The following is a 72,089-nucleotide window of genomic DNA, read 5'->3' as shown; positions in this document are numbered from 1 at the left end:
GTATAATGAATTTATACTTCTTTACTTATTCTATAAACATATTATTCTGCTAACCATAATAGATTTTAATTTATTTTAGGTAAAATAATCAAGATAGTTTTGTGTTAATAGACATCAAGGATGATTTGGCTCTTTTCTCCTTTAGCATTCTAATCCCCATATGTAGACTGTCTTTGTTTACACCTGGCAGACCAGTTCTACTCACGGCCAAGAGGACATGCTCTTAGTCATTGAACGGTTTATACAAGTTGTCTTATTCTCATATTAAGTAGTGAATATATAGTCCACGTGTCTTTCATCGTCCCTTTTATTAGCTATAGGATAGCTGTTCTTTTAGTAGTCTGTCTCACTCTGAACTTGGCTACTTATTTTGTCATCATTTGAGTCATGATTCTATCATAAATAATTGAAGTTAACAGACCCAGTAAATGAGTTGATACTTTTTCATGATGCTGATTCATATTATACTTGTTATTGTATTATTGGTAGAATTGTTTTTTTGCTTTTGAAGCTTCTTGAAATACACACACACACACACACACAGAGAGAGAGAGAAACTGTTTGCCAAGTTTTTATGCATAAGGAAAAGCTCATAAAAGTCTGATAGAAAGCCTATATATCTAAAAAGAACTAACAAATTGCAAAGTGCCTGTAAAGAACAACTTCTGCTCCACTCTCAATTCCCTGAGCGCTATTGTGATGGGGATTCTGTTTCACTGTAATCCATCCATGTCCTTATGCTTGAATTCCTGAGACTTATCTAGAATTCAAGAGATAAAGTAAAATCTTCTTTGTGTTTTTTCTCCCTTTTGTGGGTTTGTCTCTGTGTCTTGATTTATTTTGTGGTGTGTGTTCTTTTTTAAACAAAGCAGAACAAAACACATAAATATTATTTTAACAAAAGCCAAGTCCCATAAAGGGTATTAGTTGTTAACCTCAATATTTTTCTCTTATGAGAAACAGTTTATATAATTGAGAGATTAAAAATTATGCTATAGCTTTATTTAGGTGACATTATTTTTCTGCATTATTTATTGAAATAAAAAAAGATCTAAATGTATCTTTGTCATTAACTGTGGTTTTGCAATCAGTTAACTAATGTCTAGCTATTTCTAATAAAAAGACAAATAGGAGTCTAAATTTCTCATCATTGTAGTACAGAAGCATTTAAAAGAAATACTACATGTACTAAATAAAATATAGATCTAGGGGGGCGGAGCAAGATGGCCGAATAGGAACAGCTCCAGTCTCCATTTCCCAGCGCGAGCGACACAGAAGACCGGTGATTTCTGCATTTTCAACTGAGGTACTGGGGTCATCTCACTCGGGAGTGCCGGACAATCGGTGTTGGTCAGCTGCTGCAGCCCGACCAGCGAGAGCTGAAGCAGGGCGAGGCATCGCCTCACCTGGGAAGCGCGAGGGGGAAGGGAGTCCCTTTTCCTAGCCAGGGGAACTGAGACACACAACACCTGGAAAATCGGGTAACTCCCACCCCAATACTGCGCTGTGACACCGGCACACCGGAGATTGTATCCCACACCTGGCCGGGAGGGTCCCATGCCCGCGGAGCCTCTCTCCTTGCTAACACAGCAGTCTGCGGCAATCTAACCGCAAGGCAGCAGCGAGGCTGGGGGAGGGGCGCCCGCCATCGCTGAGGCTTAAGTAGGTAACTAAAGCCGCTGGGAAGCTGGAACTGGGTGGAGCTCACAGCAGCTCAAGGAAACCTGCCTGTCTCTGTAGACTGCGCCTCTGGGGACAGGGCTCAGCTAAAGGAGTAGAAGCCTGTGAAACGCGAACGACTCTGTCTGACAGCTTTGAATAGAGCAGGGGATCTCCCAACACGGAGGTTGAGATCTGAGAAGGGGCAGTCTGCCTGCTCAAGTGAGTCACTGACCCCTGAGTAGCCTAACTGGGAGACATCCCCCACTAGGGGCAGTCTGACACCCCACACCTCACAGGGTGGAGTACACCCGAGAGGAAGCTTCCAAAGCAAGAATCAGACAGGTGCACTCGCTGTTCAGCAATATTCTATCTTCTGCAACCTCTGCTGCTGATACCCAGGCAAACAGGGTCTGGAGTGGACCTCAAGCAATCTCCAACAGACCTATAGCTGAGGGTCCTGACAGTCAGAAGGAAACCTATCAAACAGGAAGGACACCTAAATCAAAACCCCATCAGTACGTCACCATCATCAAAGACCAGTGACAGATAAAACCACAAAGATGGGGAAAAAGCAGGGCAGAAAAGCTGGAAATTCAAAAAATAAGAGCGCATCTCCTCCTGCAAAGGAGCACAGCCCATCACCAGCAACGGATCAAAGCTGGTCAGAGAATGATTTTGATGAGATGAGAGAAGAAGGCTTCAGTCCATCAAACCTCTCAGAGCTAAAGGAGGAATTACGCACCCAGTGCAAAGAAACTAAAAATCTTGAAAAAAGAGTGGAAGAATTGACAGCTAGACTAATTAATGCAGAGAAGGTCATAAATGAAATGACAGAGATGAAAACCATGACACGAGAAATACGTGACAAATGCACAAGCTTCAGTAACCGACTCGATCAACTGGAAGAAAGAGTATCAGCGATGGAGGATCAAAAGAATGAAATGAAGCAAGAAGAGAAACCAAAAGAAAAAAGAAGAAAAAGAAATGAACAAAGCCTGCAAGAAGTATGGGATTATGTAAAAAGACCAAATCTACGTCTGATTGGGGTGCCTGAAAGTGAGGGGGAAAATGGAACCAAATTGGAAAACACTCTACAGGATATCATCCAGGAGAACTTCCCCAGCCTAGCAGGGCAGGCCAACATTCAAATTCAGGAAATACAGAGAACGCCACAAAGATACTCCTCCAGAAGAGCAACTCCAAGACACATAATTGCCAGATTCACCAAAGTTGAAATGAAGGAAAAGATCTTAAGGGCAGCCAGAGAGAAAGGTCGGGTTACCGACAAAGGGAAGCCCATCAGACTTATAGCAGATCTCTCGGCAGAAACTCTACAAGCCAGAAGAGAGTGGGGGCCAATATTCAACGTTCTTAAAGAAAAGAATTTTAAACCCAGAATTTCATATCCAGCCAAACTAAGTTTCATAAGTGAAGGAGAAATAAAATTCTTTACAGATAAGCAAATGCTTAGAGATTTTGTCACCACCAGGCCTGCCTTACAAGAGACCCTGAAGGAAGCCCTAAACATGGAAAGGAACAACCAGTACCAGCCATTGCAAAAACATGCCAAAATGTAAAGACCATCGAGCCTAGGAAGAAACTGCATCAACTAATGAGCAAAATAACCAGTTAATATCATAATGGCAGGATCAAGATCACACATAACAATATTAACCTTAAATGTAAATGGACTAAATGCTCCAATTAAAAGACACAGACTGGCAAACTGGATATAGAGTCAAGACCCATCAGTCTGCTGTCTTCAGGAGACCCATCTCACATGCAGAGACATACATAGGCTCAAAATAAAGGGATGGAGGAAGATCTACCAAGCAAATGGAGAACAAAAAAAAGCAGGGGTTGCAATCCTAGTCTCTGATAAAACAGACTTTAAACCATCAAAGATCAAAAGAGACAAAGAAGGCCATTACATAATGGTAAAGGGATCAATTCAACAGGAAGAGCTAACTATCCTAAATATATATGCACCCAATACAGGAGCACCCAGATTCATAAAGCAAGTCCTTAGAGACTTACAAAGAGACTTAGACTCCCATACAATAATAATGGGAGACTTCAACACTCCACTGTCAACATTAGACAGATCAACGAGACAGAAAGTTAACAAGGATATCCAGGAATTGAACTCATCTCTCCACCAAGCGGACCTAATAGACATCTATAGAACTCTCCACCCCAAGTCAACAGAATATACATTCTTCTCAGCACCACATCACACTTATTCCAAAATTGACCACATAATTGGAAGTAAAGCACTCCTCAGCAAATGTAAAAGAACAGAAATTATAACAAACTGTCTCTCTGACCACAGTGCAATCAAACTAGAACTCAGGACTAAGAAATTCAATCAAAACCGCTCAACTACATGGAAACTGAACAACCTGCTCCTGAATGACTACTGGGTACATAACGAAATGAAAGCAGAAATAAAGATGTTCTTTGAATCCAATGAGAACAAAGATACAACATACCAGAATCTCTGGGACACATTTAAAGCAGTATGTAGAGGGAAATTTATAGCACTAAGTGCCCACAAGAGAAAGCAGGAAAGATCTAAAATTGACACTCTAACATCACAATTAAAAGAACTAGAGAGGCAAGAGCAAACACATTCAAAAGCTAGCAGAAGGCAAGAAATAACTAAGATCAGAGCAGAACTGAAGGAGATAGAGACACAAAAAACCCTCCAAAAAATCAATGAATCCAGGAGTTGGTTTTTTGAAAAGATCAACAAAATTGACAGACCGCTAGCAAGATTAATAAAGAAGAAAAGAGAGAGGAATCAAATAGACGCAATAAAAAATGATAAAGGGGATATCACCACCGACCCCACAGAAATACAAACTACCATCAGAGAATACTATAAACACCTCTACGCAAATCAACTAGAAAATCTAGAAGAAATGGATAATTTCCTGGACACGTACACTCTCCCAAGACTAAACCAGGAAGAAGTTGAATCCCTGAATAGACCAATAGCAGGCTCTGAAATTGAGGCAACAATTAATAGCCTACCCACCAAAAAAAGCCCAGGACCAGATGGATTCACAGCTGAATTCTACCAGAGGTACAAGGAGGAGCTGGTACCATTCCTTCTGAAACTATTCCAATCAATAGAAAAAGAGGGAATCCTCCCTAACTCATTTTATGAGGCCAACATCATCCTGATACCAAAGCCTGGCAGAGACACAACAAAAAAAGAGAATTGTAGACCAATCTCCCTGATGAACATCGATGCAAAAATCCTCAATAAAATACTGGCAAACTGGATTCAGCAGCACATCAAAAAGCTTATCCACCATGATCAAGTGGGCTTCATCCCTGGGATGCAAGGCTGGTTCAACATTCCCAAATCAATCAACGTAATCCAGCATATAAACAGAACCAAAGACAAGAACCACATGATTATCTCAATAGATGCAGAAAAGGCTTTTGACAAAATTCAACAGCCCTTCATGCTAAAAACACTCAACAAATTCGGTATTGATGGAACGTACGTCAAAATAATAAGAGCTGTTTATGACAAACCCACAGCTAATATCATACTGAATGGGCAAAAACTGGAAAAATTCCCTTTGAAAACTGGCACAAGACAGGGATGCCCTCTCTCACCACTCCTATTCAACATAGTGTTGGAAGTTCTGGCTAGGGCAATCAGGCAAGAGAAAGAAATCAAGGGTATTCAGTTAGGAAAAGAGGAAGTCAAATTGTCCCTGTTTGCAGATGACATGATTGTGTATTTAGAAAACCCCATCGTCTCAGCCCAAAATCTTCTTAAGCTGATAAGCAACTTCAGCAAAGTCTCAGGATACAAAATTAATGTGCAAAAATCACAAGCATTCTTATACACCAGTAACAGACAAGCAGAGAGCCAAATCAGGAATGAACTTCCATTCACAATTGCTTCAAAGAGAATAAAATACCTAGGAATCCAACTTACAAGGGATGTAAAGGACCTCTTCAAGGAGAACTACAAACCACTGCTCAGTGAAATCAAAGAGGACACAAACAAATGGAAGAACATACCATGCTCATGGATAGGAAGAATCAATATCGTGAAAATGGCCATACTGCCCAAGGTTATTTATAGATTCAATGCCATCCCCATCAAGCTACCAATGAGTTTCTTCACAGAATTGGAAAAACCTGCTTTAAAGTTCATATGGAACTAAAAAACAGCCCACATTGCCAAGACAATCCTAAGTCAAAAGGACAAAGCCGGAGGTGTCACGCTACCTGACTTCAAACTATACTACAAGGCTACAGTAACCAAAACAGCATGGTACTGGTACCAAAACAGAGATATAGACCAATGGAACAGAACGGAGCCTTCAGAAATAATGCCACACATCTACAACCATCTGATATTTGACAAACCTGAGAAAAACAAGAAATGGGGAAAGGATTCCCTATTTAATAAATGGTGCTGGGAAAATTGGCTAGCCATAAGTAGAAAGCTGAAACTGGATCCTTTCCTTACTCCTTATACGAAGATTAATTCAAGATGGATTAGAGACTTAAATGTTAGACCTAATACCATAAAAACCCTAGAAGAAAATCTAGGTAGTACCATTCAGGACATAGGCACGGGCAAGGACTTCATGTCTAAAACACCAAAAGCAACGGAAGCAAAAGCCAAAATTGACAAATGGGATCTCATTAAACTAAAGAGCTTCTGCACAGCAAAAGAAACTACCATCAGAGTGAACAGGCAACCTACAGAATGGGAGAAAATTTTTGCAATCTACTCATCTGACAAAGGGCTCATTTCCAGAATCTACAAAGAACTCAAACAAATATACAAGAAAAAACAAACAACCCCATCAAAAAGTGGGGAAAGGATATGAACAGACATTTCTCAAAAGAAGACATTCATACAGCCAACAGACACATGAAAAAATGCTCATCATCACTGGCCATCAGAGAAATGCAAATCAAAACCACAATGAGATACCATCACACACCAGTTAGAATGGCAATCATTAAAAAATCAGGAAACAACAGATGTTGGAGAGGATGTGGAGAAATAGGAACACTTTTACACTGTTGGTGGGATTGTAAACTAGTTCAACCATTATGGAAAACAGTATGGCAATTCCTCAAGGATCTAGAACTAGATGTACCATATGACCCAGCCATCCCACTACTGGGTATATACCCAAAGGATTATAAATTATGCTACTACAAAGACACATGCACACGTATGTTTATTGCGGCACTATTCACAATAGCAAAGACTTGGAATCAACCCAAATGTCCATCAGTGACAGACTGGATTAAGAAAATGTGGCACATATACACCATGGAATACTATGCAGCCATAAAAAAGGATGAGTTTGCGTCCTTTGTAGAGACATGGATGCAGCTGGAAACCATCATTCTTAGCAAATTATCACAAGAAGAGAAAACCAAACACCGCATGTTCTCACTCATAGGTGGGAACTGAACAATGAGCTCACTTGGACTCGGGAAGGGGAACATCACACAATGGGGCCTATCATGGGGAGGGGGGAGGGGGGAGGGATTGCATTGGGGAGTTATACCTGATAGAAATGATGAATGGATGGGTGCTGACGAGTTGATGGGTGCAGCACACCAACATGGCACATGTATACATACGTAACAAACCTGCACGTTATGCACATGTACCCTAGAACTTAAAGTATAATAAAAAAAAAAAAAGAAAATATAGATCTAAACATCCTCATGGGTCATAAAATGTGATTCTTAAGTGAAGTGAGTGCTTTACCTGCTGAACCAGAATATTTTAAAGCCAGTCTACTTTGCTTTCAGGTTTCTTTCTATAGTCCTAGTGTTAAAGGTTATTTTTTTTCCTAGCTATGAAATCTGTTACTCCCTGGGGATGGCATGGAATATGCTAATTTGTATGTGCAGCACAATTGTATTCAACAGCACCATTTTTTTCTTCATGATAGCATATCTACTTTTCCTATGTTATCCTACAGAGAAACCATCATAGGAAGTTTGAGGTATCAGTAGAAAAGCATAAATATAGTAGTCCATCTAAAATCACAGCAAAGATAGAAACTTGAAGGGATCTGGAGTGCATAATTAGGTAGCTTCCTATAGGTGTTTGCATTTGAGGCTTTAGTTTAAGAAAGTTGGAGCCATAGCATATCTCAAGTTCCTTTATATATTGATCAGAAAAATTTAACAGTTCCAAAAGGTAATTTTTGATCATGAAAAAGCCAAAATGTTAGTGAACTTGTTGTTTATTTTCACCGGCACTCTTAGAAAACTGGTCAATTATACACTGATTGGAGAGGGCTGTGGTGGAAGTCTGTGAGGGAATATTCTAACATCTCCCTAATCTGTGAACCCAAAGCAATGGGAGGAAAGGTGAACTAGAGATTTCTTATGGCTCTAATTAGGACAAGGTAGTCTCATTAGTTGGACATGTACTTTAAGAGGCTGATTAATTTATATTTGATTACATTCTCAGCAATTCAAGTAACTATCATCAGTGAAAATGAAGGTGCCAAATTAAGGAACAGAGAGCAGAGGTTGCCTCACATATTCCCATCCTATAAATAGACAGCAGAGATTTCTTCACTTATGTTCACCAAATACGTATATAGTACTATTGTCTATATGTATCTGAAGTTATAACAGTAGCATAAAAAGTACTTAGGAGTAAACTTAACCAAATAAAAAATGTATACAGTGAACTATTAAACACTGATGAGAGAAATTAAAACAAACACAAATTAGTGGAAAGATATTCCTTGCTCATGAATTGGAAGAATGAACTTTTTTTTAAATGTCCATACTACCCTATGTGATTACATACTCAATGCAATCCCTATCAAAATCTGAATGCCATTTTTTTACAGAAATAGGCAAAGACATCATAAAATTCATGTGGAGTCACAAGAACCTGAATAGCCAAAGCAATTTTGAATAAAAAAGCAAAGTTGGAAGTGTCACACTTCCTGATTTCAAAAGGTAGTACAAATCTACAATAATCAAAGCAGTGTTGTACTGGCATAGAAACACATATATAGATAAATGGAAGCAGAATACATAATTCTGAAATAAACCTATTCACATATGATCAATGAATCTTTGACGAGGGTGCCAAGAACACATAATAGGGAATGCATAGTTTCTTCAATAAGTAGTGTGAGAAACTGGACTCACATGCAAATGAATAAAATTTTATCCTCATACCATACACAAAGTAACTCAAAATAAATACTTAAATGTAAGACATAAAACCATAAAACTTCTGGGAAAAATATAGGGCACAGCAGTTACATTAAATCTGTAGATCATTTTCAGTAGGATGATCATTTTACCAATATTAACTCTATCAATCTGTGAGCTTGGGATGTTCTCCATTTATCTGTGTCTTCTCTAACTTCCTTCACCAGTGCTTTATAATTTTCAGTGCACAACTCTTTCATCTCTTTCATTAAGTTTATAGTTTATTCCTAAATATATTTTTCTTTTTGTTGCTGTTATGAATAGTACTGTTTTCTTAATTTTCTTCAGGTAGTTTGTTGTTTGTGTCATGACTAATTTTGTATTGTTGACTTTGAATCCTACAACTTTACTGAATTCCTTTATTAGTTCTACCAGGCTTTTTTTTTTTTTTTTGTCAAATCTTTAGAGTTTTCTATGTATATGATCATGTTCTCTGCAAATAGATATAATGTTACTTCTTTCTATCTAATTTGGATGGCTTTTATTTCTTTTTCATGTCTAATTGCTCTAGCTAAGAGTCCCAGTACTTTACTGAAAAGAACTGCTACTTACGTGTGGAATTCAAAGGACTTAAACTCATAGAAGTAGTAAGTAGAATGGTTAGGGGCTGAGGGAGGAAAAAAATAACGCTATGTTAGTCAAGGGGTACAAAGTTTCACTTAAATAAGATGAATAGCTACTAGAAATCTAATGTACAATAATTTGAAAATATTTAATACTATATTATATACTTGAAATTTGTCAAGAGGGTAGATTTTAAGTGTTCTCTTCACACACACACACACAAACACGCACACAGACAAAGAAAATATGAATATGGTAACTATGTGAGGTGATAAATATGTGAATTAGCTTGATTTTGGTGATTATTTCACAGTGCGCATGCATAACAAATCATGAGGTATTACACATTAAATATACATAATATACATAATATTTTTGTCAAAAAATAATGAATTGGCTTATATGTGACTTATGGGTCACTATCACAGGTGTAACATTGACCAAAAAGAAGCCAGATATATTGTATAATCCTATTCTTTTAAAAAAATGTTTTTTAGTTTTTTGGAGTACGTAGTAGGTATATATCTTTATTAGGCACATTACATGTTTTGATATAGGTATACTATGCATAATAATCACATTAGGGTAAACGGGGTATCCATCACCTCCAGCATTTATCCTTTATTTTTGTTACAAACAACTCAATTATAAATTATATTATTTTAATATGTACACTAAATTATTGTGAACTGTAGTCACCCTGTTATGGTATCGGATACTAGATCTTATTCATTCTATCTAACTATACTTTTGTACCCATTAGCCATACCCCCTTTTTCCCCATAATTATATTCTTATTAATAAATAGGCAAAACTTAAAAGAAAAAAAAATTGGGGAAAATCTTCTTTATATTGGTCTTCACAAGGCTTTCTTCTATACAACATCAAAATCAGAGAAAACAAAAGCAAAAAATAGACAAGTGGGACTATATTAAACTACAAAGCTTCTGCACAGCAAAAGAAACAATAAACAAAATAAAAATACAATATGCAGAATAGGAGAAAATATTTTCAAACCATATAGCTGATAATGAGTTAATATCCAAAGGACATAAAGAACTCTAACAAATCAATTGCAAAACCCCCAAATAATCCAATTAATAAATGCCCAAAGGATCTTGATAGACATACTTGTAAAGAAGGCATACACATGGCCAAAGCTATATTTAAAGGTGCTCAACATCACTAATCATCAGGGAAATGCAAATCAGAACTACCATGAGATGCCACCTCTCACCTGTTAGGATGGCTATTAGCAAAAAACCCAAAAGATAACAAGTGTTGATGAGGACGTAGAAAAAAGCAACACTTGTCCACTCTTGGTAGGACTGTAAATTGAAACAGCCACTATGGAAAACAGTATGAAGGTTCTGCAAATAATTAAAAATATGATTTTTAATTCATATGATTCAAAAATCCCATATGATTCAATAATCCCACTTCTGGAATTGAAATCAAAGAAATATTTATATTACAGTGTTAATTATAGCACTATTCACAATAGCCAAGACATAGAAGCAACCTAAATGTCCATCAATGGATGAATGGAAAACAATGTGGTATATATGTACAATAAAATATTATTCAGCCTTTAAAAATGAAATTCTGTCATTGGCTACAGCATGGATAAACCCAGAGGACATGATGCTAAGTGAAGCAAGCCAGTTACAGAAGGACAAATACCACTTATAAATACTACATATTAATTACTACTTCATAATAAGCCAAAGGCTGGGCATGGTGGCTCGTGCCTGTAATCCCAGCACTTTGGGAGACCAAGGCAGGTGGATTACTTTGAACTCAGGAATTTGAGACCAGCCTGGGTAACACAGCAAATCCCCATCTCTACAAAAATACAGAAATTAGCTGGGTATTTGTGGCTTGCGCCTGTAATCTCACTTACTTGGTAGGCTGAGGTGGAAGAATCACGAAAGCCTGGGAAGCAGAGGTTGCAGTGAGCTGGGATCATGCCACTGTACTCCAGCTTGTCTCAAGAAAACACAAACAAACAAAAACAAACAAAAAAAGGAACCAAAATTTTATGCAAACACTTTAACAAAAATGTATGGATGGAAAATAAGAATATAAAAGACACTCAATATCATTAGTAATTAGAATTAAAACCATAATTCGATATCACTACATACCCTAAGAGAATCACCAAAATTAAAAGTTTGCACCATGTCAAATGTTAATAAGAAGGCAGATACAAGGCAGGAAGAAATGTAAAATGTTACAATTGCTTCAGAAAACAGTTTACATTAAAACATATACGTTATAGATGGCCCAGCCATTTTCCTTTTGGTTGTTTATCTAAGGGAATTGTAAACATATGGTATAAAATTATTTACGGATGCTTTATTTTTAATAGCCCCAATGTGAAAGCAGCTCAAATGTCTGCTAAATAAAGAAAATGTAGTATATTCCTATGATGAAATACTAGTCAACAACAAAAGGAGCTATTAATTTATACACCAACAAGAATGACTCTCAATTACTCTGATTCAAACAAGCCAAAAAACAAATATATAATGTGTATTTTCATTTATATAAAATTCTAGAAAATGAAAACTAATCTGTAGTGAGAGAAAGCAGATGAGTGAAAGAGTGTTTGCCTGGGGAAGGAAATGGAGGGGAAGGCATTGTTTTGGTTTGTTCATTATCTTGATTTGTGGTGCTGGTTTCATGTTTCATAAATATATTGATAGGTCAGAACTTTTCAAATATGTTTTCAAAAACTTATATACATACCTTATATATGCAGCTTATTAAAATTCCATTGTAATTTAGTATACCTGCAAGATATGTGATATTTCTCTTGTGATTTTTTTTGTTGTTTTTTTGAGACAGAGTCTTCCTCTGTCACCCAGACTGGAGTGCAGTGGCACGATCTCGGCTCACTGCAACCCTCCACCTCCCAGATTCAAGTGACTCTCCTGCCTCAGCATCCTGAGTAGTAGTTTTGCATTTTTTTAGAGATGGGGTTTCACCATGTTGCCCAGGTTCGTCTTGAACTCCTCACCTCAACTGATTCACCTGCCTTGGCCTTCCAGCGTACTTGGACAGCCAAGCACTGGGATTACAGGCATGAGCCACCAGGCCCGGTCATGTGAAGAATTTATTACAAGTTTAGTTCATAGTTTATTTACTTTTTTGCATTAGATTGTTGGATTATTTTTAAGTTAAACAACATTTTTATTCTAATCAAGTAAAAGATATGAAGAATTCAATAAATTTGCTTTATATTCAATTTTAACTTGTTTTATATATTCACAAATGTTCTATAATATTTAATAACAAATCCAAATATATGACATACATGTTAGAATAATTTTGATAATTTTAGAACCAACTGTTTTAAAAATACATATTTTAGTTTTTCAAGAAATGTCCCCTTAAGTAACCAACGTTATTCCTTTCCAAAATGGACATTTAGAAGGGGTTCCCTACCTATTGTTTTTTCCATAGAGACAGCATCTAGTTTCTAATTCATCAGAAAGAGATTCCTCATGATTAGGTAATCTCAAAGCTCTGGGCATTGGAAGGAGAATTTTTAATTCTGATATTTGAGGTCATTTTAATTCATTTCTATTCTCCCATAAATATTTTCTAGGTAAATTTGTTCTTCTTTGGTGTTAATATATTTTTTCATCTTGAACTACAAAAATTTTTTGTCCTCTCCTTTAAGGGGATTTGGAGCAAAGTACATTTATAAATCTGCATTAGTTTGCTAGGGCTGCTACAAAAAAATAGCAATAGAAATGTATTTTCTTCCAGTTCTGCAGGCTGCCAGTCCAAGATCTAGGGCTGGCAGAATTGGTCTACCATGAGGTCTTTCTCCATGGCTTGTAGAGGGCTGCATACTTGCTGCATCTTCACAAGAGGTTGTCCCTCCATGTACATGTGCCCTTGGTGTTTCTCTGTATATTTTAGATGAGAATATGATATTTTAAGTCCTGCTTCTTTGGCATAAAGATTATTTTGAGGTGATTATTTTGAGAAACTGCAGACACAGGAGAAGCTCTGAAAGCAGAGTAGAAGTTACCCTTTTGTAAGGAAATCTCCATTTGTAAGAGTGTCTCTCTCTCCTATACCAAGAAGAGAAGAAAGATTCTAATCTCTAGAGACTTTTATAAATGGAGAAGGCACCAATTTAAATCTGCATAGAAAACCCTACTCTGTTTACCATGCCTTTCCTAGTCACTTCCCCATTACTTTCCTCTTAATATCCTCTTTATTTGCTTCAGCAGAAGATGGTATGTAAGCCTTAACTCTAAGCCATCTCTTTGAGATTTATGCATTTCTGTGGACATTTACCATGTATCTATGAAGTATACACATCAATAAACTTCTGTTGGCTGTTCTCTTGGTAGTCTGCCTTTTGTTACAAGGGTCTGTCCCAGAGAAAAACTCAGTAGGGCAGAGTGAAAATTATTTATCTTTCCCTACAGCTTCCTAATCTCCTCTCATAATGACATTGGTCACATTGGATTAGGGCCCACTCTAATGGCCTCATTTTTAATGTAGTTACCTCTTTTAAAATCCTATCCCCATATACAGTCATATTCCAAAGAGCCGAGTGTTAGAAATTCAATTTCTGAATTTTGGTGGGGCTAAATTCAGCTCTTCTAATATCTCTTTTAATGTCTGTCTCCCCTTACTTCCTTCTCTCTCTCTTCCTTCCTTTCTTTCTTTTTTTTTTTTCCTTTCTTATCTTTGAATATAAGACCACAAAATATTTCTATCCCAAATACATGAGAAAGGGGAAGGCAGGCAAAGCGTACAATATTGCATAACTTATGGTTATAAAAGTAAAATACTTAGCATCAGTATATTAAAGTTAGCAGACAACACTAATGAATGCTGTAGCTACATGATGTTGATATTAGAGCAGGGGTCCCCCACCACCATAGACATGTACAGGTACCCGTCTATGACCTATTAGGAACTGGGCCACACAGCAGGAGGTGAGCGACAGGCAAACAAGAATAACCGCCTGAGCCCTGCCTCCTGTCAGATCAGCATCGACCTTAGATTCTCATAGGAACATGAACCTTATTGTGAACTGTGCATGTGAGGGATCTAGGTTACACACTCCTTATGAGAATCTAATGCCTGATGATCTGAGGTGGAACAGTCTCATCCTGAAACAATCCCCCATCTCCTGCCACCAGTCTGTGGAAAAGTTGCTTCCACGGCAATTAGGGACTGCTGTGTTTCAGGACTGCCAGTTTTCTATGCCTGCTGCACAGCAACAGACCAATACACTGACATGGGGTTGCAGCAGAGAAAGAGTTTATTAATAACCAAATGCTCAGTGAAGCGATGGGAGGAATTCTCAAGCCTCAAATATGTTTCCTTGAAGGGCTCTGGGCAAGGATTTTTAAGGGGATTTGTTCAGGGCAAGGGGCTACAAAATTTGAGGTTGTTGATTGGCCAGCATTTCTCCATGAGTCACTTCTTACTGGGCCCTCCAGACCAGCTGTCACCTGTCTGTAGTTTTGTTAGTATGCAGAACTTTAATAAGAAGTTGAAACAGAAAGCTTACCATCTCATGATGTTTTATATTTTATCTATATAACAGAAAAAAGAACAAATGATCTTGTTGAGAGGTGAAGCCAGCTGGACTTCCTGGGTTGAGTGGGGACTTGGAGAAATTTTCTGTCTAGCTAAAGGTTTGTAAATGCACCAATCAGTGCTCTGTGTCTAGCTAAAAGTTTGTAAACACACCAGTCAGCACTCTGTAAAAACGTACCAGTCAGCGCTATGTGTCTAGCTAAAGGTTTGTAAATGCGCGAGTCAGCACTCGGTAAAAACAGACAACTCAGCACTTTGTAAAATGGACCAATCATCACTCTGTAAAATGGACCAATCAGGGTGTGGGCGGGGCCAAATAAGAATAAAATAAAAGCTGTCCCCCCACCCGACCCCCCCCCCCAACAGCCGGCAACCTGCTCGGGTCCCCTTCCAGGCTGTGGAAGCTTTGTGCTTTGCTCCTCACAATAAATCTTGCTGCTGCTCACTCTTTGGGTCCGCACTACCTTTGTGAGCTGTAACATCCTGCAGCTTCATTCCTGAAGTCAGCGAGACTACAAACCCACTGGGAGGAACAAACAACTCTGGACACACCACCTTTAAGAGCTGTAACACTCACTGCAAAGGTCTGTGGCTTCACTTCTGAAGTCAGTGAGACCACGAACCCATTGGAAGGAAGAAACTCCAGACGCATCTGAACATCTAAAGGTGCAAACTCCGGACATACCATCTTTAAGAGCTGTTAACACTCACCACGAGGGTCTGTAGCTTCATTCTTGAAGTCAGGGAGATCAAGAACCCACCGGAAGGAACGAATTCCGGACATATTGTGACAAGGGCTATGCTATCATGGGGTAATAAGTAGCAGCTAACTACAAGGAAGTGGGCCAAAGGCCAAAGGGCAAGCAGGCTTAATGGGTTAGCCTAGTTGGATTTTATCTTATTTTCTTTACCAATTTTATAAAATTTCATTGGAAATGGCTTCATTCACATGCTTCTTTTGATAAGCATAGAGGCCCTTTTATGCCAACACAGCCCTAGCATAAAGACTCCCAAACAAAATGCAAATTATTAGGCTAGTATATAGCACAGTTCTAACTGGTGAGTGATAATATTAGAAAACAATCCAAGTCACGATGTGAGAATAATAATACTTAACTGCAGATATCTGAAAAAGTTGAAATAGTAGGCTCCAGTTAAAAACAGAAAATCACCACTCTTTGAATGGGCCACATTTGCGGAGGAATTAGAAACTTAGAATCTGGGATTTAAAGGTGCTCTGATGTCATTAACTGATCCCTTCTTCCACTCACTAAATAAATGCTGCTCACATGCTGTTCATAGGTCCTATTTTGCTGTGCAAATGGTATGGTCATCTGCTTTAATCTTTAAAAAACATCAAAAAGAACATTGGTCCTACATGGCTCTTTGAATTTGGTCAAGGTCCATTTGGCATAATTTGAAAATTGATAGGTTTCCACATATTGGCTATAATACTTTTGAAAGCCAACCTGCAGATGACTTTACAATCTGCAGATGGAAAATCTAATTATTACCACCTGTTCTTGTCTACGGCACAATTCTTGTAAAATATTTCCCTGAATACATGAGACTTAAACTATTATTTAATTATTGTTTGCTTGCTGTGCTATTGTTTTCATTCCAAAAGAAATAGTTTATTAATAGCATGCCAAGAATTCTCCCATTTATATTATTAATTAGATACAAATTAAATATTTCTTTTAAAAATAATTTCCAGAGTGATGTCAGCAAGATGGCAGAATGGGAGTTCTCCAGTTTCACTTCCCTTCACTGAAATCCAGCTAGCCACTATCCACAGGCAAAAATATCCTGAATATTCCAGAATTTGGGAGTGAGGCTGAGACACATTTCTTGGACTGCAGAACTGACAAAAGCTGCAGTGCAATAAAGAGGAATGCCACACACCCAGAATTCCCCTGGACTCACAGTGTCTACAAAGGGAAAAGTGAGTTGGAGGCAGATATTCAGCTTCCGCACTGATTTTCAGTTCCACTCTGGAACACTTTGCAAGAGGTTTACTGCTGTTTTATCCCATGGAAAACATTGGAAATGCCTGCAAGGCTGGATTACCTGGGGTCAGTTAGAAACAAAGAATGGGGTGGGACTCATAGCAACTAGTGTGCAGATATTGGTGGTTGCTTTACCTTCTGACCAATGCAGATGACACTCCAAAGAGGGCAGCCAACAGTATCACACTGTAGGACAAATGGATCATGCCACTTCCAGACCTGAATATCTAGCCAGCATTCTCATATGGACTGGGTGCTCTCCTTAAATTGTCCCCTTGCAGACAGTCAGTGGAAGGTGAGTGACTAACTGCAGAGGGAGCATCTGACCTCTCCACCCCTAGTGGCAAAGAGGTAATGCAACTAAGTTATAGTCTTTGCATTGAGTCTTCTAGACACAAAAAGGCAACTTCAAGGCAATTACCACAGAGAAAGTATCTGGCCTAACTCAACCTCACCTCCCGAAGTGCTGGGTGGCGTGAGCCACCACGCCTGGCCCTGTAATTACTTTTAATAAGATATTTTATTTAACCTAATATGTCAAAACTATTATTCATGTTAGGCCACGAAACAAATCTTAACAAATTTAAAAGACCTAAAATAATGTGAAACCAAGTTTTGAGATAATTTTCAGCATGAAACTGGAAATCAATACCAAGAGATATTGAGAAAAATAAACAGATATGTGGAAATTAACATGCTCCTAAACAACTAATGGGTCACAGAATTAATGAAAAAATACCTTTGACAAACAAAAGTATTTGTAAAGGAAATACTTTACAATTAGTAAAGGAAAACAATTAGTAAAGGAAAATGCAACATATCAAAACTTATTAGATGTAGCAAAAGCATCCCTAAGGGGAAAATTTATAGTGACAAATGTCTACAACCAAAAATATGCTGTAATGCAAATAGGCAATTTAATAGTACACCTCAAGGAACTAGAAAAAGAAGAACAAGCTAGGCCCCAAGTTATCAGAAGAAAGAAAATAGCAAAGATCAGAGCAGATATAAATGAAACAGACTCTAATAAAGTGAGAAAAAAACTCAACAAAACCAAGAGTCAGATCTTTGGAAAGATCAACAAAATTGACGAACCCTTAGCTGCACTAACAAGAAAAAAAAAAAAAAATAAGATTAGACATGAATCAAGATAAATTACAACTGATACCACAGGAATATAAAAGATTATAAGAAACCACTATGAACAATTACACACCAAAATATTTGATAATGTAGAAGAAATGGCTAAATTTCTAGTCACATACACTTACCAAGACTGAATAATAAAGAAACAGAAAATCTGAACAGACCAGTAATTAGTAAGGAGAATGAATCAGTAATAAAATGTCTCCCATCAAAATGCACCCAGGAGTGGATGGTGTCAGTGATAAATTCTACCAAACATTTAAAGAACTAATATCAATACTTCCCAAACTTTTCTAAAAAATTGAAGTGAAGAGAATGTGAATAAACTCATTTAAGGAGAAGCATTACTCTGATGCCAAAAACAGGGACACTATGAGAAAAGAAAATTACAGGCCAATATCCGTAATTAACATAGATGCAAAAATTCTCAACAAATATTAGCAAATAAAATTCAAGAATGCATTAAATAATTATTAATCATGATCAACTATTTACCCTGAGATACAAGGATGACTCCATATATTATGCAAATCAATGAATGTGATATACCACATTAAAAAAAGATGAATAAATATTGTATAATCTCAGTCAGTATAGAAAAAGCATTTGACAAAATTCAACACCCTTTTGTGATTAAAAAAAATATTAGCAGCAGATTAGGTATACAGGAACTATGTCTCAACACAATACAGGCCATATATGAAATATCTGTAGCTAACTTATTCTCAGTGGTGTAAGTTGAAAATGTTTCCACTACAATCAGGGACAAGATAAGTCTATTCACTCTTATCACTTATCTTCAGCATAGTACTGGAAATTCTACCCAGAGCAATTAGGCAAGAAAGAATTAAAAGGCATTTTAATAAGAAAGGAAGAAGTGAAATTGTCTCTGTTTTCTGATGACATGATCTTATGTAGACAACCCGATAGACTCCATCCAAAAACTGTTAGAACTAATAAACAAGTTCGGTAAAGTTACAGGATACAAAGTCAACATACAGAAGTTAGTGTTTTCATATGCTAATAACAAACTATCTGAAAAGAAAATTCAGAAATCTCATTATGATAGTAGTAAATACTCAGGTATAAACCTAACAAGTAGGTAAAAGACTTGTATATTAAAACTGTGAAACATTGAAGAAAAAAATTGAATAAAATACAAATAAATGGAACATTATCTTGTAATCATGAATTGGAAGAATTAATATTGTAAAATCAAAGTGATTCACAAAATCAATACAAGCTCTATCAAAATTCCAATGTCATTTTTCACAGAAATAGGAAAAATGATCCTTAAATTCATATGGAACCAAAAAAGATCCCAATAGTCAAAACAGTCTTAGTAGAAAAGAACAAAGCTGGAGGCATCACACTCCCTTATTTCAAAACATATTATAAAGCAACTGTAGATAAAACTTCTTCATGTTACTGTCATAAAACTAGATATATTAACCATTGAAACAGAATAGAAGACCCAGAAGTAAACCCATACATTAATGGCCAATTGATTTTTGACAAAGTTACCAAGAACACACGATGAGAAAAGGACAATCTCTTTAATAAATGTTATTGGGAAATTGGATATTTACATGCAGAAAAATTAAATTAGACTCTTATCTTACACCATGTACAAATATCAACTCAAAATGAATTAAAGTTTTGAATGTAAGATGTGAAAGTGTAAAACAACTAGAATTTAGGGTAAATACTCTATGACTCTACTGGTCTGGGCAATGATTTTTTTGGATATGACTGTAAAAACATAGCTAACAAAATCACAAATAGACAAATTGGATGATAAACTACAAAACTTCTGTGCAATGAAGAAAGCAATTAACAAGGTGAAGAGACCAACCATGGAGTGAGAGAAAATATTTGCAAAGCATACATCTGATAAGGGGTTAAGTGAGTAATAAAAAATGCCAACAATTAAATAACATGAAAACAAATAACCTGATTTAAAAATGAGCAAAGGACCTGACTAGACAGTTCTCAAAGAAGATATACAAGTGACCAATAGGTACATGAGAAAATGCTGAGCATCAGTAATCATTAGGGAAATGAAAATCAAAACTACAGTGAGATATCACCTTATGCCTATTAGAATGGCTTTTATCAAAAAGACAAAAGATAACAAGTGTGGGAGAGGATGCACAGAAAAGGGAACTTTTATATATTGTTTGAGTGGATGTAAATTTATGCAACCATTATGGAAAATAGTATGGAGGTTCCTCAAAAAATTAAAAATAGAACACATGATCCAGTAATTCCACTTCTGAGTATATGAGAAAAGGAACTGAAATTGCTATGTCAAAGATATATCTGTACTTCCATAATTGCAAGTCAGGATATGGAGCCAATCTAAATGTTCATCAGAGGAGGAATGGATAAATAAAATGTGGTAGATATACACAATGGAATACTCTTCAGCCTTATAAAATGGGGAAATCTCATCATTTTTCAACAGCATACGTGAATCTAGAGGACATTATGCCAAATGAAATAAGCCAGGCATTGAAAGACAAATATGACATGATCTCATTTATATGTGGAATCTAATAAAGTTTAACTCACAGAAGCAGAAAGTATAATAGTGGTAGGCTGGGGGTAGGAGGTGGGGACAAAGGGAATAGAGAGTTATTGATCAAAAGGCACAAATGACCCCTGGAATCTAAAATATAATTTCAGAGAAAAAAGGTACACAGTTTCATGTAGACAGGAGGAATAGGTTTGACATCTACTGCACAAGAGGGCAACTGCAATCAATAATTCTGTATTGTATATTTCAACGTAAGGTAAATTCCAAATGCCTCACCATAAAAAAAGAGATGATAGGTATGTTAATTATCTTGATTCCACATTGTATATATATACCAAAATATCACATAGAATCCATACATTTATATAATTATAATTTTTCAACCAAAAATAACATTGATAATTAAAATTTATTTAAAAATTACAGCAGCATATCATCAGTTTATTTAAAACTTAGATTAAAAACATCAGAATATAAATTATATCTTCTACTTATAGAATTGTCTTTGTTAATGTGAGCTACATTAAAAAATTACTAGAACAACATAATTTATTCTGGATAGCTATAAAGTAGATATTGTAATGACATTTAGATAATGAATGTGAAATGTATTACCATTAAGTATTATATCAATATAATTCATTTAACATTTTTTTCTTCATATGGGGGACTTCAAAAAGTTCACGGAAGAATGGAATTACAAGATGAAAATAAAAAAATTAGCTTTATTTTTCAACATAAGCACTTACAAAAATTGTCTTTGTTTGATGAGAGGAAGGATCAGGAGCACTGTGGTGGTGAAGAATAACTCTTTGTTGGAGCTTTCCTGTGTGTTTTTCTGCTGAAGTGTTGGCTTTCTCAAAGCACTTTCATAATAAGCAGATGTTATTGTTCTTTGGCCCTCCACAAAGTCAACAAGCAAATGCTTCGAGCATCCCAAAATACTCTGTCAGGACCTCTGCTTTTGACTGGTACTTTTGCTTTGACTGGAACACTTCCACCTCTTCATAGCCATTGCTTTGATTATGCTTTGTCTTAAGGATCATACTGGTAAAACCATGTTTTATCTCCTCTTACAATTCTTCAAAGAAATGTCTCAGGATCTTTATTCCACTTGTTTAAAATTTCCATTGAAAGCTCTGCTCTTAACTGCAGCTGATCTGGGGGCAATGGGTTTCGCACTCATCAGGTAGAAAGTTTGCTTAACTTTAATTTTCAGTCATAATTGTGCTACCTGAACCAATTGAGATATTGATGATGTTTGCAATTTCTGCTGTTAATCATAGGTCCTCTTCCATTAGGGCACAGACAAAATTAATTTTTTTTTTTTAACAAATCGATGTAGATGCTATGCTACTGTGGACTTCATGTTCAACATCATCTGGTCACTTCTTGAAATGAGCAATCCATTTGTAAACTGCTGATTTTGGAGACTGCATTGTCTCCATAAACTTTTTGAAAAGCATCAATGATTTCATTGTTCTTCCTCCCAAGCTTCACCATAAATTTGATGTTTGTTCTTGCTTTGACTTTAGCAGAATTCATGTTGCTCTGAATTCAGGGGCTCTTTTCAAGCTGATGTCTTATTTTTCTTAGTGCTTCAAACTACATCCTGTTCATATATGTCATAACAAGTTCATATGAGTTTATTTTGGTGCAAAAAATAATTTAAAATTCGTGTATTTTGTCAAAATATGTATTTTCCACAAGCCTTTTGAAGACATTCGTATACTAGGATGGTTTTGCAACTGATTTTTAAATGTAAAACACCATATTGAAAATAATACTCAAAAGCTTAGTAGATGAAATAGATAAGAGTGAAAGAGCTTTTTTGTTGTTGTTGTTTTGGATCCTCCCCAATCACGTTACCCATTTCATGTCTTATCTTCTTGGTTGATAGCACCAAGATATCCTTAATGTTTGGTCGAGTTGAGTTTACAATCATGGCACAAACTTAGGGTCAGAAATGGAGATTATTCCACCACTTCATTTAGTATAAATTAAGTGTAGTATTTTAGAGTATGATATTCTCAAGTTTCCTTTTCAGTATCCTCCTTTTGTATTTGGAATGTTCTGAGATATATAGAGTCCCTAGCAAAGTACATTAGGGATTGGGCTCTATATAGAAGCCTAGGGTGGTGGAATATGAATGCAATATTACAACCCTATTGGGTATATTCCTCAGTGGGGAAAGCAGGCAGCAAGGTTGAAATCTGAGGGAAACCCTGCCTAAGCTGCTCAATGCTGAATAGAGTGAGCAACTCCAGATATTAAGGTAATTTGTAGAGTTGAAATATTTAAACAGATAATACTTAAATCTTTGCTTATCTGGCGTGTGAAGAATCAAGTTGCTTTCAACTCAATCTGATGAAATAAAAGAGATACAATAATCATGCTTGCAAAGTTTATGGAGCAATTTATACTTAATTGCAACAGAAACTTTCTAAATGTCCTGTAGCAGCAGATAATCTGAAGATTGCTTTAGAATTCCTAATGATTGAGGAAAAACTTTTTCCCTGATAATTCACAGTAGCAGAAAAATACCTCAGTTTGTGAGACCATGGATTTAAAGACTTCAGTTTTGCAACATTACCAAAAAAAAAAAAAAAAAAAAAAAAAAAAAAAAAAAAAAAAAAAAAGCCTTTAGATCAGGGTACAAGTAATTTACTATAAATTTTCCACTGTTCAACTCAAAGATTTATTTTCTTGAATTCTCAGTTAGGATTGTGGCCAGAATTATATCTTGACTCCATATTTTGCTTTTAAATTGTTATTTGGGATAAAGAAAGAAGCAAAGATAAGCATGCAGTTGCCAGTTGGATATAGTTTGTGTATTTTAAATTTCTTAGTAAGTTGTTTTGGCGATTTTTTTTTTAAGAGGGAATCTCACTCTGTCACCTAGGCTGGAATGCAGTGGCGTGATCTCAGCTCACTGCAACCTCTGCCCTCCGAATTCAAGCGATTCTCCTGCCTCAGCCTCCCAGGTGGCTGGGGATTTCAGGTACCTGCCACTGCATCCAGCTAATTTTTTTTGTATTTTTAGTAGAGACGGGGTTTCACCATCTTGGCCAGGTTGGTCTTGAATTCCTGACTTCATGATCCACCCGCCTCAGGCCTCCCAAAGTGCTGGGATTACAGGCGTGAGCCGCCACGCCCGGCCTGTTTTTTGGAGCTCTTTTAGGTACATAAGGATTCCTTTCCTGCTGTACAGAATGCCTGCTTCCCTTCTTTCTCTGCTGCTGGAAAGAGAGAAGAATATACAAACACTAAGAATACTAACAGTGGCTTCCATTTCCTACCACTCTTTCTCTGTTATCATTCTTGCCCTGGGAGCCATGGTACCTGTGTCATACAGCCTAGGGGAACAAGGCAGAATTAGGAAGATCTTTATTTTGGTGATATACAAGCAGCCTCAGACCATTTGGCATCCAACACATTCCCTATATCAGTTGTATTATTGCATTGTGAATGTTTAGGCAGCTGAAAACAATGCTTTTGGTGGACTTTAAGAAAACATCATGCTAAGTCACCAGCAGTTCTAGTCAATTAAGTTTTCTGGAATCTTTCTGTATTGTGTCCTACATTGTGAATCATATATTACACTGACACAAAGTTATGTAGTGCAATTTCAGATCTCTGAATAATCACTAGATGAAACTGCAGGGTTCCTTGTTATGAATCACAAAAATAATTTCTTTTCTTCCTTATTGAAACATTGTTAAATAATATTGAAAATGTAAGGTGATTAATAATGAGGAAACTTTGCTATTTGATGTTTTCATGCAGAATTTCCTTTTGTTTATATGTGAAGATTATAGGTTTACTATTGTTCTAGATTTGAATATTTTCATGTAATGAAAAATGTAAAGGATTATTTGTATGGAAACCATAACACTTAAGAATGGTATGTCATCAAAAGTTTAGATCATAGTTGTATTTTAAAAAATCTTCCATGTCTGTAGCCATTTAGAAATATGCAAGGTACATACTTAGAATATCAGATATTCATATTGGAATATATCACTACAAAAAGATATGCCATGAGAGAAAATAATTACAAAATTTCTCATTCGTTTATTCTTTAATTCATTCATTCATATTAATTCAGTAAATATTTACAATCTATAATGATAGCAGTGCTAAAATTTGAGGCAAAGCATCAGTTAAAGTCACAGCAGTAAATCTCGAAGGAAAGAAACACAGCCGATGATATGGCAATTATATTTTTCCTCAACTAAAGAAAAAGTGTTCTTTCAGGAATATAGAAGTAGCTGATTGACTATGACCTCACTACATTCTTAAGATGTGAGCTACATATTTATATGAATTTAAATTGCTTACATCTGATCATTCTAATAATTCTGAAATAGTAAGATAAAAGAAAGAAAGTGGTACCAATGCTGGTAGCAAAACTTTGACTTTCATCTTGGAAAGATGTCGAAGTGTTATATAATGCTAGAGTAGATTTAGAAAATGTTAGGTCAATGGAGGAGATTAGTCTTCTGAATGAGTAGTAGCAAATGCATGGAGACAAATAACCTATAATTCTGCTAAATGTAAAGCCATATCAGATTTTTTTATATCCCATAAAATAGGTATTACTTTCTTTGCATTCAACTCAAAGCAAAAGGCCCTTTTCCTAGAAACATAAAGTTCCAAAGTTGGAAAAAGTCTATTTGAGACTATCTAGTCTACCCTATGAAAGCAAAAACTTAACTGAACAATGTCAGTCAAGAAAAAGTTTATTTAAAGCTACTGCAATAGAGGAGAGTACCCAGAAGGTAATATGAACTCAATTCCATTGATACAAAAGGCAGAAGAGTTTTTAGTGTTTGCTAATTGATTTTACTCAAAGGAAGAGTAAACTGTCTCACATATTTGTGACAGGCGAGAGTTTTTAAACTTGGAGCAAGTCATCCACCTAAGTTAGGCTCCTATTCTCTATATTCTTGATGATTACATTTCAAAGGGATGGCTTCCTGATCCTTGAGAAAGATATTCTTGTGTTGCAAAACTGTCAAGAAGCCTTTAAAAAGATTTATATTTCAAGGGAGCAGAGAAAGTATTTACAATTACAAGTTTTCCAAAGTACATGTTCTAAGACAAGGAAATGGAGGGATCTCTGTGGTCAGGACACCTGGATTTCCTAAGAGCTAGAGTGAGAGTATCCTCATAAGTGAATGGAACATACTATATATTCAGCACAGAATTAGTGAAAAAATGTGTAAATAAATTGATAAGTAAAACAATATGTATATGAAAAAGTAGGCTCAAACCAAAACCCCTAGTTTAGTACTGCGGGGGACGAAGTTGACTTTAAAATATAGTATTTCAAAGTTCAAGAAAGAAATCAAATTATTTGCTAGAGTTATGAAATCAGATTGGAAAATTATCTTTAATAGTCCCCGAACTTTAGCAAGATCACATGTAAACAATTCTAGAACAGGAGTTTCTGCTCTTTTAAAAATAATTCAAGGAAAGGATTTTCAAAATGTCCTTCATAATCTACTTCTCAATTCATAGATACTATTTCCCGGTAAATTTAACTTTAATTTTTTCATGCTGGAGATTAAAACCCTTTCCTTTATGCTCGTAACATACATTGAGCTAACAATAGCTAATAACCTATAGTTAGAAAAATTTAGATTTGAAACAAATCTTTTTATCCCCAAGGTAACTGAAAAGATAGAAACAGTAAGTTTTTTCTAAGCTTGCTCAGCAGATTATGAAGAGAGATGGTTGCATGGAGGTGTGCTAGTCCACTAACATAATTTTTTACTCTTCTCTCAGAGCCTTTCCCAGAATTCAGTCAGACAATATGAAGCAGATGAAAAGCAAGGTCAAAGACTAATAATTCTGACTGTATCCTATCCTAAGTATTCCTGCGAGTTAACTAGAAGAACTAAAAAAACCAAAATCCATTATTATTTGAAACAAAACTACCCAGCATGTATAACATATCAGCTCCCTTAGCTACCATAATCCGTTAATCAGCAGAGAAGCTTATGTTAAGTTGTCCCTGGTTTCTTTAGTAGGTATTTAAATATTAGGTGACTCCTAATTTTATTTTAGCTGAAAATTAATATAAGTAATATTAATATATTAAAATTAATTTATATTTTCAAAGTATGATTATAAAACTATACAATTATTAAAAGAAGATCCTCAAGTATTATCTAATACCTGCATATAATATTAGATACATTACATTATATATATTTCAAATCTTGAAGACTTCTAATAATTATGTGTTAATGGTTTTATAGTCATACTTTAGAATGCCTTTGAAAATTATTTACATGGCAATGCCACTGTTACATATGTAGCGTGGATTCCACAGGATGAAGGTCCTATGACTCTACTGTGGTAGAAATAAAAAATGACTAACCTGAAATAATTCCATAGTTCTTGAATAGGACTAAGCTTGTGATCAAAATGAACAAATAATATTTACAAGTATAAATAAAAATGATTTAGGCAGACATTGAGGTACACATCCATTCTTAAGCTGTGATTCTTTTGTGTGTTTCTATGGAGGAATAATTTGAACAACTGGAAAATTCCTTAGTTTCCTCAAAAAGCCCATCTCACGGTATTTTTTGACAACTAATAAGCATTACTCTTTCATCATGTGGACATTTTTTTTGAAAGGGGTTAGGTAAACCCTAAAGGCAAAAATAAGCTTTTTTGTACAGCTATCTTATTCCTAAGGAGATAAATGGAGAGCTATTAGACATGAAAAAGCCTGTAAATTCATGAATTACTCATAATTGAAGCCAAAGTATCACAGTTGTAGTAGGTGCTTGAGAGAGTATTAAAAAGATTCTACGGCATTTTGAAAAGTTATTTGAATTATTCAGAATAGGCTTGTCTATGCCGCAGAAAGTAAAAGAAGACCAAGCCCTAATGCTTTCATAAAACAAGATTTTTTATCCTCACTCCTGTAAAATCAAATGAACTTTGGCTAGCCCTTCCCTGTCTTGCAGCCAGGCCATCTGGAGCACATGGACTCCAAGGTCACTGTAGTAGAATAAGAGGAAGTCATAAGACTGCAGAGAATGTTTTAGTTGCCAGGTCTGGGAGTGGCACACTTCACTTCTCCCATAATCTCAATGGCTGGAACTCAGTCCCTGGCTCAACCTTCCTGGAAAAGAAGTTAGGAAATACAATATTTCTATGTGCCCAGTAAGAGATAACAATGTGATCAAACTTGTCACCGAATCTGCCATAATCTCCCAGTCATAGTCTTTTCTAATTTCACCACCCAAATTGTGTTACAAAATCAGTATTCACTAAGTGTTTATTGCATTTATGTAAAGATGTTCAATACCTTGACATGAAATGTAATTATTTACAGTAGTTACAATAATTGAATGTATTCTATTGATAGATTGATTGATTGATTGAGACAGAGTCTCACTCTATTACCCAGGCTGAAGTGCAGTGCAGTGGCAGAGCCAGTAGAGTGGCTCATTGCAACCTCTACTTCCAGAGCTTAAGCAGTTCTCCTGCCTCAGCTTCCAGAGTAGCTGAGATTACAGGCGCGTGCCACCACGCCTGGCTAATTTTCGTATTTTTAGTAGAGACAGGGTTTCACCATGTTGGCCAGGCTCATCTAGAACTCCTGGCCTCAGTTGATCCACCCACCTCGGCCTCCCAACGTGCTGGGATTACAGGTATGAGCCACCATGCCTGGTCTATTCTATCTATTTATATAGTATTAGTTTTTCCAGCACTGCTACCAAAGTGTCTTAAATCACATTCTTTCTCATAAATATCAGGTTCTCCAATAAGGTATTGAAAATATTGAGTTGTATTCAATTCATAGCTAAATTCAAGGATGAATACTATAAAAATCAATATCCTGGGTTATTATTTATAGATAAGTTAATGTATATCTACCAAATATGCAACTAATAAGAATGGCATGCTTTTATGAGGGTTGTACTAACTCTAACAGCAGCCTGTCACATTCTGTCATGCTTCCATTTTCCATATAGGAATTATTTCCAGTTATAAGTTCTACTGAGTAGGTTCCAAGAATACAATTTCTGGACATGTGAAGTACAATCTGTTTAAAAAATATAATGAATGCCCTCTGGAATAAAAGTATTAATCTTACATTTAAAAGGCATTCTTTAGGGACAGATAACTCATGTAGATAAACTTGTAAATACTTTATTTTCTTCCTTTGTACCTAGTTCCAGAAATCACCTTCAATAAGGCCTGCATAGGTAGTTCAAGTCCAGAATTTCTAAATAAATACCGTTGGGGACAGATGTAATTGGCAATTCCTAATTTTTACTATTTTTTTGTTGTTGGAGGGGGTAGGGAATTTCCAATTCTATATGTCTATTCTATGAATCTGTCACATATCCTATTTTGTTTTGCCTTTTACTCACATATCAAACTCTAGATGTTGGCAGGTATTATTAAGCATAAGTACTTGTATTATTTGGTAAATAGTCAAGGAGAAATTTTGTGCTGTTTTGAGAGTAAGTTCAAAGATAGCAGGGACCATCATGTTGCAGACTCTTAGTAAAACAGCCTTCTCTTTTAGTAAAAGTTGCCTTTTCCATGTTATTTCCATTGTGATTCACAATGCAGTACAAATACGGCATGAGGGTCTATTCAATTTTTCTCTTAACTCAAGCTGCATGAAATGCACAGTGATGTTAGAATATTAAAAACTCTCAATGGCGTTCTTCTCTTAGAATTTGGATTCAGTAGGTGGATCTAAAATACAACACATGGGCTTAATTATTAGTTTGAATGACGTCCAATGTGGATGCTGTGGTTTCCTAGATTCCAGATCCAATTGCTATGAGAATATTTCCCTCTTTATTCTCTGCTTCTTCATGCATGCATGCATGCTTTGACAGGCATCATGGGAATCACCAAGGCAGCAGATGGTCTATGCACAATTCCCTCAAGCATAAAACAATATTTCTGTACTTGTCATTGGGACCTTAAATTTCACACTGTTCTATCTGATTATTTTCAAATTCTGGATTTGTTGCAGGGACTCAAAACTACTTGCATAAAAGAATTGAGATAACAAGATGAATTAGAGGAGCAGGTATTTAGGTTGAAACTAAATCTTATGTAAAAGTCACTAACACTGTTTTTTTTTTTGTTGTTGTTGTTGTTTATCATTGATGTTATTTTTTTGTGACCTCTGAAAATATTAGGCAGTGCTTGGGGTGTGCATCTTTATTCAACCAAATAAATACATACTAGAGTTTTTTTTCCTGAAATGGAACAATATGCCAATGTGCAAATATTTACTTTCTAATCTTAAATTGCATGTAATTCATAGAGATAACAACAAAGGTAATAAAAATAGATACAAAACCATAATATACTAAATTGATACTTCATATACTTATCACAGTAATCTGTTATGAGTTTTTTTATACACAAATTTTTTATGAGAGTTATTTCTACCAGATGTTGAGATAGTGGAAGGTAAGATTTGTGGATGTTTGAAGAGTTTTGTATTCAAAGAAAATAGTCCAGAAAGATTTCAAAGAAAGATACACAAACCTACTGGGCTTAAACAGATTTTTTAATTTGGATTTTCTACTTTGCTCTCAATTTCTAGGCTTTAACATTTCACTCTCTCAAGGTACTTTAAAACGGGGTAATGTGTTAAACATTTAAAGAAATTAGAAATTTGGCTCCAGCAAAGAAGTTGTTTCCAGGGGAAAAGAAAGTTGTAAAGAAAATGCTTTAGAAAGGAGGGTAACAGTATGTAATGAGAACGGGAGAAGTGAACACTGGAGTTCTCATTACCACATGAATTTTAATCCTGACCTGAATTGCTCTTGTCTAAGCATAAGTCCATACTCCATCAAAGGACTTGGTTTTCTGAGTCATCACCCCCTCACTGTTGCATGTGGGAATCACACAGTAAAACACGTGATTTTGTGAGTCTTTATAGAGTTCTTCACAATACTGGGATTAGTTTCAAACTTTTTACATTTCACAAGGATTGTGATGGAAGCAAAGATTTTCAATTTAAATGATTAGGTTTCAGTTTGACTACTAATTGGGATAGTTCACATAAAAGTTGGTGAATGGACATTAGGTCAGAGTACAATAAGATTTGGGGGAATATGAAAATCGTAATTCTCCAAAGTCTTGATAATATCTAGTGTTTAACTTCTACCAACTACTTTTTATATATTCTTCTGTCTTTGTTTATTTTCGACCGTATTGTGGATCAGGGGTGGTGGTTGCTAAATCTATTGACTCTTCCTCTCATAAAGTATTTCCCTCTAGCATGCAATGCTGTTTGACAGTGTTTTACCTACAGTAGAACTTTCAAAATTGGAGTCAATCCTCTCAAATCCTGCCACTGCTTTATCAACTAAGTTTATGTAATATTCTAAATATTTTGTTGTTATTTCAGTAATGTTCCCAGCATCTTCACCAGGAATAGATTCCATCTCAATAAATTACTTTATGCATCCATAGAAGCAACTCCCTGTCAAATTTTATAGTTTCGCCTCTGAACTTTTAAATCACCCTATGTCATCTGTGAGGGTTGGAGTCAACGTCTTCCAAACTGCTGTTAGTGTTGATATTTTGACCTCCTCCCATGAATCAGAAATTTTCTTAATGTCATCTAGAATGGTGAACCATTTTTAGAAGGCTTTCAATTTACTTTCCCCAGATCTATCAAAAAAATCACTGTCTGTGGCAACTATAGCCTTATGAGGGATAGTTCTTACATAGTAAGACTTCAGAGTTAAAATTACTTGATCTATAGGTTTAGAATGGATGCTGTGTTAGCAGACATGAAAACTACATTTATCTCCTTTGTACATCTCCATCAGAGCTCTTGGGTGACCAGGTGCATTGTCAATGGAAGTAATATTTTGAAAGGATTTTTTTTTTTTTAATCTGAGAAGTAGGACTCTATGGTGGGATTAAAATATTCAGTAAACTATGTTGTAAACACATATTCTGTCATTTAGGATTTGTTGTTCCATTTATAGAGAACAGACAAAATAGATTTAGCATAAACCTTCAAGGTACTAGGATTTCTAGAATGGTAAATGAATAATAGTTTAATCTTAAATTCATCAGCTACATTAGCCTCTAACAAGAGAGTTGGCCTGTCTTTTGAAGCTTTAAAGCCAGGCATTGTTTTCTCCTCTGTAGCTATGAAAGTCCTAGATGGCATCTTCTTCCTATATAAGGCTGCTTTGTCTACATGGGAAATCCGTTTAGTGTAGCCACTTTCATCAATGATCTTGGTTCGATCTGCTGGATAACTTGCTGCAGATTCTATATGAGCATTTGCTGCTTCACCTTGTGTTTTTATGTTATGGAGAAGGCTTTTTTCCTTCAACACTATGAACCAAGTTCTCCTAATTTCAAACATTTCTTCTGCCGCTTCCTCACTTCTCTTAGCATTTATGGAGTAGGCTTTGACTTAAAGAAATGTTGTGGCTGGTCTGATCTATCTAGACCACTAAAACTCTCTCCATATTAGAAATAAGGCTGTTTCTTTTTCTTATCATTCATGTATTCACTGGAGTAGCACTTTTGATTTCCTTCAGGGACATTTTCTTTGAATTCACAATTTGGCTAACTGATACAAGAGGGTTAGCTTTCAGCCTATCTAGATGTTTGACATGCTTTTCTCACTAAACTTAATTATTTCTAGCCTTTTCTTGAAATTGGAAAACTTGAGACTTTTCACTTGAATACGTAGAGGCCATTGTAAGGTTATTTATTGACCCAACTTTAATATTGTTGTGTCTGAGGGAATAGAGTGACCCAAGGACCGGGAGACAGATGGGGGAATGGCTGGTCAGTGTAGCTGTCAGAACACACACAACATTTACTGATTAAGTTCTCCATCTTATGCGGGTATGCCTCATGGCACCCCAAAGCAATCACAATATTAACATCAAAGATCACTGATCACAGATCACCATAACAGATATAATAATAATAAAAGGTTTGAAATATTGCATGAATTACCAAAATGTTACACAGATACATGAAGTGAGTACATGCTAGTAAAAAGATGACATGACAATAGCCTTTCTCAAGGGTTTTCCCAAATGTCAAATTTATAAAAATTGAAATATCTACAAAGCACAATATTGCAAAGTGCAATAAAATGAGGTATGCCTGTATTTAAATTTTAATTACTTTAAATAAAATTTAAAAATATATTTTTCACATATACTAGCCACACTTCATGTGCATAATAGCACAAGTGACTAATGGCTACCATATTGGACAGTTTAGAGTGAATATTTTCTCCATCACAGAGAGTTAGTTCTATTGAACAGCCCTAGTCTAGCTGCCAAATACCTTGGGTGATTAGCTCTCTTCCTTCACAGAGTAACATCTAAATAAGCACGTATTTCATAGTACTATTCATTATGTAACTCCTTGAGTATAATCTTAAAAGACATGCAATTTAAAAAGGTGTTAGATTGCATTGGTTCTTAGGATTTTTAAAATATTCTAACAGTGCTCCAAGTTAGTTTAAATGGATAAACTATTTTGCCTAATATTTAATTTTGAACTTTTGTTATAATATTATTTATTTAGAAAGAGAACCCTTGTCTTCTTTGGAATAAAGCTAACACTTGTGGATGGCAAAATAACAATAACAAATCTTCTAAAAACTCACTGCAAGGATAACTTAAAGGCAGAAAAACTAGGAAAACGTTGATCTGTCATCTTTTTCCTTTCATCTTTCCTCTCTCGAATTAATTCCCTGCATAACTAGGAAACATACAGAGATCTCACTGTACTTCTTGATTTAAAAATAAATTTACCTTTATCCTTTTATTTCTCCTCCTTTATCTTCAATAAAAAAAATGAGAGTTTCAGTTAGAAGACTAATACAATATAAGAACATCTATCTTTTCATCAGTTAACTGCTACTTTATTTTCTCATTCTTTTCACAACTGTATGACATATTTCTACAGTTGATATAAAGTATTTTATAATGGTTGTAATAACCTCAACTTTGCTGTTTAATTATATTATGCTTATATACAATGAACTTAATTTACTAAAATAAAGTATACAAGTCTAAAATCCTCAAGGTGGAATTCAGAGATCTCCATCCAATGACCCTATCTTACTCCTTTAGCTATTTTCTTCACAGTGCCCACAAATCAAACTCTATTCTAATCTCACTATTTAAGTTACAATTTTTCTATGGCTATACTCAAGTCTGACCCATGCTGTAAACTAAAGGATGCCACCTGAAACCACGCAGGAGCATGGGGGTGCTCAGGCTCCTTGCTTGCTCATTGTATCACTCTTTATTCTCTGATGTCTGGTGGGCTGCAACCTTAATATGCTGTCAATATTTGGAAACCACTATAAAAACTCAAAGTTTGAAAACCCACATTTCTGTCATACATACATTCCAATGTTATGGAGAGTGAGCTACTGTTGTCATTGGTGGAGGGTTGGGTGAGATGTGCACTAATGTTTCATGGGGGAATTAGAGCATAAAAACATTTACCACCTTCTCTACAAATATCATTTATCGACCGCTAATATTTCAATAATGTGTGAATAACGACAACTTTTGCTTTTATACTTCTTTTTCTACTGTCATATTTTGTTAGGTTAAGATATTTTTAAAAGCATACAATAAAGTAAACAGAATAGTAAAAACAACCACCATGTTTTTACCATTCAGCTCTATCAGAATCTAATAATGTTTCCATTATTGACCCCTGATTTTGATTTTTAAGGGTTTTCTTATTTCTTTTCTTGTTTTTTTCTTCTTTTGCTTTAAAGAAATAGAACATTATAGACACAGTTGAAGTATCATATAAACCTTTTCCAGTATCTTTCCACTTCATCTTCAGAAAAAAAAAAAAATCTAGTCTTAATTTGGTGTTTGGCAGGTTATGTCTCATTTGAGTAGGTGACATTAAGCAAATTACCTTAAGGGGGTTTGTATATTTATTGGATATGAAAACTTTAAAATATTTTCTGAGGTCTCTTGTCTTACAGCAGAATCACATGTTTAAACATTCTTTTATGAAAGTTTGCATCACTGTTTTGCATAACATAACATATGTTATTTGTGTATAAAATATCATACTGACTGGTTTTTCCTTTATGAAGAAATATGGAGATATTACTTTATAGATTTATGGGTTCTAATAGCAGGAGAGAAGCTTTCTATCATACTTGTTCTTCATTTTTTTTTAAGGATAATCTGTCTTTTCTCTCTGGTGTTTTTTAACATTTGTTCCAGCTGCAGTTTCATTAGAATGTGACTAGCTGTAAACTTGTATTTATTTATTCTGATCAATACAGGAAGTTTATTTTTGATCTGCTCATCAAATACACATTTGTGCAAATTTCTCTACTATTCATAATTTCTTCAATATTTTTAGTAATGTTTATCTGATACCCACTTCTTTCTTAATTACTTTATGACATTTATATCTATGTCTTTCTGTGCTGTGTTTTAAGTGACTTATTCAGCTCTGTTTTTACTACACAGATTCTTTATTATCCTGTCCATATTTTATGTTTAAATAGGGCTTTTAATTCAAGTGATAATATTTTTCAACTCAAACAATTCTTCCTAGAAACAATGTTTTTTGTTTCATTTCTTCCTATCTTATTTCATAATTTCCTGTTTCTTGTGACTTTTACAGTTTTTAAGGTTTTATTATAAACGTTTGCTATAGTTTGAATATGGTTTATTTTGTCCCCTCCAAAACCTCATGTTGAAATTTGAACTCCAACATTGAAGATGGGGCTGAATGGGAGGTGTTTGGGTCATAAGGCAGATCTCTCATGAATAGATTAATGCTCTTCTATGGTGGTGAGTGATTCTCCCTCTGCTAGTTACCAGAGAGTTGGTTGTTAAAAAGAGCCTGGCACCTCTCCCCTCTGCTCGTGCTTCTTCTCTCACCATGTGATATCTACACATGCCCTCTTCCATGAGTGGAAGCAGCCTGAGGCCCTCACCAGAGGCAGATGCCCAATCTTGAACTTTCCAGCCACCAAATTGTGGACCAAATAAATCTTTTTTCCTTTATAAATTATCCACCCTCAGTTATTTCTTTATAGGATCACAGAACAGACTAAGATAGTATCCAATATAAGTCTTTGACAGATTGTTCTATGAAGTTAAATGTCTTCTGGACTACACACCTATTTTGATGTTAATGTTTAATTGCTGCCTTTCTTATCATTGAATTTTTCATATTTTCTTTTTTTGAATTAGTGAGTTTTGTAGGGTTTTTTGCTCCAACTCTTTAGAGCCAGATCTCCTAGTCTGGGTCTTGGGAGCAAGGTGTGTTCTTAGCTGTTCTGATCATGCAGTTTAGTTTTGTCCTTCTGCCTTTTTGCCCATATATTTATATCTGTCATAGCTACATTTAGCAGATTGGAAACAGTTTGGATTCATCTTCCTTAAAGACTATGCTGGTTCTGTCATGAATCTTTCCACCTCTTGACATTAGCCCAGGTGCCTGTTTCCAGTTAATGTTTCTTTTGGAGCAATACTGATGTCCATTACCTCACCAGAGCCAAACTTGAGATGCTGCCTGTCTCTGGATCCACAGTGCAGCACACTTGCTGATTCAGTCCCATTAGGCAGGGAAGTTGTATTTCTGGACCACAGTAATTTGTTTTATATTTGAGTCTAATCGTAGTACTTTAGTTTTATATTTTTATATTTTTCCTATTATTATTTTGTTGATATAGTGTAGAAGTAGGTGCCTTAAAGCATAAACATAACACTGTATTGACTGCAATTTGCCTATTTGACATTGTTTCTTCTCAAAGTATTACATTTAAAATACTGGTCTCAAGGTGTTACATTTAAAAGTGCTACAAAGTGTGTTACTTAGTGAGAATATGCTCAGGGAGATGAACTGCTCCCTCTTTTTACAGCCAAATTAAGCTACCAACTAAAGCATAATAATAAAGTGATATCCTTTTAGTTCTTTTAGTTCTGTCTTCTGATTATTTGGGGAGCAATAATAATGAAATTCCCAACTCACACCAATTAATATTATTTCATTCATTATTAATAGAGCCTATTTTAGCAACTTCACAATTTTGTCATTGGAACACTCTTTTCATAATAAATAAAAGCCTTTGCATTACAGTTAGTTTTAAACATCGTGAGAGTAAGTAATGGAGTCATTTTTTTCCGATACCCTCTTATCTAACATATAGGTAAACACACAGATAAACCTTTAAAGTGCTGTTTTATTAAGCCATAACTTTTCTGATGTAAGAAAACATTTAAATATCATCTAATTCTACTTTTTATTTATTTGTGCTTGGATAAATTAAGTAATTGGCATAGACTCACACAGCTAATGTATAGCAGACAGAAATTATCTTGTTTCCATGACTAGATTTGAAGTTCCTGAATCAGAAAACTCAGACCTACACATTTTTATATGCCACATCACGCATAGCAAAATGTCTTAAAAATGTTTGCTGATGAAAGTTACTAAAAATTACTGTTAAGAGGTTATGAGCTTCGAAAATCTTAAAAATAATAGAAGAATGTTACTTTGTTATGATTATTTGTATTATTTACACTATGTGATCACTGAGTCTATTCATCCACAAAGCACCTACCATTTTAATGGCAATTAAAAATTAGAAAAAAACCCACATAGAATTGTGTTTTTTCCTTATCCTGTCTTCCATTCTTTATTTTTTGCAAGTAATTCAATTTTCTATCTCCAAAGCTATTTCTATAGTAACAAAATTGTTTTGTAAACTCTAAAAATGCAAGTGTACATCCACTGTCAGTAATGATAGTGTAACGGAGACTCAATTTACTCTTCCGCTGTATAAAACTAAAAAACTGAGCAAAATATACAAAACAATGGATTTTAAACATTGGACAACAGGAAGCACAGGGATCATAATCCCTGACAGAAAAGAAGCAAAAGAAATGAGCCTTGTGATTCTCCCCATTTTGTATTGCCTGGAAGAAGTTTATGGGTCACAGAGTGAGGAAAGGAGCCTAAACATAGGCTGGTGGTCTCTCTGAGTTGAAGAAACAGAACACTCAGGTGGTATCCCAGAGTGAAAGCAAGTAGAATTCATGGGTAAGGGACTAGAAAGATGGCAGCTGCCCAGAGAGATTCTGGAGATATGTAGAGGAATCCTCTTTGGTCTTTTCCTGAGTAATAATATTCACATACTTTAGCAGAAACCACTGAACTCAAGTAAAAAATTTAATAGTAAGAGGTAGATTAAACAACCTCCAGAGCTCACATGGGGCTAAACATAAAATTGCCATCAACCAGAAAAGAGTTGTAATCTATATTCTATAGGGCCTTCTGAAGGGCATCACCTTAATAGATGTACAAATACAACACATTCCAAGAAACTTAACTGGAAAACTTCACAAACAAAAATTATTTAAAGGAAATACTTTAATATAGCACCGAACAATGTATTACTTAATTTAGGATTTAATACAAAATTACCAGGCATAAAAGAAAGACTATAATCTGCCTATGTCAAAAAAAATGAGTTTCAGATTTTACCCTGCTTTCAAACTAATGAGTTAGCCTTTTATTGTTTCGTAGATGCTAGTAGAAGACATGACATTCCTGGGTTAAAGACAAAGAACTTTATTACTTATGTCACAGTGGCCTTCAAAGAGCTTTATGTTCTCTGCACTTTCTTTGCTTCCCCTCCTGACAGGTCCCATAGGGCACAATGCAGAAGTGAACACAAGTGGACACACAATAGATTTGTGGGACAGCTGTGGAATCCAGGGCTGAGGAAACTCAAAATCATGTAAGGTACTGTTAGAAAATCTGTCCTATCTTTGTTCCAGAGAAAGACATCTTTACTATGATAGGCAGGAAACAAATGTGTCCTGTTATTTTAAGGAGAACACTCTAAAATAATGACAAAAAGTACAGTATAGTAAGTACATTTTTAAAAAGTTAACTGTAAAACAGTCTCAGGCAGGTCTTTCAGGCCCTAGGAGATGACAACTTCATGTGGGTTATTGCCCCTAACGACCTTCCAGTGGAACAAGAGGTGGAAGTGGAAGACAGTGATATTGATGATCCTGACTCTGTGCAGGTCTAGGCTAATGTGTGTGTTTGTCTTAGTTTTAAATAAGGTTTAAAAATTAAAAATATTTTTTAATAGAAAAGAGCTTATAGAATAAAATATAAAGAAAGAATTTTTTTGTACAGCTGTACAATGTGTTTGTCTTCTAAATGTTATGAAAAACAGTAGAAAAGCTAAGAAAGTTAAAAAGTTTGTAAAGTAAAAAAAATACTGAAAGCTAAGGTTAATTTATTTTTATGAAGACATTTAAAAAAATTAGTGTAGCCTAAGTGTACAATGTTTATAAAGTCTACAATAGTGTGCAGTAATGTCCTAGACCTTCACATTTACTCACTCACAAACTCACCCAGAGCAACTTCTAGTCCTGCAAACTCCATTCACTAATTAGCATTTACTAATGCTCTATACAGTTGTATCATTTTAAAATCTTTTATACTGTATTTTTTCTGTATCTTTTCTATGTTTAGAAACACAAATACCATTCTATTACAATTACGTACAGTTTCGGTATAGTAACATGCAGTATAGGTTTGTAGCCTAGGAACAACAGGCTATACATAAAGTAGTAGCCTCTGCCATCTAAGTCTGTGAGAGTACACTCTATGATGTTCTCACAATAACAAAATTGCCTAATGATGCATTTCTCAGAATGTATCCCCATTGTTAAGCAATGCATGACTGTGTATAGATTTTCCTGTTGTAATGTCTGTCTTTTATGCATATATACAATTACTTTGAGTTGTTATTCTTTATCTGAAAAAAATTCAGCTAACGTAAGTTACATATGTTTGTGTAAAACATAATGTAAGCAACTTTTATAAATGTTCTCATTTTGCTTAGGTGTTAAGATACAGGCTAAATAGATTTTATTAATGATGGCTTCTATTACTGTTCTTATTTTTTATTTATTTTTTTATTACACATTAAGTTCTGGGATACATGTGTAGAACATTCAGCTTTGTTACATAGTGCCATGGTGGTTTGCTGCGCCCACCAACCTGTCGTCTGCATTAGATATTTCTCCTAATGCAATCCCTCCCCTAGCCCCCCACTCCCCGACAGACCCCAGTTTGTTATGTTCCACTCCCTGGGCCCATATGTTCTTGTTGTTCAACTCCCACTTATGAGAGAGATGATGCAGTGTTTGGTTTTCTGTTATTGTGTGAGTTTGTTGAAAATTGTGGTTTCCAGCTTCATTCATGTCCCTGCAAAGGACATGAACTCATTCTTTTTTATATCGCTGCATAGCATTCCGTGGTGTATATGTACCACATTTTCTTTATCCAGTCTATCACTGATAGATATTTGGGATGGTTCCAAGTCTTTGCTATTGTGAATAGTACTGCAGTAAACATACGTGTGCATGTGTCTTTATAGTAGAATGATTTATAATCCTTTGGGTATATATCCAGGAATGGGATTGGTGGATCAAATGGTATTTCTGTTTCTAGATCCTTGAGGAACCGCCACAATGTCTTCCACAATAGTTGAAATAATTTACACTCTCACCAACAGTGTAAAAGTTTTCCCATTTCTCCACATCCTCTCCAGCATCTGATGTTTCCTGAATTTTAAAAGATCACCATTCTATCTGGCGTGAGATGGTATCTCATTGTGATTTTGATTTGCATTTCTCTAATGGCCAATGATGATGAACTTTTTTTCTTATGTTTGTTGACTGCATAAAATATTCTTTTGAGAAGCGTCTGTTCATATTCTTTGCCCACTTTTTGATGGTTAACTAAAGTCATGTGTTTCTTGCATTTCACTTACTAGCATAGCTTTTAAAGTATCTAGCATATATAGGGACAAGCCATCCTCAGTCAAGCATGAAACTGAATCTGAGGGAAGTTTCATAGAATTTGAAATAATGGTTATTATTCACATAAATAACAATGTTATTTTTATTTTTATGTTCATTGTTGTAAAAATTTCTGTTTAAACTTTTTATAAACATTTTTTCCCACCTAATATTCATAGAATGTGTGTGGGATGGGAGATACAATTTCCTTTAACAGATGACAAAGAAGACTTAAATATGTATTATCGTTTATCCCAAATTGTATAAATTGCCAGAGCCAGGATATGAATACATGTTGACTTGACTTCAATAACCATGTTTTTTTCATATATGCCAGTATGTTCCCTATATTTTAATAGTTAGTTTTGAAGAGGGGTCAGAAAACTATGGCCTGTGTGTCAAACCTGGTGCACTCATTTTGTAATGAGTTTTGTAAATAGAGTTTTGTAAATAGAGTTTATTGTTACACAGTCATACTCATCCTTTTATGAATTGTTTATGACTGTTCTTGAGCTACAATGGTAGAGTAGAATAGTTGTGAAAGGGATCATATGGCTCACAATGCCAGCAATATTTACTATTTGGCTTTTTATGGAAAAAGTTTGCTAACTCCTGGTTTAGAATAATTAGTTACTTAAGCCTATGAATTAATTACAAAGTTAATATATGTCATTACATGGAAATGGAAGTGAATCACATTTTCTTCATTATTCCCTGGGGCATGAAATTCTCAAGAAGTTATTCTGGGGAGAGAATCCATGATTCTTCTCTCCCCAGTATTTTCCAAAAATACTGGAGATTTATGCATAGAGAGCTGAGCCCTAGATAATTGGGCAGCAGTTCCCCTTTTAAAAAGGGAGATGTTCTGGAATAATCCAGAGGAGGGGAAGGACTAAAGAAACTTGCCACTGTGCTGGCCTAAAGAATTAAACTTGGAGAATTGGTGTGCCAAATGATGTCAAACAAAGTTACTGTGCACTTGACCAGGTGAGGATGATGTCAAACAAAGTTACTGTGCACTTGACCAGGTGAGGAGGAAGTGTTGACAAACAGCACGTGGATATAAGTTTAGCCATTCGATCATCTTGAATATAGACAGTTACGATTTTGAGTTTGATATTGAGTCAGAGTGCATCTGCTTGTTTTGAATAGAGAAATGTTTCAGTAAAAAATAAGTACTGATGGTTTTAAAAATATTCCAATCATGAAACTTACTAAAAAACATAGTCTTTCAATGGTTTCCTAGAAACTGTATTATTTTGTCAGAAAAAAAAATCTCTGAGACAGTTCTAAAAATATGTTTGATCGCATAAATATTCCTCAGTGTGTCTCTTACTTGAACCACACAAAATCTGTGCTAACCTTGAATTTTCATCAGCTTAGAAACTTTAATATGAAAGCTTAAGTACTCTCTCTTCTCCTCCCTAGAGTAATGGGAAATTTAAAGAGATAACATGAACCCCACCATTTTATCATATAGTACGGGAACTTAACCCCAAATTAATTAAAATGGCACATCAAATCAGGAAGTAATTATATGACATGTCACAATTATGTTATTCCTCAATCTCTACCATATAAAAATTAAATAAATGTATTGGGATTTAATGACTTAGACTGCTAAAAGAAAGGGCAGACTTTCAAAACCTTACAATAACACAAATATTTCATTATAAAAATTTTCATTCTTCTTTCTTGGCATATTCTCAGTGAATCATGAAGTCATTACCAGTCTCTTTTTCAAACATTTATTCACTCATTCACTCCCTCAATTATAAGTAAGAGATCTAAGAAAGATAGGAACTAAGTAGTAAAGGTTATAAATTAAACATTATTGAATAATTTATAACCCTTTCCCATTTATAGAAGGATAGAAGGTCTCTTTCCTTCTTAGAAGACATTTTTTTCATGCTACTAAAAAAAGACTAGATTTCTATATATAATAAAGAGGTAGTAAGATAATTGAGTAAGAAATGAAGAGGATAGTTGATTAGCTGGAGGTACAATTCAGATTGCTTTAGGCACAGAAAAGTGAAAATGAGATTAGAGCCATCGCAGTGTTGAATGAGTCTTTAGGGGAAGAGTCCCAAAGCAGATTTCTTTGGATAAGTTTTGCTGTGTATTGATAGTGTTACACTCAGTACTCAGTAATGCGTCTTGGTCAGAATTTTCATTTAATTGTACCACCATAGAGTGATGTGCCTTTGAGCAACAACAAAATAAGTATTGAATTACAATCTTTGAGTTGTTATTCTTTATCTGAAAAAATTCAGCTAATATAAGTTACATATGTTTGTGTAAAACATAATGCTGATAAATGCTAAGAATAATAAATACAGAGTACTGTGACAGCATAATTTAATCAATTATTAAGGTATCATTGAGGAAACAAAATATGAGATTATCTGAAGACTTGAATAGGAATTATGCAATTATTCAAGAACGGTTGTGGTGGGCAGAACATATTTTTGGTATATTTGGTAGGAGCGGTTTTCAAATAATGGCAAAGGTAGAAGCCAGATGGAGAGTCAGTTCAGATTCAGCATGGGCTTATGAGGTAAAGTAGTATACACAAAAATTCTTCCCAAAAAATTTGACTTGAAATGAAAAAAAAAAAAAAATTATAGCATATGGAAAGTAATATGGAATTCAAGGAGAGATTTATTTTTCTTTAATATGAGAGCTACCAGAGAATGTTTGAATACTCACGTACAACAATGTGTAGAAAGGGAAGATATAATCAATGTATGTGACTAAAAATTAAGTAGAATGGGATCCCAAATACAATGAGAGTTCTAGGATTATAGAAGAAGGGAAACCACAACTCTGACATCCATTATAACAAGAGTGAATAAAGAGAGTATTGGTGACTGTTCAGTTTGGTGATGTTTTCAGTTTGCAGTTTGGTGATGAGATGAGTTGAGTTCTTATCTGATGGCTTCAAGATTTTACAAAATAGTAATTGAGGTCATCAGTTAAAAGTGTGATGAAAAGATGAAGGGAGTGAGAGGTTTGATTAGTGTGGAAAATGCATTAAAAAGTCATTGATATAAATATTTTAGTACCATATGAAAATAGAGTATGATTGATGGACATTGTTGACTACTCAATTAATATTATGAATATTTAATGCTAATCTATGTGATTTTATCTAACAACCTTTAATTGGCAGAATGTAAGCTCAAAGGAAATCAGTAGGATCTTGAGGAACATGAGAGAAGGGATGAAGAGAGGGACATAGAAATTAAAGACATTGATAACAAAATGATCTTAATGATTGTCTCTGGAACTTAAGCAGGAAAAGAAGAAAGCTGAAAACACAAGGAGGCTTACGGGAGAGGGATAAGTGCATGGAGCTCCTCAGTGGCAAGTGTTATAATTGAGAAGTTTCATTAAGTATGCTGGAAAAATAGAAAAGAATGAGGAAAAATAGAAAAGATGTGGAATCGATGATTTGTTAATGATGGTGTAGTTTTTGGTCACATTGTGAAAAATGGAGGAAGAAATAATCATCATTAAAGCTGAGGTTCTGAGCACTAAAAACTTTTTATAATAAAAGCTGAAGAGGAGCATAGGTAACTATGACTTTCTGCTGTGAAGACATCTAGGCTCTTTTATTTTTAATTTCCTCCACAGATTCATTCTCTGGAACAGTCTCATAAAATACACATCTCACTTTATAATTATTCATAACAGTGACTGTGACATTACAGTGCATTACAAACATGTAATGATACAAATCTTGAGAAAGGCAATGTGGAATGAAAGCTTTGCTCACAGTGACCATTCTTCACTAGAAAATAGACAAGTCTCTTCTACTCATAAAGTGGATATTAAATGCATTTGTTTATTATTTTGTGTTTGTTTTCTTTAAAACATATCCTTTCCCTCCATATTTTAACCTTTCTAGTCGTCAAGTTTTTTTTTTTTTCTTTTCTTTTCTTTTTTTATTTTTGAGACAGAGTCTTACTCTGTCACCCAGGCTGGAGTGCCGTGGCATGACCTTGACTCACTGCAACCTATGCCTCTCAGATTCAAGCGATTCTCCTGCCTCAGACTCCTGAGTAGCTGGGATTATAGGCACGTGCCACCACGCCTGGCTAATTTTTGTATTTTTAGTAGAGATGGGGTTTCACTATGTTGATCAGGCTGGTCTCGAGCTCCTGACTTAGTGATCCGCCCTCCTGGGCCTCCCAAAGTGCTAGGATTACAGGTGTGATCCACCACGCCCAGCCATCTTTAAGTTGTTGAATATGACATGCCATATCTGAAATATGACGCCAACCCAAGAAACGTAAGCCTCATCTTTGATGAACGTAGAAAACTGAAAATACTTCCTGCATTATTTGAAACATAAGTATTTTGAAACTAGTTTATATTTTAAATTCTTTATTAGAAAATTAATAGAATTAGAATATTATAAAACTACATAACTTTAGACCCTGAGCATATGTAGATGTCCTATTTTCTGTTTTACAGATAAGAACAGAATAAGTGGTTTGCATTTACAATTTATTACTGTAATGACTGAAAAATAATTTAACTATCTCTATGCCCCAACTTACTAATGTTTTTCTCTTAGGTAATATTATGGTTATATGAAACATGACTTTCATTTTAGGGCCAACTTTTAACTTTGGATTTTTCAATATTAAAGTAGAAAATAGATTGATATAGATATTATGTATTGATATAGATTGCATGTATTATGAACCAAGTGACAAAACTGAAATTAGAATTTATGGCAGATCTCACACATCCAAGTATTCATAGCCATTTAAATATGACAAACATCTTTTTTGCTGACCATAGTTTTTTATCTAGTATGTATGGTATTCTTGATGAATGTGAAATATCTATTATGTTTCAGAATTAAAATGGGTAAAATACAGTGGCAGACTGAAATGATTGCAATTATACTAAAGAGAAAAAAGTTGAAGCGTGATTATTCTTTAGTTACCTGCTAATATTGCAAGAATTATTCTAAACATCTTTATTTACATTATATAATTATATATGTAATTATACAATAATTATATTTAACATATGCATATACTTGGCATGTCTTATGTATAATTCTCATGTTATCTTTCTTTTACAGACATATAGACACTCTAAAAGCTCAAGAGATCAGTTATTCAACTTTAAGAATTGAAACTTGAACATAGATTTTGAGCTTCCAAATCAGGTGCATTTTCTATTTCACAAGGGTCTCTCTCTCTCTCTCAGTCTCTGCCTCTCTCTCTCTTTCTCTTTCTCTCTCTCTCTCCCTCTCCCCATACATATATATAACATTTCGTGTTTATTTTGGTAAAATGTAAAATGGGCAGGACAATGTGTTTATTAGGTATAGCTCCATATAGATATATGTTTACAAAATATATCTTCATTTTTCACCAAATATACATACCGAATATTATATCCAAATATATGTTCATATAGTTGGGTATGTATAATATTATATATTTTTATATATTTTAACCAAATTATTGTGAGGATAAAGCATATATAAAAACCACAAAAATGAATTTTTTATAGAGAGGCAATGGTAAGTTAAATGTAAAATTTTGATTACAACTTGGAAAGTTACATTTGTGGACACCTGCATCTCACATTTCAATTCAATTTGGTGGTTATATCTCTAATAATGAAATTCAAGAATGCAGTCTCTCCATTAGGTATCAGTATGGTTTCTCTCTCTCTCTCTCTCTCTCTCTCTGTCTCTTTTAAAGCAGCTACACAGGGATATTCATCCAAGCAGAAAGATAATACCAGAGTTCTGAACTGGAGGCTGAACAGCAAAAGGAAGAAAAGCACTTCACATAAAATAAGCAGGCATGCTTTCAGGACTAACTAAACAAGACGAGGAAACAGCAATGATGATAGTATCTAAAAATGTGTTGCCTGTTATCATAATTAGTTTTGGGGTATTATAAAGTAAAAAAAAATAAACAGATTCCAAGATGACTATATGAAAAACCCCATGTCTAAATTAATGGTCATAGTGATAGTGTAGGTATTACAAAGAATGAAGACAAAACTACATAATTTTGTATAGCATTTCTTAAAGCCTGGCTTAAATAAGACAAACTTCTAAATTAACTTTTTTATAATCCTCTGTTGTTTATCAAATTAAGCATACTGTTTTGTTAAGGCTTTTCATAACATATTTCAAACCTATCTCTCTGAATTTTCTCTTTAAACTTTATGAAATCTATCTTGTTAAACTTGTAATTCCTCAAACATATTTAGTGCTTTGTGATTTGTCATTTTTTACCTAAACCACCTTTCAGGTTTTTGGTTTCTTTGCTCATCATTCAAGGTCCATTTTAAAGTCCAAATCTATCTTATGCATTGAGTCTTTCTTGAAGAAAGAAAGATTTGGTTTTTAAAAGGAAGAGCATATTCAGTATCTCTAACTGAATATGCTCTCCCTTTTCTTAACCTCTCTAGGACCTGTCTTTTTCATCATATCTTCAGTGAGTATGAAGATTTACAGCGAGCAACTTCACATAAGAAATATAAGTAAATTAGTCCTTTGAGAGTTCATCTTTAAAATCAATGATAACAGATCAGTGCAGAGATAGAAGGGCATCCAAAGGAGGGGAAAGAGTTCTCAGTTCTAAAAGATTGGATCATAGTCCTACTGTGTATACTAACATATTGAAAGGATAAATGAGACACTCATGCTAAATTAGAGTTGAGTACAATAATGAAGATAAGTCTCAGGCAAACTTCAGCAGTGGCATACAAAGGAGCTTTAAAGGAAAGGAAGCCTTAGGCTCATCATTTGTATATTTTAGCAAGCAAGCATAACTTTCGGGTGTTTAGGCATTCTGTGAAGCTAAAGGACATTAGGTAGTATAAAGATTCTAGTGGAAAGTCATCTCATTTGTGAAAATCTTGCTACCAAATGCATACATATGCTTGCATTTGCATCCATTCTCTCTGCCTCCTGCTGTCCTGCTTTAAGAGAGGAAGTATCCCTTCTTTTATATAAACCTAATCTTAGCACCTATGTTCTGGATCCCATCCCCTTTCCACATTCTCATATTTTATTCTACCCATTATTCATTCAGTCTCTATATCTCTAAGTGTTTAATTGCAGAATTCAAAAGATTAAATATTACTTTTGAGATCTCAGGTTAGCATCATTCAAATGCCAACTCTGAGATAAGGATTCAGGAGCAAGGGGTTTATTTGAGGATTTCAAAGTACGTTAATAGAAGAGTACAGAAGTGATGCCAGGTAGGGAAAGCAGCTAACAGAAGGTGGCAGTTAAAGTGTACTAACCTTGTGGTCAGTTGGACCTTGATCAGAAATTGGTATGGAACACCTGCCTCAGAAGGATACCACTTGGAGGGTGTACTTCCAGTATGACAATGTGAGTTTTGTGGACCCGTTCCCAAGCGAAACTGGTGAAAATTATTTATTAAAAACCCACTCTTCTAATAGAAGTCATTGGGAAATGATCCCAAAGGTATAGAGAAGATAAGCATTTACTAATTAAAATCTACTAAAAGGTGGTAAGAGCGTTGAGAGTGTGTAGTATTTGTATAGAGACTCACTTTCTTTTTTTTTTTTTTTTGAGAGGGAGTCTCGCTCTGTCGCCCAGGCTGGAGTGCAGTGGCCGGATCTCAGCTCACTGCAAGCTCCGCCTCCCGGGTTCACGCCATTCTCCAGCCTCAGCCTCCCGAGTAGCTGGGACTACAGGCGCCTGCCACCTCGCCCGGCTAGTTTTTTGTATTTTTTAGTAGAGACAGGGTTTCACCGGGTTAGCCAGGATGGTCTCCATCTCCTGACCTCGTGATCCGCCCGTCTCGGCCTCCCAAAGTGCTGGGATTACAGGCTTGAGCCACCGTGCCCGGCCGAGACTCACTTTCTTCCTCCCTTCTCCCAAATCATCAAGAAAGAAACTACTCCAGACTATTTCAGCCAAAAACACAGCTCTCCTTCTCCCCTCAGCTCCCAGTAAGAGGGCTTTCATCTCTGGTGGTTCATCGTTCCCCCAGTTACCTGCTCTTGAGCCTGAGTTCTCAATGAGAGTTCCTGAGAGGCAGGAAATCCCTTCTCCTGCCCACTCCAACTCAATGTATAGAGGTTATGCTTTAGGCATGGAGCCACTGAAAATACTAAAGCCTCAGTTTCCGTGCCTCAAATTCATAAAGTGGTGGCCCCATCATGGGCAAGGCAATCTGACAAGATGTGAGGCTGCTGCATGCCTTCTCAACCCTAACGAAGCACTTAGCTCCTAAAGTGGTGGCTGTCACTCATAGAGAAGTGCACCATTGTCCCTACTCCCAGATCCAGAGACATAGCTCAGATATTTTGTCTGGAGAGAAGCAAAGCATAAAACTCATAACTACTAATCTCTTTCCCAGGGAACTCATTTTATGGGTAACCCAGGCTGAAGAAATTCAAGCCTAAAAGTGCTCTCAGAAACAGTGGAGGTAATTGTGCAAGGCAGTTGGAAGAAGGTTGGTAGACTCATCAGATGTATATGTTAGACTGCAGGCCAGTTAGTTTGCCTGACAGAACATAGGAAATAGCAGCTGGAGTCCACCTGAGTCAGAGCAAATCTTAACCACTGGCCTTTGGAACTACCTCTCAAAGGAGCCCAGATTTCATTATCTTATCTGTGGAACAGTTTATGTTCCAAAGCACTTCATAAAAATAATCTAGACAGTCATTAAACAAATTAATAAGCAAATAGCAGTAATACGTTCTGAAGAGGGATGGCCAGTACCTAGTTTTGTTATAATTTATTTAAAATGCCCAGTTTTCAACAAAAAAACATTTGAGACATAAATGAAACAGAAAAGTATGACTCGAACACCAAAAAAGCAGACATTTAAAACTACATGTGAGAGTAACCAGATGTCAGATTTAACACACAAAGATTTCGTTATGAATATGTCCAAAGTAGTCATTATGAAGAGTTTCAAAGAAATAAAAAAAATGATAAATAGAAGAAGCTATGAAGACAATGTGGTATAAAATAGAGAATAAAAATAAAGAGATAAAAATGATTTATAGAAAGAACCAAGTGGAAATTCTGGAGTTGAAGAGTACAATAACTGAAATGAAAAATTAATTAGTGGTGCTTAATATTTCTAACATTGTGTCATTGAGTTTGGTGACATAAATTGACAGAAGAAAGAATTATTGAGTTTGGGCTGGGTGCGGTGGCTCACGCCTGTAATCCCAGCTCTCAGGGAGGCAGAGGCGGGAGGATAGCTTGAGCCCAGGAGTTCGAGACCTGCCTGGGTAATACAGCGAGACCCCGTTCTCCACAAAAAGGAAAAAAAAAAAAAAAAAAAAAAAAAGAAAAAAAAAAAAAAAAATAAGTGCAGCTCCCCTTAAAGAATTATTGAGTTTGAAGATAGATTTATAGAGATTATGCAAGTTCAAAACACAGAGGAAAGAAATGAAGAAAAATAAACATCCTCAGAGAAGCGTTGAACACTATTAAGCATACCAATATATGCATATTAGGAATATCAGAGGAGACAAAGGAGGAAAAAATGTTTTAAAAAAATAGCTTAAAACTTCCAAAATTTACTGAAAAACAAGAATCCACACATTCAAGAAGTTCAGTGAACTCTGAGCAGGATAAACACAGAGAGCTACAAAGAGATATGTGACAGTAAAAATGCTAGAAGCCAAAGGCAAGGAGAAAATCTTGAAGGAAGCAAGAGAAAAACAATCTGTCACTTACAAAGATAGCCCATTAAAATTAATAGCTAACTTCTCATCAGAAAAAAGTGAAGACCAGCAGAAAGTGGGATAACATATTCAAAGCACTTGGATGAAAAAGACTATCAACCAGGAAGCCTATGCTTAGCACAGCTATCTTTCAAAAACTAAGAAAAAATAGACATTTGGAGATAAACCAAAATGGAGAGAATTTGTTATCAGACTCATCTTATAAGAAGTGCTAAAGGAAGTTCTTTAGCTTGAAAGTAGGTGACCTCAGATGGTCACTTGAAAAAACAAAGGCATTAGTGAAGATAATTATGCACTTATGAAAGACAGCATAAATGCATCTTTTTCTTTTTTCGTTACTTAGAAAACAATTGTATAAAACAATATTTATGTATCTATTATTGCACCTATAATGTATAGAAATGCAATACATTTGATAAAAACAGCAGAAAAATGGTGAATGGGAATGGATTTGTATTGGAGTAAATAAACACTAACAGATGGTAACTTGAATTTACCAGAACAAATGGAGAAATGATAAACAGAAAGGTTGACATAACAAAAGCTATAAATATATACTTAGTCTCCTTTTAGTTTCTTTAAAAGACAAAGTTATGTGAATTAATATTTAAAACATTCTATCATTGGGTTTGTAATATTTATAGATGTAAGATATACAACAAATAATACTATAAGGGGGGAAGGGAATACAGCTATGTAGGTGTAGCATTTCTCTATCTCACTGGAATTAAGTTAGTACACATCTGAAGCTGGTTCTGACACATTAACATGTACTGCTGACCCTTGAACAATGTGGGGGTTGGGGTGCTGACTGCACATGCAGTAAAAAAATCTCCTATAATTTTTGACTCCCTGAAAACTTAACTAATAGCCTACTGTTGACTGGAAGCCTTATTGATAACATAAACAGTATTTTTTACAATGAAGTAAGCTAGATAAAAGAAAATATTATTAAGAAAATTACAAGGAAGAAAAATATTACTATTCATTAAGTTGAAGTGGATCATCATAAATGTCTTCATCTTTGTCATCTTGACATTGAGTAGGCTAAGGAGAAGGAGAAAGAGGGAGGGGTTACTCTTGCTGTCTCAGTGATGGTAGAGATGGAAGAGGTGAAAGTGGAGGTAGAAGAGGCAGTCGTACTTAGTATAACTTTCATTTTTAAAAATACTTGTATACGTGAACTTGCGTAGTTCAAACCCATGTTCAAAATTCAACTGTATATAATAAGCTGTAGAACAATCTGTAAAGAAATAACCCCAAAGTTGTCCTAATGATGTTATTAAAGAAATTTTATCACATTAGAAAATTTTAACAATAAAAATAAAACAATAAAAGCAGCGTAGAACAAAAAGAAGTGAGCTAAATAGAAACAAAAAGTAAAATGAAAGACAAATATTATCCCACCATAATAAGGAATGAAGTGCTGATACATGCTACAACATGGACGAATCCTGAGACATTAATGCTAACTGAAAAAAGTCAATCACAAAAATGACATATTATAAGATTCAATTTATAGGAAATGTCCAGAATAGGCAAATATATAGAGACAGAAAGTAAATTACTGATTTCTTAGAGGTGGCTTATCGACTGTGAGATTGGAGAATGACAGCTAACTAGTATGGAGTTTATTTTTCAGGTAATGAAAGTGTTCTAAAATTTACTACAGTGATGGTTACACATACCTGTGATTATAACAAAAAATTTCAAATTATAAAGTTTAAACTGCATACTTTAAATAGATGATTTATATCTTTCTATATAAAATAGTTGTGTAAATTACACCTTAGTAAAGCTTAAAAACAAAGAAAAAAAGAATATCGCACCTGAGTGGTGAGGATAATTAGACATTTATAACCACTTCCCAAGAATCATTTGTTGAGTCCACTTTTGGTGGTGGTGATTCCTTTGCACTTCCAGAAAGTGGCCTTCCCCAGTTTCAGAAGCATGCTTTAATCACAGAGATGCAGACATTTTAAACTAGAATTTGTCCACATCACACTGATTGTGGTAAGGTTTGAGGTAAGTGGACCCCTGAGAATATCGACTACAGTCTGATCGTTCTACATCTCAGATCTATTTACATCTTTTTTCTTCTTAAAATTTACTTTAAGTTCTGGGGATACATGTGCAGAACATGCAGGTTTGTTACATAGGTATACATGTGCCATGGTGGTTTGCTGCACCTATCAATTTGTCATCTAGGTTTTAAGCCCCACATACATTAGGTATTTGTCCTAATGCTCTCCCTCTCCTTGCCCCCCACCCCCCAACAGGCCCTGGTGTGTGATGTTCCCCTGCCTGTGTCCATATGTTCTCATTGTTCAGCTCCCACTTATGAGTGAGAACATGCAGTGTTTGGTTTTCTGTTCCTGTGTTAGTTTGCTGAGAATTACGGCTTCCAGCTTCATCCACGTCCCTGCAAAGGACAAGAACTCATCCTTTTTTATGGCTGCATAGTATTCCATGGTGTATATGTGCCACATAATTTTTATCCAGTCTATCATTGATGGGCATTTGGGTTGGTTCCAATCTTTGCTATTGTGAATAGTGCTGCAGTAAACATACGTGTGCATGTGTCTTTATAGTAGAATGATTTATAATCCTTTGAGTATATACTCAGTAATGAGATTGCCGGGTCAAATGGTATTTCTGGTTCTAGATCCTTGAGGAATTGCCACACTGTCTTCCACAATGGTTGAACTAATTTACATTCCCACCAACAGTGTAAAAGCATTCCTATTTCTCCACACCCTCGCCAGCATCTATTATTCCCTGACTTTTTTATGATCTCCATTCTAACTGGTGTGAGATAGTGTCTCATTATGGTTTTGACTTGCATTTCTCTAATGATTAGTGCTGATGAGCTTTTTTTCATATGCTTGTCAGCCACATTAGTATCTTCTTTTGAGAAGTGTCTATTCATATCCTTTGCCCACTTTTTGATGTTTTTTTCCTTGTAAATTTGTTTAAGTTCCTTGTAGATTCTAGATATTAGACCTTTGTCAGATGGGTAGCTTGTGAAAATTTTCTCCCATTCTGTAGGTTGCCTGTTCAACTCTGATAATAGTTTATTTTGCTATGCAGAAGCTCTTTAGTTTGATTAAATCTGATTTGTCAGTGCTTTTTTTGCAATTGCTTTTGGTGTTTTAGTCATGAAGTCTTTGCCCATGCCTATGTCTGGAATGATATTGCCTAGGTTTTCTTCTAGGATTTTTATGGTTTTAAGTTTTACATTTAAATCTTGCTCTTTTTTTTTTTTAATTGACAAAGTGAATTTTTATTATTTAAAAATGTAGAAATAATATTTGTGGCGATAATGCCGCTGCCTTTTTTTTTCTTTTTTTTTTTATTATTATTATACTTTAAGTTCTAGGGTACATGTGCATAACATGCAGGTTTGTTACAGATGTATACTTGTGCCATGTTGGTGTGCTGCACCCATCAACTCATCAGCAGCCATCAACTCGTCACTTACATCAGGTATAACTCCCAATGCAATCCCTCCCCCCTCCCCATGATAGGCCCCAATGTGTGATGTTTCCCTTCCCGAGTCCAGGTGATCTCATTGTTCAGTTCCCACCTATGAGTGAGAACATGCGGTGTTTGGTTTTCTGTTCCTGTGATAGTTTGCTAAGAATGATGGTTTCCAGCTGCATCCATGTCCCTACAAAGTACACAAACTCATCCTTTTTTATGGCTGCATAGTATTCCATGGTGTATATGTGCCACATTTTCTTAATCCAGTCTGTCACTGATGGACATTTGGGTTGATTCCAAGAACAGAACAGAGTCCTCAGAAATAATACCACACATCTACAGCCATCTGATCTTTGACAAACCTGAGAGAAACAAGAAATGAGGAAAGGATTCCCTATTTAATAAATGGTGCTGGGAAAATTGGCTAGCCATAAGTAGAAAGCTGAAACTGGATCCTTTCCTTACTCCTTATACGAAAATTAATTCAAGATGGATTAGAGACTTAAATGTTAGACCTAATACCATAAAAACCCTGGAAGAAAACCTAGGTAGTACCATTCAGGACATAGGCATGGGCAAGGACTTCATGTCTAAAACACCAAAAGCAATGGCAGCAAAAGCCAAAATTGACAAATGGGATCTAATTAAACTAAAGAGCTTCTGCACAGCAAAAGAAACTACCATCAGAGTGAACCGGCAACCTACAGAATGGGAGAAAATTTTTGCAATCTATTCATCTGACAAAGGGCTAATATACATTTAAATCTTTCATCCATCTTGAGTTAATTTTTGTGTAAGGTGTAAGGAAGGGGTCCAGTTTCTGTTTTCTGCATATTTACATCTTATATTAACTACATCTAATTACTGTTTCTTAAAAGTGGTGCCTGGTTATGTTTTTTGTTTTTTCTTAAACAAACATTTAAAATCACAGGGTTGGTGAGAAAAACTACAGACACCCAGCTGTAATTGGTACTAAGACTGCAATGGAAATTCATCTTCTTTCTCTAGCACCTGATCTAGAATCCTCTCGTGCTTTGATGACACTGCTGCTCTAGATTCCCTTCTTTGGTTGGGTAACATAGTCCTCATCAGTGAATGTCTAAGCTTGTCATTACCGTACTTCTCAGATTGGAGTGTCTGCAAGTAATTGTTGAGAGTTAATACTGGATAAAGAAACAATTAAAAAAACCAAGTCTTATCAACTCTTTTATTAAGCCAGTCTATCCCTCTTAAGATCTAATCCTTAGTTGTTTTCACTGAGGCTTTTTGGCAAATAATTTATTTTTTCTCAAAGCTGGGGCAGCCAGTCCTTTCCTTCTCAACTGGAAAAGACCTAGTTAGGGGCTTAGAAGCCATGAAGGATACTTCTTAAGTGGGACAAATATATTCAGGCAAAATGTATTCTACCTAAAGCTTCTGTATTATTTCCAGGAGAGGGAGGGTGCTATCTACTAGCAAGAGTGTAGTTGGCAACTTCGGCAGGATCAGAGGGTTCCAGGGAATCACAGAGTCAAAGCTCTTAAGTGCATCAACCAGATGTTATAATAGTTCTTATTAGTGCTTCGATGTCAGCAGAAGAAAGTTGACAGGGTTATTAATTTAAATTACTCTGCAATTCTGCTACAGTCACAACCAAACCTTGGCCTAGTTTTCAGACTAATCTACTGTTTCCTTGCTGAAGGTGAAGCTTTTTCAAAAAAACACCACCACAGAGGACTTTTGGCTTCTAAACCTGACCCTAGATGGTGGTTGACTAATTTCAGGCTGTCTGTTTCTTTGTTCATTGAATCAATTGCACTTAACAGTTACACATTTCTAATAGTATCATTGCCGCTTTATCCCTCACACAATAGAGATGTTGGATAAGCTATCACATTTCCACCTGTGTACCATCCCAATTCATCAAAGACAAGAATCTTATTTACTGTAAAGCTACTATATTCAAGGAATGATTGCAACTCCACTTAAAACAAAGCAAAACAAAAAATAGTTCCTTATTGCCATATGGTGGGTGTGATGTTTTTTATGTGTCGATTTTACCAAGCCATGAGGTGCCCAAATATTTGGCTAAACATTATTCCAGGTGTTTCTGTGAAGGTATTTTTAGATGATATATATACTTTAAATTTGTAAATTGAGTAGAATAGATGATCCTCTGTAATGTACATAGGCCTTTTCCAATTAGTTGAGGGCCCAGATAGAACAAAAAGGATAATACTTTCCCAATTAAGACAGAATTCTTCCTGCCTGACTGCCCTTAGAACTGGAAATTTTTTTTTTCTGCCTTTGGACTCTAACTAAAATATCAACTCTCCTTGGGTCTCAAGTCTGCCAGCCTTCAGATGGAAACTACAAAATTGGCTCTCCTGGTTCTCAGGCCTTCAGACTCAGACTAGAACTAAATCATTGGCTATCCTGGTTCTCTACCTTACTGACTTATTCTGTGTATCCTTGGAACTAACCTGTTTCCATAATCACATGAGCCAATTTCTTTCTTTTTTTTTTTTTTTTTTTCTGAGATGGAGTCTCGCTCTGTCGCCCAGGCTGGAGTGCAGTGGCCGGATCTCAGCTCACTGCAAGCTCCGCCTCCCGGGTTCGTGCCATTCTCCTGCCTCAGCCTCCTGAGTAGCTGGGACTACAGGTGCCCGCCACCTCGCCCGGCTAATTTTTTGTATTTTTAGTAGAGACAGGGTTTCACCGTGTTGGCCTGGATGGTCTCGATCTCCTGACCTCGTGATCCGCCCGTCCCGGCCTCCCAAAGTGCTGGGATTACAGGCTTGAGCCACCGCGCGTGGCCAAGCCAATTTCTTATAATAAATCTATCTCTCTGCCCCATATGTAAAACTTAAGTCAGTCTCTCTCTCTCCCTCTCTCTCTCTCCTCCCTCCCCTGTAATTTATATATATGTGGTTCTGTTTTTCTGGAAACTAATACAATGGGTGAGTAATCCAATCTCAGAATCTTACCCAGAGGATAATCTTTCTATGGTCACCTCTGGTATGTTGGATTCCCCCAAAAGCATCTGTAAAATAAAGAGGTCATTTCAGTTGATGTCCAACTTATTTTATTGTTTTCATTTTACCATTTTTGACTTTTTAGGATATCTAGAATATACCATTCCATCTGGAACAAGTCTGGTTTAACATAATGGGGTTGCTCTGTTAATAAAGGAAGAAGCAGTTAGTAATTGAGTTCAGCACATAATCCATGAAAGAGAATCCAAGGTTTATTAGTAACTGACAATTTGAACCAAACTGGTTTAAGGTCCAAAGATGAGCTAAGCAGGTGAGGAGAGATTCAGGGTCTGAGGAATGTTACCTAGAAATTAGGGAACAGCAACTGGAGATGATTTTTAGTAATGTAATTTTGTTTGTATTCCCAAGAGACATTTCTTTAATATGAGCACGTGCTTTGTCTACATGTTTCAAAGTTATTGTTTATTTTGCCTATACATTTGATTACCCACGTTACATATGGGTTGACGTAAAAGTAATATTCTTTGTTAAATTCAGAGAACAGAAAGCAAAAGTAACTCCCCTTTAAAAAAATGCCTGCAATATTATCTTATTATTAAAAATATACTTATAGTTCTATACCCTAAACTCCTGCTCAGTGTAGCAATCTTGTCTACAAATAATCTTTCCACTTTTTAAAAAAATCCTCAGTGATGGAAGATTGACTACCATATAAGCAGCTTGCTTTATTAGTAGCTCTTTTGGATTGAAGTTTCTATTTTATACAACTTCAAAATCTTCCCGTTTTTAACTTTTACTTGGTGGTTAGAGCTATATCTTCTGGAGCTAATGCCCCTATGTCTAGTCATCAATTAAAATGTTTCCAACTCATAAGATAAGTGGCTTTTTGAGCATCACCTTCACCATCTACATCTGTCCTCTCTTTGCACTGTAGCACTCTACCCTACGTGATCTGATAAAAACAGAACAAGGGTAATGTTATTTTTCTTTCTCTAGATTCCATTTTTATATTGTTGTGGTTATTTAAACTTTAGAATAGATTCTAAAGGTTATTTGTATCCTTATTTCCACATATCTAAATTTGGGGTAATGGTTTATACTTAGGATTAACTTTCAGTTACCTCTGTAGCAAATTTTAGATGGAAGTTGCTAGCCTCCTGCCAAGGAAGAGGTGCTGCCTGTACTACTATCCCCTCTGTCAGTTGTTATGTGCTTTGAAACAGAAAATTATTCTTATAGTAGCCTTCACAGTGGATATGAATGTTCACTTAATACATGTGGATATTTGATAGAAAGATATTAATTCATGAAATTCAAAGTAAAATATGATCGACATTGAAATGTTCTGCTAATTTAAGACATCATTGAATGTGTTCTTTTATTTCTCCATTGGAACATGTAAATCAACTGTTAAATTTACAATACAGGTCTCTTTTTTCAGTGCTTAAATTGTGATTTGTAAGATATTTGTAGAAGAAATAATAACATCCTCCATCATCATATGTTTTAAAAGAAATGCTGTAACTGGCAACAAATCTCTCAGGACACATGATGTACAGCATATTCATCCGTATGTGTCCTTAGTTTGTCTTGGTCAACTGGTTGCTCACATGTGGCTAACTTGTCAAGATCAGCAGGCAGTGTGCAATGTCAGGCTATTGTGCTGAGGTTCCTTTCTGTTTAGAAAGAAGTAACCTGCTTGTGTTCCTTCAAAGTCCTGAACAGTCTGATTTCAGCATTTTGACTCTCTTTTTATGTGAGGTGAAATAGCAAGCTGTGTGTAAGTCACAGATGTGAATGCTGAATAGTTAAGGGCACTGTTGTTAGGAAAAAAACAACTCAAAAAAAAAAAAAAAAAAGAAAAAAGAAACAATTTATTCTTCAGTTGAATGTGGGTATCGATTTTAGAAGAGTTAAAAGCTATATTTTATGGTCTGTTACCAAAATAGCATTTGCTAAACTTAGGGATTAAACCACCCTTTTGTGTTTTTTAGGGATAAAACACGAAAAGAGTAATACAAATTTAAGTTGTAGAAACCCATTCAGACTTCTAAGGTGAGATCTCTAAAGAGAAATTATTTATAATGAAGAATGGCATCATTCTTTAAAGTCTATATATAACTATCAAATCTCTAGTAATTTAACATATGATGCTAAAAAGCCAGTTGTTAGTTTTCTCACATTAAATGAAAAATGAAAACTTAAAGGTACTAATATAGTTTCAAACAAATATCTATGGTATTCCAGGTTAAAAGCACAAAAAAAGGCAAAAGGAAAACAATTCTTTATAGCTTAAAGATTTAAATACTTAACTTTACCATCTTATTTATTACATAAAAATAAAGTTAAAATAGAGTATCAAGTTGCAGATAAAAATATGAAATTTCAGCTACAGATGTGCTGACATTTTTGATGAAATTCAGATATCTTTGCAAATGCATGAGGATTTTAAAAGAGCTGAATGCTCTGGTTAATTAGCTTAGTGATCTATTCATATTTGCAGTGGTCTTGACTGGTGTTAAATAAACTTCCCATAAAATGAAATATGCATGTGAAAAATCAAAGATTTACTCAGATTTACCCATTTACCCACCTTCATCTTTACCCTTCATCTTACCGACTAGCACAATAAAGCAGAAAAGGGAATGACTTTATAAAAAACCATAATCAACTGTCTTTTAAAAGGTTAATAGATACAATTCACACATGAATTCCTGTGTCTTTGTTCTGCTATATTGCCCCTTAATATGGGACTCAGAGCTTGACCACATGACTTACTTTGGTAAATGGGACACCAGTAAATGTGATACAAGCACAGGCTTTACAAACGCTTACACATTGAAGCTTAATCTCTTGAAAAGCTGCCACTGTGTGAGAAAGTCCAGGCCAGTCTGCTGGAGACACATGGCCCACCTGACACCCAGCTGCAGCCTCCAGATGTGACAGTATCTCAGACCGTCCATGTTCAGTTGATCCACCATATTATTGCAGTTACGTAAGTGACCCTGAGAGAGACAGCCGAAAACCACACAGTTGACCACAAAATAAATTGCTAACCCAGAGTTATATATTACTATTACTATATAAAATGTGTGTTGTTTGCACCACTACATTTTTTTGGGATGGCAATAGAAAACTGACAAAAACAGCTGTCTAAACTCACCTTTTGGGCCAAATTAGTAAAAGGGTGAACCACAGAATTTGTGCCTACGTTGTGCAGAGTGGATACTGGAGGTAGATGAGTTAACCTCAGGAAGCAAAGACAGTCTCAAATATCAATTCTCCAGGGGTGAGCAGAGAAAACAAGCCAGGCATACAACCAAACACGTAAATTCACTCAAGGAAAAAGGAGAAAAAGAGTTTGTGCAGAAAAAGGTTAATGATCCCCCTGAGGTGAGGAATAAAGTAAGAGAGGAGTCTTTTCTGGAACACCAGGGTTTTAACTATGGCTTGTTGCTTTTCTCTCTCTCTCTCTCTTTTTTTTTTTTTTGCCTTGGTAATCCGATTATAGGGTTAAAACCTAGAACATGTATTAACATGTATTAATTTTTGAAAGGTAATATGTAATTCTCATTTATTTTAAAATCTTACTTTTTAATTAAATGGATTTCAAATGTACGAAAACATAATATAATAAATGTCTGGGAACCTACCATGTTAATATTTTGGCATTGTCTTTACACCAATCTCTATTGTTTTTTGAAGTAATAAAATACCATACATGCAGTTACCTTTAGTATCTCCTCTCTCTATTAGTCACATGAATGACTGATAAATATATTTATTCACAATATTCAAAATAGCTAACACTAATTTGCTAAGGGTGACTTGATGTCCTCTTCTGCATCGTGGGGAAGTCAGAGAGCTCCTGAAGGGGATGGGAAGACTAGAAAGAAAAATTTTAAGGGGGGTTAAGAGCCATTATTATTAATTATAACTGGTACTGAATTATTTTTAAATATGACTATGATTTTCCTAGTATATACTGATTGGGGATAATATGAATATCTTTTCCCAGTTTGTGGTTGCCTTTTTACTGTGTTAATGATGTATTTGATACGTTTATTTTGATGTTGGTATATAGAAGCTTTTGTATTTAATGCCATCATATGAATCCATCTTTTTCTTAATGATCAGTACCTTTTGTATCTTGGTAAACAAATGTTTTATTAACAGAATATTTTCTTAAAAATTGTTCACGGCCGGGCTTGGTGACTCACGTCTGTAATCCCAGCACTTTGGGAGGCCAAGGTGGGCAGATCACGAGGTCAGGAGATCGAGACCATCCTGGTTAACACGGTGAAACTCCGTCTCTATTAAAAATACAAAAAATTAGCCAGGCACGGTGGCGGGTGCCAGTAGTTCCAGATAGTCAGGAGGCTGAGGCAGGAGAATGGGGTGAACCTGGGAGGCAGAGCTTGCAGTGAGCCGAGATCGCGCCACTGCGCTCCAGCCTAGAAAACAGCGGGAGATTTCATCTCTCAAAAAAAAAAAATTGTTCACAAAAATATTTTCTTCCTAAATGGGCTTTTCATTTTTGCATCTTTAATTGGCATAAAATTTATTTTTCTCTATAGCATTAGGTAGAGATTTAATTTTATCCTGTATCGTAGAGATATGCTGATTCTGCCACTTACTAGCAGTGTGTCCTTGTCCAAGTTACCTACCTTCTGTGTACAACAGTTTCCTCATCGAAGAGATGGGATTAATAATAGTCTTTACCTCATATATCATTTAGAAGATTAAATAAAATAATAGTGTAAACTACAATGCCTGCTACATAATGATCACCTGTACTTATTCGTTAATAGACCTAGCCACTTATTCAGCACCATTTATTGAATAGCCCATACTTCACCTGTTGAGTGCCTCATGTACACATACATGGATTAATTTCTAGGTTCTCTATTGTGTTTCTTGATATATTAATTCTTTGCAACAATACTCAAATTTCAATTATTGTAATTTAACAACAATTCTTATCTGATGGAGTTAGTGCCTCCTGAGGGTTATTTAAAAACGTCTGGGCTTTTTACTCATATGTATGAAATTTATGTCAAAGCTGTTAATTTCTATTAAATCAGTGTTGGAATTTTGATCAGAGTTGCATAGAATTTATAAGTTATTTGGGCTAAAACTGTCGTCTTGATGATACTGATTCTTCTGCTCAATAAAATAATATATCACTTCATTGATTTAGGTTGTATTTTATTTATTTATTATGAAACCTATCTATATTAACTAATTTACAAGGAGGACATGGTTTCTTTGAATCCTGGTGTAGGCTGCTTATTTCCCACACTCCAGAAACCAAGGAGCTTGGAGATAAAATTTCTACAGTTAGAGTTGTTGGCACGTCTCTTCCCTGACTGAAATTCTTGCATAGTGTACCCATTACCCATAAGATAAAATTTTCAAACTCTTTAATGTGATACAACACCTTCCATGATTTCCTAGTTTATTTTTCTAGTCCAGGCATCTTCACTAAATGTCCAGACTTGTATATCCACCTAACCATTTACCATTTCCATTGAATGTCTAACAGATATTGAAAGCTGACTCATTTCTTGACACACAGTCTCCCCACTGATCCTGGAAACTCATTAAATGGCATCATCATTCACTCAGTAGTTCAAGCTTAAAAAGTTCAAGTTATTCTAGACCCCTGTCTTCCTCTTGCTTTCACATTTCAGATCAGTTCATTAGCCTAGTAGTACCTTCTTCAAAATATATCCTGATTTTAATCTTTTCTGCCTACCCCTGCCCCCGACTAGCTACCATGTTAAACAAGCCATCATTGTTTTTTGCCTGGGTTATTGAAGAAATTTTGAAACATATGTTCATTCTCTTCATTTTATTTCTCCCTTCTGATCAACTATCCACATAACAGGCTAATCACTCTTAAAATAAAAATCAGATCATGCCATTTACACGCTCAGAACCCTCCCATATCTTCCTGTCATACTTGGTTGAAAAAACTCTGGTCATGTCCAAGGAAGCCTTCAAGTTCTGGCCTGTCCTCCTCTCAGATTTCAACTCCTATCACTCTCTCTTGAACAATCTTCCCTGGATATGCTTGTCCCCTGCTGTTTCCTAATCTGACAAACAGATTCCTCCCTCAGGACCTTTGCACTGCCTATTGTCTCCGCCTAGAATGCTTTTAGAAACAGTTATTAGGTAATGTGGACAAAGTAAAAAATATTAGCAAACCTTGGAAAATGCTATGTAACAAATATGAGATCATTGACTGGGAAGGGACAATCTAAGTTTAGCAATTAAGATAAAAGCTTTAAATGAAAGATTATTAGGTTTGAATTTATGAAATATATTTATGTTTCAAACATTTTAAAAAATACAAATTTTGAAGAACTTGGAAATTTATGTCTCACTGTATTAATCTTCTCATTTTGCTATAAAGAACTACCTGAGACTACGCAATTTATAAAGAAAAGTCATTTAATTGGCTCACAGTTCTATAGACTGTATAGGAAGCATAGCTAGGGAGGCCTCAGGAAACTTACAATCATGGCAGGTGGTGAAAGTGAAGCCAGCATGTCCTGCATGACTGGAACAGGAGGAAGAGAGAGTGATGGGGGAAGTGCTACACACTTCCAAACAAGCAGATCTCATTAGAACTCTATCACGAGACAACACTAGGGGCATGGTGCTAAACCATTAGAAACCACCTTCATGATCCAATCACCTCCCACCAGGCCTGACCTCCAACACTGGAGATCACAGTTTGACATGAGATTTGGGTGGGGACATAGACCCAAACCATATCAGCAACACTTTGGTAATATCACATCAATGAGTAAATAGGTCCTGGGCTGATCTCAACTGGCCTTTTAAAATTCATCTCATCTATATTTGTGAAACAATCAGATAAAATATTTTAAAACTTTAAAAAGAAAAAATATCTATGGAGGTACAGTTATTTCATAAAATGTGAGCACAGAAGTGTAAAAGATCATCTAATTCTTATTTTCTTCCTCCTAAGAATGAAATATTTTTATCATTTAAATATTGTTTTTCTTGGAACCTTACTGCCTATGATAGTGTTAATTGGTTGTCCTAGACTGTGTCTTAGCTTCCCATCTTCCCAATTTTCATATACTTAGTAGAATGTGGATTGTTCTCAGAGCATTATCCATTTGAGTAATGAATATAAAACAACCTCTGTACAAAGAGGCTGTATTTAGGCTTAAGATATTTTATAACATGACACCCTACCCCAAGCCCACCTCCCTAGCACTTTGTTCCTAGAGTATGATTAGGACTTCCCTGCTTTCTTCATATTCAATGTTTGGGGAGTGTGTTTGTGTATGTGCATGTGTGTGAATAGTATGAGTTTATGCATGCATGTGTGTGTCTCTATTGAAGAATACAGGGATGCTGGTAGCAGGGGAAGAGGATCTAATTTTCTTTGGTTTATTATTTTTTTCTCAAGAGCCAGTTAGAGCAGTGGAGTAGTAATTACAGTTGCCACAACTTTTAACATATTTTTAGGAAGCGATATTTAATAAATAAGAATCTTCTGGCTGGTTAATGTTTACATGTACAAAGATATCTTTACTTCATGATATGTTTTGGGTCTAAAAACACAGTTATTTTATGACACTTATGTATTCGTATTGCTTTTGCTTCTCTTTTCCAATGGAAGAAATCAATAATAATCAATAGAGAGAAAGGACTCTCTAGACCAAAAGTCTGCCAAAATTGAAAATTGAAGTGTTGTCAGTTGACCTGGGGAAAGACTGAATCCTCTTGGTAGAAAAATATCAGAAACACAAGTGAATGTGCATTGTTCTTAGTCCAACCTAAGAATGCATTCATCTGGGTTAGTTATATTAACTAATACAACTTTATTATTAGTTGTTAATATTAGTTAATACAACTAACCCAGATGAATGCATTTGTAGATAGGTTTTATGACATTCACATAAGTAAAGGTACATGAAAAACTATAATCTTCAAAAAGGACTGAGATCACTGAGCTTTCTAGCTCTCGCTTCTTGGTCATTCCAGTTAAAAATGTTATGTTTGAGATGTAAACTTTAACAGGATGATCTAAGCTAACTCCATTCCTCTCTTCCTATGTACTTTCTTGCCACAGGGAGCATTACGTCTCAGAATGTATGTAGAAAAAGAAGATAAAAGTAATTATAGAGGAAGTAGGTAACCCATTCCCAAGTTGCTTGAAAGAAATAAGAGATAGCCAGTTTTAATGTTTACAGATATTTCATTTATCTGTCCAGGAAAAACTGGAGTACTCAGTAAAATATATTTCTAATGTTAATTTTGGCTAACAACTTTACTCATTTTCTGGCAAAAATAATGATTAATTCTCAGTCCAGTTTATCATATTATGGTGTAAATTTCTCCCAAATGATTGCCAGAAGTTGACTGTCAGTCCTAGTTTTTGCGGTTGCAGGAGTGTTTTTTGAGGTTGCCGGAGTTTTTGTTTTTTTGTTTGTTTTCTTTTCTAAGGTCCGGTGTATTTTCAGTTGGAATGTTCAAAGATTCTACATTAGCAATTACTTCTGGGGAGCTCATATTTTAAAACCAAACTAGTTCTTGTTACTTTCAGCAATATATATATTTTTTAAAACAGGCTTTCCTTTATACTGCCTCAACTTTATACTTCTTTCTTATGTTTCCCCCAAGGGCTTAATTATGAATCCCTTCTAGGCCTTTTCTGAGCACTAATAATGTTTAGAGGTTGGTGAGCTCTTTGTTAATGCTTTTCCCAACTGTCAGGAAACAAGTTATTTATTTCCTCATTTGTGTCTTCCTACTTTACCTGTGTGGAATAAACCATATTTGTTTTATACTTTCTCTAATAAGATATACAAAATTTGGGGCTTGTACTGAAACTATTTATTTGGCTAATTTTAAAATGTTTTTAGATTTAACATACTCTTTGTTTTTGTCCATATTGCCCATCTAAAATTTATAAATATTAAGATAGAACTAGAGATACATATTTTGATAGATACCTGCCTGCTAGAAGCTAAGGCACACATTGTAATGACAGAAAATTTTGATAGCAATACATAGAATTCTTATCCTTTTTTCTATTTTTTGGAGTCAGCCACATTGTACTCTACACAGGAAAGATGATACTCTGAAACAAAAGTGTTAAAACGTCTGGAATATTCCAATGTTATTTGGTACTCCATAAATAAGAGAAGTGTTGGAAATGGAAAAGTTTCTAAATATAAGAGTTCTGTATTGTTGGTGTGCATATACTATTTTCTTCTTGGGAATGTGCACTGGAAGGAGAAAGAAATAATTCTATACAATGGCTGGCTGTGCTGAGCATGGACATCATACTGAGGGAAAACTAAGAATAGCAACAACTAGTTTAGAAAGCTTCCACTGTCCCAAACAGCTTTTATTTGCCGAGAACCACTTTTGTCTGCTGCCTTCTCACAAAGACCCACACTTTGGCTGCTACACTGCACATCTTGCTCAGAAATGTAGTAAGTTTATTATCCCATTGTACTTTTTCACATACTTGACCTGCCTGTCAAATTGCTTTGGAAATGACAAATACGTTGTGCACATTCAACCCCTCATCACACTGCCCAACAGTGAGAGGCCTCCTTCTGTGTAGTCATGGCTAATATTCTCTGTCTTAGGAATAAGAGATGAATTGTCTACCCTCATTCCTAAACTTCTGGTATTGCACAAAGCAAACTGAAGTAATAATGTAACCCCTTATTTTAAAATTTAATATCTTTTATAGCCTGCTGTCTAAAACAGTTCCTCTATGAATCTGCTGACATTTTAAATTCTACTTTAGAAACTTCCTCTCTATTTCAAATATCCACTCCACTTAAAATTTTATATAGACTTATCCCCTCTACACACTATCAATAGGAAAGTTCTTCTTTATTTCCTAAGGCATTCTAAGTCACTTTTGTGACCAGCTCCCTTAAGAGAAAACCACTAAATCTTGCTGCTTACACAGCAGCCCCAAATCTTACCATAGTGCTTGTCAAAGACAGAGAAATATCTTCTGTGTAAGCTCCTGCAAGGTTCACAGGCTTACTAGATTGTGCTTTCTAGCTAATAGGAAAGAAAAGAAAACTGCAGAAGCCTCTAGAGAACCTTCTGGGAGAAAGTAGATAACACAAAGTAAAATCACTGTTTTCTTTTATTAAGGACCTTTGTGAAGGTTCATTTGAAACAATTTAGTCTGTCTAACATAATTAAGTCACTAAGCAGCATCAGATAGTAGCCAGTTACTGTCTTGGATTAATAATGTTTAATTCATCTATAATCACTCTAATACATCTCTAGGAAGCATACACAGCATTTTATAAAGTACAATTTGATGAGTAAGGACAGTTGAATGATGAATCATAAAATAAATTAAATTGTAGTCATTTGAACTGCTATTTGAAATTTATGGCTGCCAGCTGGCAACCAGAGGATTTTTAAAATATAAATTAAATAAGTTCAATAACGTTATCCAGATAGAAAATCTGCAGCTGGAATATGAGAATTATTTCTTTTAAGCCTTCACCAGGAATGAATTTTTTTGAGACCAGCACACTAAAGAATATTTGGGCAGCGTCACAGTGGAAGCAATACTGTGTCCAACGATATCCACTCTGGTAAATTCCTAATCCATCAGCTCTTAATAATTCATGTTTCTCAGCTGAATTGAACAGATCCTGATCAACTGGAGTAGAAGAGAGAGAAGGATAGAGGTTGATTTAGATAGAAGATTTTTTGTTGTTGTTGTTATAGTATAGAAATAAAATGATTATGGTTTGAAAGGGGATTGTTAAAAGGATTTAAAAACATTATGGATGAATATGTGATGTAAACCTTAATTGCAGCCTATTTTCTATATTTACACAGGAAATTTAAAGATTGTTTTCTCTGTTATTTGAATGGGAAAGTGCTGCTTGAGCACAGCAGAAATTTTGCAGCTTTTGTCATTGTAGAGAAGGCAAATTAGGTCATTGAAACTTTTAATTAACTGGGTTCAGGGTTAAATCTCAAGGTAATTCTATCATCTGGAAATGCTAATCTCTGTATTTCAGAAGCTATAGCAACTTCTGTATTGCTGAACTCACACTGATACTCAGCAAGATTGAAGCTGTTAAGAAATTACATCTACTTGCCTAGAATCTGCATTAGAGTTTATTGGTTTAAAATTGTTTAAACATGCTTTTAGTCAATTGTTAAAAGCATAGTATCAATTTTACATAATTGTTAAAGACGATATGTATTTAAATTTGTTTTGGTAGTTTATATATACTTTCTTTTGTCCCTGGAACCCTGAGGCCTAAAATCTGACAACACAAGGGCCTGCTATGTTGCAGCATGTTGGAAGACAAGGAAATAAAAAGTAAAACAAAGCACTGAATATAATTTCCTGGTTATGAGTAACAGAAATCTAGAATATCCTATTATCAATTTCTGATTGTGTAAAAATTGGGGAGATTCCAAAGCATCTAGGAAGAAATAGTTCTGGGATTTAGACATATTGGAATAAAAGTAACAAATGGAGATTGACTATATAAAGAAGATATATGATTGCTCCAAGTTACAGATTTCATTTGTTAACCCACTAAACGTTGGCGAGCTATGTTCCAGGTTCTGATTAGGTGCTGGGAATATGATAATGAGATAACAGAAGAAGCCTCTGTCCTCATACAAACAGATTTGGATTGAAACGGAACAGACGGCACTTTACCAAACACTGTCATAACTAATGAGGAAGGGAATGTAAAGTCTAAAATGCCAATATACATCATGGAACTGAAATTTACTTTGAGACAGCATGACCTTTGGGAGGCATATGGGTATACAGCATTCAACCAGTGTTTGTAACATCATACAGTGAATGATCCATTTACAAGGACCATGGAAGAAATATTCTCAGGACATTGACAGTGATATTTGCTTCGTTTCAGAAAATACATTGTTTGGCTTATAAACACTATAAATTGCATTTGCCCTCTTGCATTGGCTGCTCAGAATCTCAGTAATAAATTTGAGGCCAACATCTGGCAATGTGATAGGAAAATCAATGTATATTTTTGATGCTTTAGTTTCATAGACTACTTTTAGAAAGAAATAGGACACTAAACAAACATACAAATCAACAGCAATCACAATCATGGTTCCATTTGTAAAACTGAAGCTCTTCAAAGCATTGGAAACATTTCAGTCTTCTCAGGTATTAGGACCTAATTCTGCCCTTTTAGAGCAGTTTTTTTTTTTTTTTTGGTGTTTTCCTTAAAGAGCCCTATTTTATTAAGATCATCCTCCAAGTTTTAGAAGAATATGTATTCCTATCACGATAAAATATGCTTGTAGTACAATTCTGTCAATCTAGACAATGTCAAGAAACATGAGAAGGGTGGAAGGTGACATTGTTGAAAGACATCTTGAGAGAGAGCTTAAATTGAAACAAATATAAAGCAAAAGCAGAAGAAAAATTCAGCTAGTCATTATCCCAAACATTGCCAAGCTTTAGAAATACCAGTTAGTGCCACAAACCAGGACACTTCTTTTATGCAATATGGATAGAAATAATCTTTAGTTAAAGCCATATTTGGGTGTACATATCCATTGGAAATTGACAATATAAAGAAGGGTTATGATTGCTTTGAGATACAGATACACTTGCTCATGCAACAGAGAGCATCACAGGTAGCTATGACTGACAATAGCATTTTATTTGGCTCCAAAAGATAATGGTAGAATTTTAAAATATATTGAGTTTCATTTATGCACTTAAGTGAATCTTTCCCTTAGAATTTTGTAATCTACCCAATGTCGGCACAAATAGGGATCATTAAATAAATAAATATATATATATATAATATATAGTATTTTATATAATCATCAGTCACTGTGCCTGAGTTTTAACAAAGAAAATTATTTCCTACATAACTAATTTGGTACCACTCATTTAAAAACATTATTTTAAATAATGATCACTGCAGTTATCAATGTCTCTACAACTACCATTGGCTGAAACCTGTACTTCCTCAGGTTCAGTACATACCCTGCACATAGGATATAAGTGGTTGCTCTAGTTATGTTACTTATAGGGTAGAAACTGACAGAAGTAGCAACTGGTGGCTACGGTGGTGATTTTGTACTGCTACCTCTCTCCTTTGCCATCAGCTGGGGTGGAAGACAGAGATCCAAAGACTTATTCTTATTCTCTGGCAATTTGCCCACATTATATAAGTAACCCCTTGGACTGCTTTGAGCTTTGTTTACTGTCAGTTAACATAAGATTTAGAATGAGTGTAATCTTCAGCTTTTATAAAGAGTATCAAATGATAAATAATCAGCTCTTTGCCTGAATTGCTAACTGCAGTGAAACATGTATTAAATGTGTAGTAAAAATACCAGTTAATATGTCCAAAAAGCTGGATACGTTCATTTGCTTTCTTTGATCCAGCTAAGTTGTCTCATTGGAAAAGAAAAGAAAAATGATGTCCTAATTATTTATGTGTTTACAAGTTTGTTGTTTTCTTTTTTGCTTAGACTGCTGTTAAACTGGCTCACTCCACATACTCTGTGCTACAGCGATTCAATATTTCATTAAAAAGCATTAATGATGGCTTCAGTGAATTTCTCCTATTCAAGCTCCATAATGACAGCAATTCAAGCGAGTGTTGATCTCTGAGTGATGCAACACAAAAACATTGCCTAGCATATGGAGTGCTACTCATATTCTCTGCAACTTGAGGTCAAGTTGGAGAGCTAGGTGCTGAGTGGTACCTTGTAATTTAATGAATAAGAAAAGACCTTCTAATTTATACTGAATAAATGAATTGCAGTAGTAGGTATGTCACATTTACACTATATATCAATAATAGATCAAACAATTGCTATAATGCTTGCTCTTTCGAAAGAGTTTCTAAAGGTAACACATCTCTGTTTATGCTTTTAACTTTAAAACAAAGTCAAAAGTTACTCCATGAGAAAATATCTTGTTGCTTTAGAAACATATGATTACTTATCTGATGAAACAATAAAAATTTATTAAATGACTACTGTGTATTTTCAAGCTACTGTGCTCTCTACTTCAAAGGAGAGAGTCTTGTTTTTAAGAATTTTTTTTTTTGTTTCAATTTGAGGAGAAAATAAAAATAAAATAAAATCATAAATGCTAATGAAAATCCTAAATGATGTGGGTTAAGTGATTAGTTCTCATAAGAAGTTAGGGTTATCATATGCAAAAGGGAATTATTTCCATCAAATGTAATCAGGAGCTTTATAAAATATTGGAATTTAAGTTTAAAATAATTCAAGGATGTAATTTTCATAGTTTGAAAATTGGATATAGAGACAGCAGACATTTTATTTAATGAAACAGTAGAATAAGAAGTACAAAAAGAATGTTGAAAGCATATTGTAGAGGTCACTTGAGTTTTAAATTCTGGATAGTTAATTTTATTATACTAATTACACAAAGCAACATTATAAAAATAATGAAGAATTTAAATTGAAATATAATTTTTATAAAACTTGTCCTCACATTCTCCTCAAAAGAAAATCATCTATTTCTGTTTTTCCATCTTCCTTCTTGCTAAAGATTTTTGAACAGTGAAATGACATGATGGAAAATGTGTTGTAGAACTTTTAGGAAGATTAATCTATCAATAGTAAGCAAGATGGAGAGTAAAGAGAAGTGTCTGAAACCTAGAGACCAATGATAATTCTATTGAAGTAATTCAGGTGAGAAGTGATAAGAGCCTGAACAGAAATGGAAAGAAGTGGGAAGTTGTAAGAGGCACTGAAATGGAAAAATCACTGATTGGATATGGAACATTGAGAAAGGTAATCGTTAGCAATGAATGGAGCCTGAATTAACAGCAACGGTTCCTGAGATAGAAAGCAGAAGTAGGATGATTAGAATAGGTATCTAGCAATGGAAAATAATTTATATATATCTTCCATGACATGTAATGTTGAAAAAATATAGTTACACATAAAAATCAAGAATATGTTTACAGATGGAAAATTGAAATATATATTATATGAATATTTCTAATCGAGGTCTTTATCAAATTTCTAATAGAAAGAGAAAGTACCTGGAATCATAGGTGTGAATTAAGTCTGGTTAAGAAAGTAGAGGACATTATTAATAACTTTTTTGAGAAGAAAAGGATTTAGTGAGAAAAGAGTAACCACTAAGTAAAGAACAGACATATTTCAAGAAAAAGAAAAAATACATATGAATATAGACACACACATATATATACATATATACACATATATAATATAGGTCTGA

Source organism: Piliocolobus tephrosceles, chromosome 11 (genome assembly GCF_002776525.5).
Source record: "Piliocolobus tephrosceles isolate RC106 chromosome 11, ASM277652v3, whole genome shotgun sequence".
Taxonomy (NCBI): Eukaryota; Metazoa; Chordata; class Mammalia; order Primates; family Cercopithecidae; genus Piliocolobus; species Piliocolobus tephrosceles.
Note: the sequence above shows the minus strand (reverse complement) of the source record.